A 70,236-nucleotide genomic window follows, 5' to 3' on the forward strand; every position below is an offset into this window, starting at 1 on the left:
GAAAGAAATAAAAGCTGAAATAATTCTCTAAACTATTATTCTGACATTTCACATTCTTAAAATTAAGTGGTGCTCCTAACTGACCCAGAACAGGGAATTTTTTACATTTACATTTACATTTAAGTCATTTAGCAGACGCTCTTATCCAGAGCGACTTACAAATTGGTGCATTCACCTTATGATATCCAGTGGAACAACCACTTTACAATAGTGCATCTAAATCTTTTAAGGGGGGGGTGGTTAGAAGGATTACTTTATCCTATCCTAGGTATTCCTTAAAGAGGTGGGGTTTCAGGTGTCTCCGGAAGGTGGTGATTGACTCCGCTGTCCTGGCGTCGTGAGGGAGCTTGTTCCACCATTGGGGTGCCTGAGCAGCGAACAGTTTTGACTGGGCTGAGCGGGAACTGTGCTTCCTCAGAGGTAGGGGGGCCAGCAGGCCAGAGGTGGATGAACGCAGTGCCCTTGTTTGGGTGTAGGGCCTGATCAGAGCCTGAAGGTATGGAGGTGCCGTTCCCTTCACAGCTCCGTAGGCAATCACCATGGTCTTGTAGCGGATGCGAGCTTCAACTGGAAGCCAGTGGAGAGAGCGGAGGAGCGGGGTGACGTGAGAGAACTTGGGAAGGTTGAACACCAGACAGGCTGCGGCGTTCTGGATGAGTTGTAGGGGTTTAATGGCACAGGCAGGGAGCCCAGCCAACAGCGAGTTGCAGTAATCCAGACGGGAGATGACAAGTGCCTGGATTAAGACCTGCGCCGCTTCCTGTGTGAGGCAGGGTCATACTCTGCGAATGTTGTAGAGCATGAACCTAACCTACTACTTTTTACTAGGATTGAATGTCAGGAATTGTGAAAAACTGAATTTAAATGTATTTGGCTAAGGTGTATGTAAACTTCCGACTTCAACTGTTCAACATGATTCACTCCCACAGTCCCAGAGAGAACAATGCCATTGAAATTCCCCCAGTCTACAGGGGCTTCATGGCGCTCCCCTCCCTCTTCAGGAGAATGGGTCTGGACAGACATGATGACCTGTGTGTGAATTTAGAGGGAGAGCATTGATCACTGTAATGCCAACCGACCAAAAGTATGCTGTGTTCCAAGGGAGAGACCACAGACGATTTTGATTTCTCAGGTCTCTTCCATTGAAATGTATATATCTTTCAATATAGGTATGTCTTCAAAGGAGAGCACCAAATATCACATTTCAGGACAAATTCACGAAACTAATAATACTCTATCAAAATGTACACATAAACATACTTTTTCACCTATATATTTTCACTGTGCAATACCCTCCTCCATACCTCTTTCTGGAGTCCCCCAGAGAAAGGCTTTACACTGAGCTACATCCTGTTGACTTGACCTTGCACTGCCCAGTCCTAACATTGTATACTGATCTATAAACAAAACTCGATGAATTGCAAATAGAACATAATAGGCCATGGGGAGCTGTTTACACCACGTAACTTTATTGGCATTTCACTTCTCTTACATCTAGGGAGGATTTCTTAGTCATCCACTTCCTTTTACATTCAACAAACTGCAGAGTAAATCAGCAAACAGTAATGTTCAGTGAATGGTGTCCAGTAGCTGTCATAAGTCACGGTACATGAGGGTGCTCACTAGTTTCCATAGCCACAAAGTCATAATGATGGCTAAACCCCGCCCATTTCTACAATTTCTTAACATTTTATTTGAAACCTAACCCAAATCACACTGCTAACTTTATGCTTAACCCTAACCTTAAAGTAAGACCAAAAAGCAATTTTTTTTGTCATATTTGACTTTGTGGCTGTGGAATCTGACTTTGTGGCTATGGAAGCTAGTGGAAACCCTACATGAGGGTCTTTCTCATGTTGGACTGAGGCATTGAGAGTCACTGGGTTGCATTCACACATATAGATCTAACATCTTTGCCGGCATCGAGTGAGAGGCACTGCATTGATAGATCTGTTTTAGTCCTAGAGTCCATTCACTGGTTGCAGTTCACAGTAGAGTGATCTTCACTCAGATACTCACAGGGTTAAAGCTGTCGGTCATTGACTGCTAAGGCGTTGGTGGTAAGATGCTCATCATCCTATACAAACTGTGGTATAAAACTACCCTTTTCAATTTGAAACATGAGAAGTATGTCTGAAATATTTAAATGCTTAACATATGACTGTGTATGTACAATTAGAAAAGCTGCTAAAAACTACAAACTAATAACACTATTTAATTGAGCTACACACTGAATGCAATATAAACATCTGGTAAAATAGGGGGTTATCTCTGGAGTATGGGTGGGCCGTACAGACAGTGTGTGATTGGCAGGTTTCAGCCAGCAGGTTCCCGCAGGGGGACATGTGCGTTCCCAGTGAGCAGTTCGGGGCAATGTGGGTAGTCCGGTTGGGGACGGTCTGAGGGATCAGAGGGGTCAGGAAGGGCCGGAACAAGGGGTCTCTCTAGGCTGGAAGACAATAAAAAGGTCACCAATGCGCCTCTGCTAGTGGCTGTGGGTCCTAAGCTTCTAGTCACCACGGTGCCCAAACTGCCCATGCCATCCTGAGTGCCAGTCCCTCTCGAGGCCCTTCAGTAGCTCACTTAGCTGCTTTCTCTAACTGGGCGTGACAGGTTTGTTTTTTTATTTAGGTGGGGGGGGCAGTGCCATCCAATCAAAGTCTCAGGCTGTTCCCTCTCCTCAACCCAAATATCTCCTGCAGCGAGCAGAGCCTTTTTCTACACTACTGGAGAGGGGCGATGAGTGCAGCTTTGAAGATTACGGTTATTATTATTATTATCATCATCATCATCATCATCATCATCACTGCCGCAGGAAAATAAAAGACAATTCATGAGATATCGTTTTATATGGCTGTTCACTTGATCCTTCAGGCATTTTGTGCTCACTGAAGCTTTCGGTGTAGAGACTGGTGACAGTCCCTGTTAAATAGCCCCATGATCTGTTCTCTCTAGCTTCTCTGATAGAACACTTAACACACAGCTACCAATACAGAACAGCAACACAGTGTACATTAAATACAGGGATTATATCCTCACTTTACACTGGTTGGGTTATGTGTTTTTTAGGATTTGTATCTGTAATCTGGGTACATGTAGGACACTAAACAATACAATGGTTTAATAATGCCAGTATGAGGAGACATTTGATAAAAGGGTAAAAACGGCACAAAGTAATACATGTACTGAATAGTTTTATTTTTAAATGACTCTATAAAGATATTCAGTAACAAGAAGACATGTTTACGAGTTTTACAATGCAGCCGTCAGTTCACGGCAAACTAACTGCTCTAATACTGCCACTCAGTGGCAGAGAAGAGAATTCTGATTAAGTAATAAAGTAGTGTATTTTACCTGGGCAGTAGTGAATCACATCCTAAACCTTTCTTGGCTGGAACTACTCGTCCTCTTCTTCCTGCTGAGAAAATAAAACTGAGTAATGACAAAGTAAAGCAAGACAACAGAAGAGCGGAGAACCAAGATATCCCACTCAGTCCTATCAATATAAGAATACAAGAACCAGACCGTAGTTTAAATCCATATTAGTTTCTTTAAAAAAAGAGCACAGATGACTGTGAGATGACAGAGAGTGCTAGTTTAATAAAGAGAGCAGCCAGAAGAAAGCTTTCCTCTTCAATTAAGTGTTATCTCTCAGCTGTGCTTGATTACAGTTGAACATGATTACTGAGGAGTGGAGAAACTGATTTCATTCAGATAAGGCAATTTGTCTTTGCATCAAGGCGAACACTGGTGAGTCTTTGCATCAAGGCGAACACTGGTGAGAACATCAGTGTGTTTGCTGGTTGATATACTACCTCTGCTTCCTCTGTCACTTCTTCTTCTTCTTCCTCCTTGGCATAGCAAAAAAAAGATTTTGTTTTTTTGTGAAGGGAAGAGTCCAGCATAGGGGAAAAGGAAAGAGTAGTGTGTATAGTTGGGTTAAAATGGAGTTAAACCATCCAGGGGAGGCATCAAGAAAACAGGTAGGAGAGATGAGACTGGGAAGACACTAGGAACACTAGGAATATCACCATTACTTAGGCCAATGGAACAAGTTAGCCACAGGGATAGTGCACCATTCCCTTAACTGCTAGTGAAGTAGTAAGATTAGTGTGGGCCTTTAAGCAAGGCCCTCTCTGAGGTGGTGTCATATGACGTGAAACTGCAAGGCACTGCATACTTCACAAATCATCAGACCACATTCACTCCGAGGTGCATCTGTTGGGTTGAGCATGGTGTTGCAATTAGCTACATTTCTACAAATGTAAAAAGCCTTTACCCTATATTCTACACTTAAAACAGGTGGTGAAGTGCAATTAATTAGTCCTGTGACCAATTAATTCACTGTTTTTAATGACTAAGTTTTACAGAAAACTTGCTTGTGGATATAGTGCTTGCTGTGTATTCAAGATTTGATAAATGATGTCCACAGTAACACATTATTTAAAGCAGTATAGTTTGGTGCAACATATCTGACACTGCCAATATCTTGTTGTGGGGGAGCATTGCACAATAACAAACAGTCCATTAATCTTCTGCTGTGCTTGTCCTGTCCACACTCAGTCTCAAGACTCTCCTCACAAAGTGAAGCCATGCCAATGGCTATTTAAACATCCTGGTTGTCATGGAGTTCTGGTCAAGTCACTAGGGATCCCTATGCAACACTGTAAGATCCAATTCACAAGCATGTCTATGTGTCAGACTTGTACTCATGTGCGCAGAGGCAGATCTTGACACCAAACGATGAATGTCACCTGTTATGAAACATCCACTGGCACAATGCTGCAGAATCCTCAAGCCTCCAGGTAAACCAACGGGTAATGACCTCATCCCAGTCACACAGCACCAAAACCACAACCAGAGTCCAGAGAGAGCTCAATCATTTCCCCAAATTAAAGACAGCATACCACAGGAGGGATGCTGACAGCCTTGAAGAATATGATGGTAGTGAGCTCTTCACAAACCAACCCACACTAAATCCACATATGAAGGAGTAGGGTCATGCATAAGGTCCATTTACTCCACATCAGGGGCCACACCATGCAATGGGCTTGGAGAGCAGCCAGAATATACCTCTGTTACCTCTGGGGCCTCTTCTTCTTCCTAAGGTAGGGGATATCAGGGGTTTTGAGCATTTCAATGTCAAAGTGGGAACAAACGCAAGAGATACAACAGCCTATATTTGAGAAAAGCAAATCTGCATGTCACTAAGGAGACTACAAGAGGGAGGAAAACCCTGTGTTACTTAATGTTCCCATTATTATTACCATAAGTGAACCGAATGACGGTGTTGGCGATGTTGTCTGCCATGCTGCACACCATCAGTTAACTGTACCACAGAGACTACCACCCATGCAGCAGAGATAGAGAGACAGAGAGAGGGTCTTTCCAATCTAAGATCCACAGAAGACGCCACAAATTCCATCCAGAGGAAACTATTTCAACCTCACTGACTGACTCTTCTTGCTCCTGCAATGAAAGTATAGGAGGAGGTGGAGGAGAGCAAGAAAGTATAGGAGGAGGTGGAAGAGAGCAAGAAAGTATAGGAGGTGGAGAAGAGAAAGAAAGTATAGGAGGAGGTGGAGGAGATCAAGAAAGGGGAGAAAGAATAAGAGCAGAGAGAGCAAAAGCACTGAAGCTTGTGTGGAAGAGAAGAGAGGACAGGCAGGGGCAGTAAGGAATGTTGGAGAGGCTCTGTGTGAGTGAGTGAGTGAGTGAGTGAGTGAGTGAGTGAGTGAGTGAGTGAGTGAGTGAGTGAGTGAGTGAGTGAGTGAGTGAGTGAGTGAGTGAGTGAGTGAGTGAGTGAGTGAGTGAGTGAGTGAGTGAGAAGAATTCTAAAATCAGGATGAATGACAGTGCTGGGTTTCTCTATCATGGTCTGTGTTCTGATGGCTAGCAGAGTTACCATGTTGCTCATCCAACTATGTGATTGAGATATCATTATCTGGCATGAGACAGAGGGCTAAAGAAATAAAGTAAAGGGCTACAGTCTGTTCGGATGCCATAGGTGAGATAGGGTCTGTTCCATCTACACAAAAAGTAGTGAAGGAGGAAATTGAAGGAATGCTGAATAAACTGTGCAAGATGTGGAAGCAAGAAAAGCAGCATTGATAGAATGGTGAAGAGGTAGAGGGAGGACGAGTGTAGTTGGAAAAAAACACTTATCAATCTACCTCAAGCTGTCGCAGCTCTTCTTCCTCCTAGAAAGGATGAGATTGAGTGTCAGTGGTGTGGATGGTCTGGTCAGAGGTGACACCAGAAGCATGCGCGATAGGAAAGGTCTGTTAAAATCTTTATCTACAGGGATAGTTCAGGCTGACAGAAAGGAAGCAGCTACAGGACTAGGGAATAAATGAGGAGGAGGAAGGCTAAGAGAGAGGGGAGAAAGAGAGGTTCAGAGGGAGTGAACATGGACTACTGATGAGGGAACGAACGGCAGATAGATCACAAGACAAGCTCTTCCGTCCTACAACACAAAGCCTTCTGATCTCTGCCAGACAAACCCACACAGCTCGTGGCTAAGGGAACAACCACAGAAATTCACAGCCGCCGAAGCCCAGTTACCTCCGACCCCAAATCCTCTTATCCCTGGAAAACCAAATGAAGAGATGGGGGAAAAGGGCAAAGGTGAGAGAGGTCAATGTGTGGAGGAGGTACAAGGAGTTGCTGGCGGAGGAGACCCTCTTGCAGATAGCTTTTCATGCATGATTCAACATGGAGCCCTAAAATATTTTGTTAAACTTAATTATCTTTATTGTATTTATTTAGACTTACAATCTTTTTTACTGTATCTGGTGTTAACTATTTATACAATATATATTTCAATGTAGACAGAGTAGCAGCTAAAGGAGCAAGCCATTTTTCAAAATCAAATCATCAAACTATCTTATCAAATGACAAATACAGCGCCTTCAGAAAGTATTCAGATCACTTGACTTTTTCCACATTTTGTTAGGTTACAGCCTTATTCTAAAATGTATTAAATGTTTTTTTCCCTCACAATACCCCATAATGACAAAGCAAAAACAGGTTTCTGCTAATTTATAAAAAACAAAGCACTGAAATATCACATTTACGTAAGTATTCAAACCCTTTACTCAGTACTTTGTTGAAGTAACTTTGGCAGCGATTACAGCCTTGAGTTTTCTTGGGTATGACGCTACAAGCTTGGCACACCTGTATTTGGGGAGTTTTTCCCATTCTTCTCTGCAGATCCTCTCAAGCAGGTTGGATGGGGAGCGTTGCTGTACAGCTATTTTCAGGTCTCTCCAGAGATGTTTCGATCAGGTTCAAGTCCGGGCTCTGGCTGGGCTACTCAAGGACATTCAGACTTGTCCTGAAGCCACTACTGCGTTGTCTTGGCTGTGTGCTTAGGGTCGTTATGCTGTTGAAAGGTGAATCTTTGCCCCAGTCTGAGGTCCTGAGCGCTCTGTAGCAAATTTTCATCAAGGATCTCTCTGTACTTTGCTCCTTTCATCTTTGTCTCGATCCTGACTAGTCTTCCAGTCCCTGCCGCTGAAAAACATCCCCCACAGCATGATGCTGCCACCACCATGCTTCACCGTAGCAATGGTGCCAGGTTTCCTCCAGATGTGACGCTTGGCATTCAGGCCAAAGAGTTGAATCTTGGTTTCATCAGACCAGAGAATCTTGTTTCTCATGGTCTGAGAGTCTTTAGGTGCCTGATTGGTGAAGTGCTGCTGAGATGGTTGTCCTTCTGGAAGGTTCTCCCATCTCCACAGAGGAACTCTCCCCCGATTGCTCAGTTGGCCGGGAGGCCAGCTCTAGGAAGAGTCTTGGTGGTTCCGAACTTCTTCCATTTCAGAATGATGGAGGCCACTGTGTTCTTGGAGACCTTCAATGCTGCAGACATTTTTTGTACCCTTCCCCAGATCTGTGCCTTGACACAATCCTGTCTCGGTGCTCTACGGACAATTCCTTCAACCTCATAGCTTGGTTTTTGCTCTGACATGCAGTGTCAACTGTGGGACCATATATTAGACAGGTGTGTGCCTTTCCAAATCATGTCCAATCAATTGAATTTACCACAGGTGGACTCCAAGTTGTAGTAACATCTCAAGGATGATCAATGGAAACAGGATGCACCTGAGCTCAATTTCGAGTCTCATAGCAAAGGGTGTGAATACTTATGTAAATAAGATATTTACGTTTTTTATTTTTAATACATTTGCAAACATTTCTAAAAACCTGTTTTTAATTTGTCATTATGGGGTATTGTGTGTAGATTTCTGAGGATTTTGTAATGTAATCCATTTTAAAATAATGCTGTAACGTAACAAAATGTGAAAAAAGTCAAGGGGTCTAAATACTTTCTGAAGGCAATGTATGAATGTAGATGCTAGGGTATCTAATGATTATATCTCTAAGGTGGCATGCCATAGAAAATATCAGTGTTCTAAAACTGTGTCAAGGATTAAGATGAAATGCATCCAAACGTACAGAAATCCCTCCATAGGAGACCTGTGGAAAATGAGAAGGGGGCAAAAACGACAAAAGTGGATCTGGAGTTGCAAGTCATGGGATTACGAAGGAAGAGGGGTTTCAGCATTCAATATTGCACAAGAAAAGCGACAACAAAGAAGAATATGTGAGGTTAGTTGTCTGGACAATCAGACACAGACCACCATCACAATGATGCAAACAAACCACACATTAAAACTGAACACCCAAGGCCCTTAGCACAGAAATTGAGAAAACAGTATATAATGAATTCGACTTTAAGGACTGAACACTACAGCTATAGAACACAATTGAAAGTAGATCTACCTCGGCCTCCCGAGCGGCGCAGTGGTCTAAGGCAATGATCAGTGCTACAGGCGTTACTACAGATCCGGATTCGATCCCGGGTTTTGTGGCATGCGACCGCGACCGGGAGACCCATGAGGCGGCACATAATTGGACCAGCGTCGTCCGGGTTAGGGGAGGGTTTGGCCGGCTGGGATGTCCTTGTCCCATTGCGCTCTAGCAACTCCTTGTGGCGGCCAGGCGCATGCACACCGGCTTCGGTCACTAGCTGTACGGTGATTCCTCCAACACATTGGTGCGGCTGGCTTCCGGGTTGAACGAGCAGTGTGTCAAGAAGCAGTGCAGCTTGGCTGGGTCTTGTTTCGGAGGACGCATGGCTATTGACCTTCGCCTCTCCCGAGTCCACTCGGGAGTTGCAGCGACGGGACAAGACTGTAACTACCAATTGAATATCACGAAATTGGGGAGAAAAATGGGTAAAAAAACAACATTAAAAAATAAGTAGATCTACCTCAGAAACCGGCTGATCGTCTTCTCCCTAAAACAACGAATAGCAATGATTAGCTTTGGATGAACTCACTAGCTTTCACCAGGTTACTTTAACTAAGAAATTGAGATTTTAACTAATTGACTATTACTACAATCCAATAACATCACAAGTGCTTTGATATCTATTGACACATTGCACATAAGTCTGATGGATATATTCAGTTATATAGAACTTATTCAGGAGTTTATAACTTTATATCTTATCAATAAAGAGTTGATAGTGGTTCACTCTGTAGTGAACAATAGTGCCCTGGGTAACACTAACACGTCTCGGTTTACTCTGCGTCTGTTTGTTTGTACCACAGAACTTTGTATTCAGTACCAGCATTAGCTAGCTTCTGTGCCACTTCTGAGCCCAACAGAACACAACAGTGGTATGAGACATTAAAACAATGTGATATTTGACCTTTGCTGATCAGTCAGGCTTTTGCCTTCCTTTAACCTTTACCATTCTCAATACAGCTTTCAAGTCACAATAAAAGCATTTATTAATTAAGCTACTGGTGAGTTGTGAAACTTTGAATATGTATATAGCATGTTATTAAGCATGTATGATGTAATCATGTTTTGTTACAATGGCTAGCAGACAGCTGTGACTGGGCATTGGAAGAGAATCTTCATAGTACTGATAATCAGTGACTATGGCCAGGAAAACATAGACCTATGTCCCTTTTAGACGTACATGTATATGCTTTGATTAGAATAGTTGGATGACTAAAATATCTACAAGTTAATAATTTACTTAATTCCAGAATATTAGCGAGTTCAATAAAGGCACAATGTAGTATGGAACCATGTGTCAGGTCTATGAGATCCAAGCTAAGATCGTTTCTTAGTGGGGCAGATGGCACAATGCAGTGAGCAGTGGCTGTTGTTATTAATGACAATGCCCTTCATATCAGGAATTACTCCAGTGAACACAGTGTTGCCTGTTACCTTAGCCTCTTCATCCTCTACTTCTTCCTGTTTAGGATAAGAGAGAAAAACAGTGAGACTGGGACATGACTCCGAAATTTCTATTTAATTTCAATACTTTTCAGAAATGTAAAAACAACTTACCTGGGCTTCTTCCTCCTTCACGGGGGCCTTCTGGCAGAAAGGGGAGAAAATAGAAAAGATTGTGTATCAGGATTTTTAGAATGATAGCATGACCTCAAGGAGGCATATGGGAAACAGAGAACCTCTCCTCAAACATGGATGAGACACTTCTACATTGAAGGTCATGCAACTTGAACAGATCTCACAGATCACACACATTGAACAACAACATGGTGGGATTTCCAGAGGACCCCCACCAACACATACACACCTAGACATGGATGGACAGCAGAACGACACATACACACTTAGACATGGATGGACAGCAGAACGACACATACACACCTAGACATGGATGGACAGCAGAACGACACATTCACACCTAGACATGGATGGACAGCAGAACGACACATACACACCTAGACATGGATGGACAGCAGAACGACACATACACACCTAGACATGGGTGGACAGCAGAACGACACATACACACCTAGACATGGATGGACAGCAGAACGACACATACACACCTAGACATGGATGGACAGCAGAACGACATATACACACCTAGACATGGGTGGACAGCAGAACGACATATACACACCTAGACATGGATGGACAGCAGAACGACACATACACACTTAGACATGGATGGACAGCAGAACGACACATACACACTTAGACATGGATGGACAGCAGAACGACACATACACACCTAGACATGGAAACATACAACATATACACACCTAGACATGGATGGACAGCAGAACGACATATACACACCTAGACATGGATGGACAGCAGAACGACATATACACACCTAGACATGGATGGACAGCAGAACGACACATACACACCTAGACATGGATAGACAGTGGAACGACACACACACCTAGACATGGAAACATACAACATATACACACCTAGACATAGTTGTAGAACAAAGGACATAGTACATATCAAAGAAAATCAAGACCAACGATTATGTAGTCATTGAGACGACATGACAGTTAACTGCTACAGAACAGAGAAGTGGTTGAACATCCAACAGATCTAAGGAACAAACAGAACAGTCAACAGTCAATAGAAACAGTTATGGGACAGTCAATATAACAGAATACAGGTGGATTGGTATGGTCCAGAGTTGAGGAGGAGACGAGAATAACAGGAGCTCGAGGGAAACAAAACCTTGAGGTCGAGGAAAAGACAACATTAAAGAGATGGAGAGAGGAGACGTCACGGGAGGACACAGCATGGGATTCTGGGAGCCAATTACAGTGTCCTCTAAGGATTCCTCTGTGTCTTCGACTGCCTCCTTCTCCTCTGCCACCTTCTCTTCTGCTGCTTCCTCTCCTGTTTCTCCTCCCACCTCTGCTTCCACCTCCTCTGTGTGTTCATCTCCATTGCACTCCTCCATCGGAACCTCTCTTTTCTAGAGTGAAAACATCCATGTGCCATCAAGGGGGAAAAAACGACGTGTTAGAATAATAATGACACAGCAGCTGTCATGGGCACACATCAAACACCAGGAGGGGAGCAGCCCTACTGCTGGAGTCACATGTTCAAAGACATCACAGAGTAAGGCATCAGCATCAGCAGCTCCTCTGAGTAAAGGAAAATGCATGAATAAATGAAGGGCAATTACATATGGTTGCAAGGTGATGAATAGCAGCATAGTGGTGCTGCGGAGATAAATTAGAGGTTTTTAATGATGTATGCTGTAGCGAGGAAGACTGCATATTATCACACTGTCGGGAGCCAGCTAAATCAGTCCAGTCAACAGTATCAATAACAAAAACTGTCATTCCAACAACATTGCAACTTAAATGGAAAATTAACCGGCCTGGTACTCTGGAGAACAGCGAAAGCAGAGGGAGTCTGAACTCTTTTCCCAGAAATACCCATGAAGCTTGTCCAGTAAAATTAACTCAATTTGCACCCTTCTCGAAACAGCACCCTCTAAAAGCCTATGGGATTTGTTAGAGGAAGATCACAGGTTCAGCTGGGCAATACTTTCTCTGCTGTCCCTTGCCACCTTTTTGGGAAAAAGATACAAATAATTTCTCTATGGTTTGGCAGCATCCCAAAGTGAGTTGAGAAGTTGAAGTTTTTTCTTAATATATCTACATATAAATGTTCATATAATGTTTTACAACAGCATCAGCATGTTCTTCTATAAGAATAGTCCTATTATAGAAATAATTAATTAGAAAAATAATGAACTGATTCCCAATCGTCTGCTTTCTATTGAGTATAAATCCTATATAATATCATAGAATTATTATAAATACTTTATATGCTTTGCAAAAACTACAGATGAAATATAAACACAATGAAACACTGTAAAAACTGAGAAATGTACACATGTTAATTAATGAGAGACGGGTACACTGTTTTTAAACCAACTCTAAATTGCCACTCATCCATGCAATGAGAGGATTAGCAACATTACTAGTTACTTGGGGCGGCAGGTAGCCTAGTGGTTAGAGTGTTGGGTCTGTAACCGAAAGGTTGCTGGATCGAATCCCAATCCCTTGAGTGGAAAACACATTGGGTAGCTGAATTCTATAGCTAAAAAGCTATATAAACACAATTTATATTTTAGAAAATTAAGTGAAAGTTGAATTCCAACCTTGGAACCTGGAGGAGGTGGCAGACCCAGGAAGGCATACACCGCATTGTCCTCTTTGGCGTCAAAGAATGTCTCGTAGTCCTATGGTAAAAGGCAAATTAGACATTTCTGTTTAGTCTCCAATCGTTCTCTCAGCATTTGAATGGACACTTTTCCCCCACCTTTACCTGAACCATTCAGTAGGGAGTAGGCTTATTGGTCACCACACCTTCTATATTATCTAGTTATGCTCACCCCACAGTAGCTCTCTTCGTTGAAGATCTGAGGGGGTAGAGGGATCCCGTTGGTGGGCTTTTTCTCCACAGGGACATTTTCCCTCATCCACATGCGGTTGTCCTCATTGCAGGCAATGTCCAATGGAGCGTAGTCCACTTTCAGGGCCTCCAGGAATCCAAGCACATCCTGTTGCTTCTTTTTGATCTGGACAATCACACAGGTGTACAGACAAACAACAAACACAGTATAGATAGGCTTCTTCTTCATGAGATCATGTTTGGCAGATTTTTTTCTATCACTAGGTTGAGGAGAGCAGAGTAGAAGGCTAATACATTAATGAAAGTTTTTTACTTTTTGTTTTATAGTTTGAGAAAGAATCTATTCACATATCATACACTATATGCAGTTGAAGTCAGAAGTTTACATACACTTAGGTTGGAGTCATTAAAACTCGTTTTTCAACCACTCCACAAATTTATTGTTAGCAAACTATAGTTTTGGCAAGTCGGTTAGGACATCTACTTTGAGCATGACACAGGCAATTTTTCCAACAATTGTTTACAAACAGATTATTTCACTTACCGTAATTTCCGGACTATTAAGCGCACCTGAATATAAGCCGCACCCACTGAATTTAAAAAATATATATTATTTTGAACATAAATAAGCCGCAAATGTCTATAAGCCGCAGGTGCCTACCGGTACATTGAAACAAATGAACTTTACACAGGCTTTAACGAAACACGGCTTGTAACAAAAAATAAAAAATTAGCAGTAAGCTTTAGTTGTCTTTTTGCACTGAGTCAATTCCTCACGCTGCTGTTTCCAACATCTTATCATCGACTCATTAAGACCAAGCTCCCGTGCAGCAGCTCTATTTCCTTTTCCAACAGCCAGATCAATCGCCTTCAACTTGAAAGCTGTGTAACCGATGTGAAATGGCTAGTTAGTTAGCGGTGGTGCGCGCTAATAGCGTTTCAATCAGTGACGTCACTCGCTCTGAGACTTGAAGTAGGGTTTCCCCTTGCGTTGCAAGGGCCGCGGCTTTTGTGGCGCGATGGGTAACGATGCTTCGTGGGGTGTCAGTTGTTGATGTGTGCAAAGGTCCCTGGTTCGAGCCCGGGTTGGGGCGAAGAGAGGGACGGAACCTACACTGTTACATTGATGCTGTTGACCCTGATCATTGGTTGCTGCGGAAAAGGAGGAGGTCAAAGGGGGGGTGAGTGTAACCGATGTGAAATGGCTAGTTAGTTAGCGGTGGTGCGCGCTAATAGTGTTTCAATCAGTGACGTCACTCGCTCTGAGACTTGAAGTAGGGTTTCCCCTAAAAGCCGCGGCTTTTGTGGCGCGATGGGTAACGATGCTTCGTGGGGTGTCAGTTGTTGATGTGTGCAAGGGTCCCTGGTTCGAGCCCGGGTTGGGGCGAAGAGAGGGACGGAACCTACACTGTTACAGCTGCATCATATACATTTCTCCGTGTCTTTGCCATGATGAGGGCGACAAAATGACTACAGTAATCAGAATGATGGGAAGTTTGAGAGCGTTGTAAAGTTGTTTGACCTTAACCCGTTTGGCAATTTCATTGGTCTAATGAAAGCTTCATGCCGAAAAAAAACTGAGCACGTCACAGAATGTGTTTTTTTGGAGAAAAAAAAATTGAAAGCGGAAAAAAACATATATTAGCCGCGTCATTGTTTAAGCTGCGAGGTTCAAAGCCTGGGAAAAAAGTTGCGGCTTATAGTCCGGAATTTACGGTAATCACAATTCCAGTGGATCAGCAGTTTACATACACTAAGTTGACTGTGCCTTTAAACAGCTTGGAAAATTCCAGAAAATGATGTCATGGCTTTAGAAGCTTCTGATTGATTCAAATTATGTCAATTAGCCTATTGGAGGTGTACCTGTGGATGTATTTCAAGGCCTACCTTCAAACTCATGCCTCTTTGCTTGACATCATGGGAAAATCAAAAGAAATCAGCCAAGACCTCAGAAAAAAATTGTAGACCTCCACAAGTCTGGTTCATCCTTGGGAGCAATTTACAAATGCCTGAAAATACCACGTTCATCTGTACAAACAATAGTACGCAAGTATAAACACCATGGGACCACGCAACCGTCATACCGCTCAGGAAGGAGACAATATAGGACTCGTTTTACTGTAGATATAGATACTTTTGTACCTGTTTCCTCCAGCATCTTCACAAGGTCCTTTGCTGTTGTTCTGGTATTGATTTGCACTTTTCGCACTAAAGTACATCCCAACTGTGAAGCACGGGCGTGGCAACATCATGTTGTGGGGGTGCTTTGCTGGAGGAGGGACTGGTGGACTTCACAAAATATGAGGAAGGAAAATTATGTGGAATATTGAAGCAACATCTCAAGACATCAGTCAGGAAGTTAAAGCTTGGTCGCAAATGGGTCTTCCAAATGGACAATGACCCCAAGCATACTTCCAAAGTTGTGGCAAAATGGCTTAAGGACAACAAAGTCAAGGTACTGGAGTGGCCATCACAAAGCCCTGACCTCAATCCTATAGAAATTTGTGGGCAGAACTGAAAAAGTGGATGCGAGCAAGGAGGCCTACAAACCTGACTCAGTTACACCAGCTCTGTCAGGAGGAATGGACTGGAATTCACCCAACTTATTGTGGGAAGCTTGTGGGAGGCTACCCAAAATATTTGACCTAAGTTAAACAATGTAAAGGCAATGCTACAAAATACTAATTGAGTGTATGTAAACTTCTGACCCACTGGGAATGTGATGAAATAAAAGCTGAAATAAATCATTCTCTCTACTATTATTCTGACATTTCACATTCTTAAAATAAAGTGGTGACCCTAACTGACCTAAAACAGGGAATTTTTACTAGGATTAAATGTCAGGAATTGTGAAAAACTGAGTGTAAATGTACTTGGCTACGGTGTATGTAAACTTCCGACTTCAACTGTATACAGAAGTATGTGTACACCCCCTTCAAATTAGTCGATTTGGCTATTTTAGCCACACCTGTTGCTGACAGGTGTATAAAATCGAGCACACAGCCATGCAATCTCCATAGACAAACATTAGCAGTAGAATGGCCTTACTGAAGAGCTCAGTGACTTCCAACGTGGCACCGTCATAGGATGCCACCTTTCCAACAAGTTAGTTTGTCAAATTTCTGCCGTGATAGAGCTACCCAGGTTAACTGTAAGTGCTGTCATTGTGAAGTGGAAACATCTAGGTGCAACAAGGGCTCTGCCGCGAAGTGGTAGGTCACAGAAGCTCACAGAACAGGACCGCCAAGTGCTGAGGCGTGTAATAATTGCCTGTCCTCGGTTGCAACACTCACTACCGAGTTCCAAACTGTCTCTGGAAGCAACGTCAGCACAATAACTGTTTCGTCGGGAGCTTCATTAAATGGGTTTCCATGGCTGAGCAGCTGCACACAAGCCTAAGATCATCAAGTGCAATGCCAAGCGTTGGCTGGAGTGGTGTAAAGCTCGCCGCCATTGGACTCTGGAGCAGTGGGAACGCGTTCTATGGAGTGATGAATTACGCTTCACCATCTGACAGTCCTACGGATGAATCTGGGTTTGGTAGATGCCAGGAGAATGCTACCTGCCCCAATGCATAGCGCCAACTGTAACGTTTGATGGAGGAGGAATAACGGTCTGGGGCTGTGTTTCATGGTTCGGGCTAGGCCCCTTAGTTCCAGTGAAGGGAAATCGTAACGCTACACCATACAATGACATTCTAGACGATACTGTGCTTCTAATTTTGTGGTAACAGTTTGAGGAAGGCCCATTCCTGTTTTAGCATGACAATAACCGGATGCACAAAGCAAGGACCATACAGAAATGGTTTGCCGAAATCCGTGTGGAAGAACTTGACTAGCCTGCACAGACCCCTGACCTCAACTCCATCGAACACCTTTGAGATGAATTGGAACACTGACTGCAAGCCAGGCCTAAACGCACAACATCAGTGCCCGACCTCACTAATGCTCTTGTGGCTGAATGGAAGCAAGTCCCAGTTGCAATGTTCCAATATCTATTGGAAAGCCTTCTCAGAAAAGTGAAGGCTGTTATAGCAACAAAGGGGGGACCAACTCTATGTTAATGCCCATGATTTTGGAATGAGATGTTCGACAAGCAGGTGTCCACACACTTTTGGTCATGTAGTGTACATTTCCTTTTGATATTGTAGATTAGGTTTGAGGTAGTCCAAATATATTCCAGAAGGTTCTGCAAGTGAATGCATGGTGATTCATCTTCAACAGATTGCTGTTGCAGGTTAGGAATGTGATCTCAGCGACGGTAGAGATATATAAGGAACTCGGGTAGTCCTAGTGCTCCTCAAATGAGAAGTTAGACGCAAATAACGGTACTAAAAGTTGACAAACCGCTAAATTGCCTAGGTCTATAATAACTTCAAGCGATTTGAATCTGTTTGCCAGTCACATAAACGCATATGAATTAAGAGCTGAACAATAGTCGTGGTAAACCGGCCACAAAGTTAATAGCATGTAAAAACAAAGACTCGGGTAAGTGCTTACCGCTGTCGATCCTGATGAAGAAGCTAGAAATACTTTTATAACCATTTTGTTACAATGTGTTCTGTAGAATGAGGTACTAACGTAGGTTAGTAAAGATAAAGGCTGACTCCCCTAATAGTAGAGCGCACCCAAGCCACACCACTGAGGCTATTTTTGTCCCCAAACTCTCCATCACCGCAGGATTGGTGGGCCAGGTTTTAGGGGTGCAGCGCTGACCGAGTGATTGGCAACTTCAGCTGTCTGTCGGTATGGGGACCACAAAGTTAGTTCGCAGCTACATGCATAGTGCATATATGGACAGAAATAGCCACTGCCCAACAGAGCAACTAGTGAAACCAAAATCAAGAGTTAAAGCGGCAGGTGAAATGTATGCTGTTGGACCATGATTATCTATAGGCCTAACAGTTATCTTTGTAGATCTACAGTGTGCATGCTTATTATAGGCTAGTGTATCGTTTTTTTAATTGTAGTATATCCTGAAAGTTGATCAAAACAAACAATTGTACTAAGTACTAACTTGTACTAAGTCTAATATAATTGCTTTAGTTGAAAACAGTTTGAGTTTATTTACAAATTAGGATGGTGTGTTTTTTAATTCTCCCAAAAGCTGTCAGTTCAAATAAATGTCCATATGAGCTGTGATTTAACCATATAATTAGAACGTATTCCAAAGCGGTCCAGTAGACAGACAACTACATTTCCCATTGTCCTATTCTATGAGAACGCTTGTTTCTAGGGCAACCAAAAATACATTTTCAGAGACAGCCAGCCAGCAACATAATCGTCAATGACTGTCTCTTGCTATTGAAGATAAATAATAACTCAACTGAATGCGAGAAGGGGGAAAAAACATTGATATATTTTAATAGTTGAATGTAGGGATTGCCTTGGCATGGGGAATTATTAGGCTTGGTTGTTAGTTATGTAGAATAGTTGAAGTCAGGAAAGGTTTTCAATCAAGCCAATGATTGTCTTCACTCGCTCTGTGTCTTCAATTGGCCTAGCTAGATAACGTTAGATAGCTAGCTAAACGGATTATACTATTAAATAATGTAAGTACGCTATAGTTGGAAGTATAGATTGCTTTGATTCTTATAATTTAACATACAGTGTGGCTAAATGAACTACTTCAACTAATTGGATATCTTTCTGCTATATTACAGAAACTGGTGCAGGCTCATATTTTGCATGGGAGACATGTCTCTAAGTCTGAGACACCACACCAGAGGCATAGTGCAGCAGGACGATGCTAACTATGAAGTTGGAGCAGGGGATGTAGACTCATTCTGCTTTTCAGACCAGTCCACCCCTTCTAGGTCCAGCAGGGGATACAGCAGTAGGACAGGCAGCAGGGTAGACTCTCAGGGGTCATGCACCCAGTCAGACTACGAGGAGGAGGCTGACACTACTGCAAATAGGACCTTTGCCCTCTCACCAAGCAAGAAGCCAGGTCTGGGCACGAAGACAGCTAAAACACGAAGTATGTGATATCTGATATTTCATATCTTCTCATTACTACAGACAACCTAGCTTTCATGACATACAGTGCATTCGGAAAGTATTCAGATCCCTTGACTTTTTCCACATTTTGTTACGTTACAGCCTTATTCTAAAATGGATGAAATCATTTTTTACCCCTCATCAATCTACAAACAATACCCCATAATGACAAAGCGAAAATAGTTTTTTTGCAAATGTTTTTGCAAATGTATTAAAAATAAAAAACGGGGGAAAAAATGTACATACGTATTCAGACCCTTTACTCAGTACTTTGTTGAAGCACCTTTGCCAGCGATTACAGCCTTGAGTCTTCCTGGGTTTGACCCTACAAGCTTGGCACACCTGTATTTGGGGAGTTTCTCCAATTCTTCTCTGCAGATCCTCTCAAGCTCTGTCAGGTTGGATGGGGAGCGTTGCTGCTCAGCTATTATCAGGTCTCTCCAGAGATGTTCGATCAGGTTCAAGTCCGGGCTCTGGCTGGGCCACTCAAGGACATTCAGAGACTTGTCCCGAAGCCACTCCTGCGTTGTCTTGGCTGTGTGCTTAGGGTCGTTGTCCTCCAGTCTGAGGTTCTAAGTGCTCTGGAGCAGGTTTTCATCAAGGATCTCTCCTTCGATCCTGACTGGTCTCCCAGTCCCTGCCACTGAAAAACATCCCCACAGCATGATGCTGCCACCACCATGCTTCACCTTAGGGATGGTGCCAGGTTTCCTCCAGACGTGACGCTTGGCATTCAGGCCAATGAGTTCAATCTTGGTTTCATCAGACCAGAGAATCTTGTTTCTCATGATCTGAGAGTCCTTTAGGTGCCTTTTGTCAAACTCCAAGCGGGCTGTCATGTGCCTTTTACTGAGGAGTGGCTTCCGTCTGGCCACTCTACCATAAAGGCCTGATTGGTGGAGTGCTGCAGAAATGGTTGTCCTTCTGGAAGGTTCTCCCATCTCCACAGAGGAACTCTGGGTTCTTAGTCACCTCCCTGACCAAGGCCCTTCTCCTCCGACTGCTCATTTTGGCCGTGCGGCCAGCTCTAGAAAGAGTCTTGGTGGTTCCAAACTTCTTACATTTAAGAATGATGGAGGCCACTGTGATCTTGGGGACCTTTAATGCTGCAGACATTTTTTGGTACCCTTCCCCAGATCTGTGCCTCGATATAATCCTGTCTCGGAGCACTACGGACAATTCCTTCAACCTCATGGCTTCATTTTTGTTCTGACATGCACTGTCAACTTTGGGACCTTATATAGATAGGTGTGTGCCTTTTCAAATCATGTCCAATCAATTGACTTTACTACAGGTGGACTCCAATCAATTTATAGAAACATCTCAAGGATGATCAATGGAAACAGGATGCACCTGAGCTCAATTTCGAGTCTCATAGCAAATGGTCTGTATACTTATGTAAATAAGGTTTTTCAGTTTTTATTTCTAATACATAATACAAACATTTCTACAAATCTATTTTCGCTTTGTCATTTTGGGGTATTGTGTGTAGATTGATGAGGGGAAAAAACGATTTAATCCATTTTAGAATAAGGCTGTAACGTAACAAAATGTGGAAAAAGTCAAGGGGTCTGAATACTTTCCGAATGTACTGTAAGTGTAGGTCTATAGGCAGAGATGGTTTACAGCATATTCCTATGTACACATCACACTTAGGCACATTTTTCCTCTCAGCGCAAAACAAGGGAGGGGAGTGGTGCAAAAAGAAGAAAAACACTAATTTAAGGAAACACAAGGCCTCTCTCATCCCTCCAATCAAGCCCCTGGAGGGCCCAAACCAGCGCATTAGGTCTGCCCACAGGCACCGCATCAAGGAGCTCAACAGCCAAGTGTGGGAGCTGCAGCAGCAGCTGAGTGGTGTCGCCACAGAGAACAAACTGCTAAAGCTGCTCCAGGTCCGCCACACAGTGGCGCTACAGCGCTTCCAAGACTCACAGAGTGGCCTTCCCCAGGTACGCTGCAGTTTTTCTGGGGGCTTTAATAACTGATCTATAACACAGCTATAACAAACTCTGATCTGTAACACAGCTATAACAAACTCTGATCTGTAACACAGCTATAACAAACTCTGATCTGTAACACAGCTATAACAAACTCTGATCTGTAACACAGCTATAACAAACTCTGATCTATAACACAGCTATAACAAACTCTGATCTGTAACACAGCTATAACAAACTCTGATCTATAACACAGCTATAACAAACTCTGATCTATAACACAGCTATAACAAACTCTGATCTGTAACACAGCTATAACAAACTCTGATCTGTAACACAGCTATAACAAACTCTGATCTGTAACACAGCTATAACAAACTCTGATCTGTAACACAGCTATAACAAACTCTGATCTGTAACACAGCTATAACAAACTCTGATCTCTAACACAGCTATAACAAACTGATCTGTAACACAGCTATAACAAACTCTGATCTATAACACAGCTATAACAAACTCTGATCTATAACACAGCTATAACAAACTCTGATCTGTAACACAGCTATAACAAACTCTGATCTGTAACACAGCTATAACAAACTCTGATCTGTAGCACAGCTATAACAAACTCTGATCGGTAGCACAGCTATAACAAACTCTGATCTGTAACACAGCTATAACAAACTGATCTGTAACACAGCTATAACAAACTCTGATCTGTAGCACAGCTATAACAAACTCTGATCTGTAACACAGCTATAACAAACTCTGATCTGTAACACAGCTATAACAAACTCTGATCTATAACACAGCTATAACAAACTCTGATCTCTAACACAGCTATAACAAACTGATCTGTAACACAGCTATAACAAACTCTGATCTGTAGCACAGCTATAACAAACTCTGATCTGTAACACAGCTATAACAAACTCTGATCTGTAACACAGCTATAACAAACTCTGATCTGTAACACAGCTATAACAAACTCTGATCTGTAACACAGCTGTAACAAACTCATCAGCTAACAACAATAATCTGATCTTGTAGCATTGGCTAAGATCATAATGTTTTGCACCCACCCACACCCTCAGGTCCTGGCCAAGCACGGCAATGAGGTGCGCGGTCTGCAGGAGCTCCTGCGCAAAGCCCGCATCCGCCGCAACAGTCTGTCCAGGCGTCTGCGGGGCACCGAGGAGGAGCTGCTGCGTACCAAGGACATTCTGCACAGGCTGCAGCTGCTCAGCGAGGACCGCAGCCTGAAAGAGAGGGAAGAGCTTAGCCACAGGCTGGCCCTGATCAGTGTGGACCTGAACAGGAAGAACAAGAGAATACAGGTACAGTACATGCACTCACAAGGCAGGGCTGACTCCATGTTCACAGGCCAGGTGGATGCCTGTATTGAAACTGATTGGGTTTTCAACTCTGTCCATCTGTATTGGTCTTCTACGGGGAGACCAATATAGGTGGACAGGGTCAATACAATTATGCTAGATTGATACTGTACACATAGTATCACAATGTTATATCTGTAGTGAAACTTACATATATTGTGTGTTGCAGGACTTGGAAAGACATTTTGAGCTGAGCCAGATATCCTTCAATCGCCATCTTGCCACAGAAACAAGGAAGACCAATGAGGCCAGAGAAATGTCTGATTACCTCCAGGCACAGATCAGTCTGTTGACCAAAAAAATCAAAGTAAGTTTATAAGAACTTGAGAGCAGCAACATAGAGTGTAAAAAACTTTAGGAACACCTTCCTAATATTGAGTTGCACCCCACCCCACCCCCAACCTGGTCAGTCTATATCATGGAAAGAGCAGGTGTTCATAATGTTTTGTACAATCAGTGTAGGTAAACTGTTCCAGATTTGAGTAGATTTGGAACAGTACTGTTGTTTGAAAGAGTGACCATCATTTAACTCGCAGTACTGCAATGTAAACACAAGAGGGTGTCTAATACAGCTGTATTTCAAAAGCCATAATTGAATGAAGCGAAATACCCATTTTCCCTCTCGTAAACTTGCCTGGCTACCCAAACGCTATGCCACGCCCACAGACGTTAGTTTCTTCTCCGCAATGAACCTGGATCTGAGTACCTCCCCGACGATTTCTAGAACGCAAACACACTCTAACCCTTCTGATTGGTCCCAGAAACCGATGGGTTGGGCCAGAGCCAGAACACACATGGGTAACGCAGCGTTTTGAAAATGTGTCATTGGCTTTGATACTCTAATCTAATTGGTTAGAAATGATCCAATCGCTGATTACTTTGTTTTGTTCAACAAATTCAGTTTGAGTCGTCAGGCAACTGGCAACAAACCAGCCTGGTAACAGATATCAGGATGATTACACTACATTTGAGAAAGTAACATTTATTGTACATATTGCATTCTTGAGAAATGGTTTACTGACGCATTTAATACAAAATATAGGAAAAAGAGAGAGAATTGGAGATCCACAATATCTACTCACATAGATTTCCAAATGGCTGGAACGGAAAAGGTACAAAGACATTATGAGCTACTTTTAACATGTTCCAGATCAGACTATTTGTTTTTACTTGAGGCTGAATATCTTTTCACATTTACAGGGGCAAGAGAAACTAAATCTGTTCAAACAGATGACTTATCCTCTCTCCCCATCGAGGCTCCATGCCAACTTGAACTAGAATATGCCTGTTCACTCCAGCATCTGGAGTTGGAGAAGAAGAGTTTGAGCTGGGTACGTAAATTGATTTTGTTCTCTCTCACATTCTGTGCAGAAAGCTGTATAACTGAGTAATGGTCAATAAAACATTTATTCAATATTGACCGATAAAAGCAAGATAGTAACTCCTTGATAAAAGTTTGTGTAGTGAGATCCACTGTAAAGTTGATATCTGGTTGTTTTTTTCAGGAGTCCTTTGCCATCGACTTCACAGACAGAAGTGACGCAGCAGACACGTTAGTGGATGACAGCGGATCAAACAATAATGAAGACTTTGCTGGTAAGGATTTCTTTTATTTTACTATAGACTATTGGGAGAACCAATGAACAGCTGCAAAGCGAAAGGGATATTGAGGAAATAAATGGTTAAATTACATTCTGAAGAGTCTTGTATGTACTCTCCAGTCACAGTATATGCAAAAAAGACAGCAAACACAAAAAACTCCCAAATATTGGGAATAATTAAAGCTCACGTGTCATAGTAATTTACAGGACTGAAATAACCTTTCCTGTGTCATGTTATATCCCCCAAAAAATCGGAGGGAATGACAACCGCTAATGCAAGCAACTATCATATTTATCCACAGAGGATGGAGAGTTGGATGGTGATTCTGACAAGGAGGATCCTCAGCTTCAGGGTGAGGAGGATTGCCTTGCAGAGAAGGCAGCGAGTTCCCCGAAGGCTTCAGGAAAGCAAACAGAGCCATTTGAAAGCCAGGTCCGGTACACTCTGGAGGATTTTCTGAATACAGAACGTGCCAACAAGGCCCTTGAATCCTCTCCCAGGACCAAACGTCTCTACAAATTCAAAGAAACCATCCAGAACCTACACAGTGGAAAGCCTGCCTATACCAGTCATACCCACAGCCTGAGAAAGAGCCCTCCTAGATACATCAAGAGCCAGGCCAGGGTGGAGAACCTTGGGTCTGGGGCATATGAGCCCTCCTTTGTCACTCTACCAGCAGAGAAGTGGCAAAGGCATGACACCAGGGGCCCTCATCCGGAGGATAGTGTAGTCCGCAGCAAGAAGAGCAGCTTGATGAAAGAGCTTTTTGGCCAGGCCCCAATCACTGATCCAATTGCCATGCAGACAGGCAGATCAAGAGTTCAAAGCACAGACCTGGACAGAATGTCATCTCACCATACAGGAGATGCTAGTCCGGTCTCACCTGGGAGAGAGACCAAGATCATTTTTGATTGACCCAAGAACAATACAAAATGATTATCTATTTTCACAAGTTGATTATTTTAATAAATCTTTCATCTGCCATGGCAACTCAACGCATTACTAAATGGAGTATTTGTATACGTGATATTTATAGTGAGTTATATACCTGAAAAGTATTGTTTAACTATTTGTTACAGAGGTAGTATTAAGCTATCTGTTTGTGATTAGAGCATCAAACATTCTGACACTATTGTTCATGACGAATTCCTTAACTCCCTTGAAATCAGATTGTAATGAAAGCAACATTCAATGAAGACCATTCCTATGCCACAATGGTACATTGTACAATTTTGTAACAGCTTCTGTAAAATACCCAAGATGCTAAGAACAACCAACACTTGAGGCCTTCGGATTTCAAATTCTTTATTGTGTTGAAGTACGCATTTTTTCTTATGCATACTTCAACACTTCCAAAACCCAAACAGTAAACTTTGTGATATTAGTTCAGCAAATGAAAATGTGCCACAGACCATGCCTACAATTAACATGAATAACAAATTAACAAAATGACATAACAATTTTAACACTTCTTGCTCAACTCATCTCAATAAGTTGGAATGAGATTTAAATACATGGTAATTAAAACATGCTCATACAATCATTACGCAGAGCAGCAACTTGTGAAATAACATCCAATTCCAAAGCCAACATGAGACACCGTCAAATGTGTGCAATAACACTGGCAATGTAAGGCAACGTTTGAATATGGGGTGCTTTGTAAAAAAGTGCTTACCAACAGTACCGGTTTAAACTTTAATATCAAAGCGCTGAGTAACACTGCCTGACTTCATTCTCAGAACATTTGGGGAATAAATAAGACATGAGAAGATACCATTCCTTAGCTAACAGCATGTAGACCAATAGACACCACTTTGTTGCACACCACCAGCCAGCATGTGATTCCAACTCCACCTGAAAGGATAAAAAGACTGGTTTCAAATAGGTTTCGTCAGAGTTGTCGGTTAGCAGTATTTGATGACAGTTTTCAAAAGAAAAGAAAGTGGAATTTGGATACACAGAGTTTTGAATTCCATGTTAAGATGGAAAAGAGTCATGTGATTCTATCTTCAGTATTTAAAGAGACTGAATAAAAAGGGACATTCAGTAGTCGTCTATAATTAGCCAAGACTAAGTCTTTTACACATTAAACACTAAGCTTGATTACAATGAATTTACCCACAGTGAAAGCGAGTGTGGGCCTCAATTCTCAGGTGTTGAAATCACACAATTTACCTGCTACTCCAGATGGGAAAGCCACCAGCCGCTCCAGGGGGGCAATCCACTTACTGGGTACAACAGTCACTGGGTCAGCATAATACTTCCAAATCAGTGAGATCATCAGAGCAGCCTAGAGAGACAAGAGAAAACAGCCTGATTCAGTGCATCAGAATTACTTGTGCATGTCTCTGGTGGTGACAACTGACATTTAAAAAAAGGTATGTATATTTTGTACATATTAAAGAATATAGGACATATTTCTCATTAAAATATGTTTAACTCACCTGCAGGATATAAAAACCTATATTCACCATCCATTTCATTTTGGCTTGTTGAGCAGTTCTTGACTTGACTGTAAGAAGAAAAACAAAATGACCAATCTGCGCAGGAACCATCTAAATTAATTATTGGTATCCACTCTCTAAATATCAAATTAACATCCACTAAAATGCCTACAGACATACATTAAATGTTAGGAATTTTATCAGATCTAATAACAGTTGCCTTTTGTGTGTTCTTCACAATTAATTTCAGTGTACACTACACAACTTGCATTGCAATAGAACCTGCTTTTTATGGTATGGCGTAAGGGAGGGGTTGGCAGTGACAAATAAGACTGATGTGTGACCAGTTTATACAGTGCATTAAAAAAAAAAAAGTATCTTTATTTAACTAGGCAAGTCATTTAAGAACAAATTCTTATTTACAATGACAGCCTACCCCGGCCAAACCCTAACCCAGACGGCGCTGGGCCAATTGTGCGCCACCCTATGGAACTCCCAATCACAGCCAGTTGTGATACAGCCTGGAATCGAACCAGGCTCTGTAGTGGCACCTCTAGCACTGAGATGCAGTGTCTTAGACCGCTGCGTCTGTCACAATTATCTTCGTCTTCTGACGATATTGCGAAATCGTCATCTGAGAATGTAGACCAATACGCAGCAGGTGTGCAGTTGTTCATTTTGAGCATTTAATTAAATCAAAACGAATACAAAAAAACAAACCGAACGATAAACTGACAGTCTGCAAAGCACAAGGCTCAACACAGAACAATCACCCACAAATAACAAACACACCCTAATATATGGGACTCTCAATCAAAGGCAGATAGACAACACCTGCCTTCAACTGAGAGTCCCAACCCCAATTAACCAAACATAGAAACAGACATACTAGACAAAAATCATAGAATACCTGAAAACCAAACAGTGCCCAAAAACCCCGGAATACTTAAACCAAATGCCTCTTCAACAAAACACACCACCCCAAACCACATAAAACGAATACCCTCTGCCACGTCCTGACCAAACTACAATACCAATTAACCTTATACTGGCCAGGACGTGACAGCGTCACTCGGGTATGACTGGAGAATTTAATGGAGAAATACATGTGGTGCATTTCAATGTGAAAATGCTTTTGATTCTAAAATAGTGAAATATTCCTGTCGTTGAACAGGATTTAAACTTGAAGGCATGTTGGTTGATAGGCAGTGGCCCTGAACTAGAGACAGCATATAAAACACCATAAATCAAGGTCACCTGCGTTGTGACTCATTTAAACAATGTGATAAAGAGTGAACGTGTGGACTTTTTTGGCCATTTTGACAAATTCAAAACTAGATATTTTCAAACAAAACCCCAAAAATTGCCTTTGGGTTTTTGTCACAACCTGTATTTGCCCCTGTACAAAAATATATATATATATACACTGTAACAGAAATCCACTGAGGAATGTTTTCCAAACAAACCATTCTCATTCCTGAGAATTTGTCCATAACGTATCTTTAATTTTTTTTTTAAATCCATCTGAGTATAGTATTTCCTTGTTTGGATATTTGCTCGGTCATAGCCCTTACGGTTGCAGGGCAGGCGCCATAGTGTAATGCAAAGGCTGTCATTCATATGACATTAACTCGTCAAATGGCTGTTGGAGACATGTGGTTGTTGTCTGATAGTCAATGGAGTGTGTGTCTGTATGACACACTCGTAATGGAGCTCTATACTATGCTTCCTGCCTCTGTAGAGTCCAGAGCTATGGTCTGGACATGAAGGAGAGCAACAGGCAGCAGCTGCAACAACAGGCCCCCCAGTGAACACTCAGTCTGTTATCTGAACCCCACCTCCCACTGTCCACACATGGTGCGTTAACATTCAAGTCCCCTACATGCAGCAGAGAGCAGTTTGAAAAACCTAGAGGTATGGATAATTTGGTTTACCGCCTTTTTGCCCCTTATCTTATATAGAAGGTAAATGAGGGAGCTATAGCAAATGCATCTACATTGCTTGCTGTTTGGGGTTTTAGGTTGGGTTTCTGTATAAGCACTTTGCTGATTTGATTTGAGAGGAGCTACAGGAGGGGCTCATCTTAACTGCTGGAATGGAATCAATGGAACAGTATCAAACATCCTATAGCTCCTCCCACCAGCCTGCACTGACCTATAGTAAAAGTCTGACTTCCATCTAACCCCCCCAAAGGTGTGATAATGTCTCACTATTAGAGTTCCAAAAAGGGTCGGAAATTTACCAGGGGAAGTTAAGCCTGGGAATTTGGGGAATTTTGCTTAAATTCATCAAAAAAAGTTAGCTTATAACAGTGAACCTTTTTTGTGGGATACACATAAGGCAACTCTAGGTCTTGTGACATATTTTGGTTAAACTAGCCCCAATTCAATGGAATTGCAACCCTCTGCATGCACAGTGCATTCTTCCATCACATGTACAGCTGATTCTCAAGATCTTGCACAGGAATTAGATGTTAAGTCCACACTACTACACTGTCTGAGCCAAGGACTACATGCTTTCTGGTAAGTTTTGATTACAATACTGGCATGGTTGAATATATTTTATAATGAGATACATGATTTTTTTGTAAACTAGTAGCCTACAGCAAAGTGTGTTTAAATCATTTCTAACTTGTTAATTTCTGCTAGTCAGTTTTTGCTACCATATGGGTTTTAGCTTGCTTGAGCCTGCTAACTGAGGAGTGTTAATTCACCTGATTGGACTTGTTTAATCTAACTGCTTAACTATTTATCTGTACATGGAATGCATGTTATTTTTTTAATTCTAATCTTTACAGGAAAATGCCAAGGGCACTATCTGATGTGTAGAGATATGGGGACAGAAGACAAAGGACAGTGAGACCCTGGCTTAATCTTAGACACATGGAACGTAGGGTGAATATGGAGGGTACGGGGTAACAAGGAGACGGACAGCAGTGGAACTAAGGACACTAGATATGGGAAACGGACCAATGAAACGGGGGGACAGTTTGCGGGACTCTACCCGAAGGAGCAGGTCCCGTGTGGACAGCCATACCCTCTGCCCAATGCGGTAGTGGGGAGCTGGAGTCCGGCGGAGGTACGATACCTGGAGTTGGTCTTGAGAAGTGCTACCCGAGCTCTTCTCCAGGTACGTCGACAGCGGTGGACGAACATCTGGGCCGAGGGTATGTTGACTTCCGGTTCTTGTTCTGGGAAGAGCGGAGGTTGCTTCCCCTTTTGAGTGCTCCATGGGGTGAGTCCCGTTGCTGAACAGGGAAGGGTGTTCCGGGCATACTCCACCCAGAAAGGTTGTCAGCTCCAGGTAGTGGGGTTGGTTGACATCAGACATCTTAGGGTGGTCTCAAGGTCCTGGTTAGCTTGCTGGCCGTTCGAATGGGGGTGGAATCCGGAGGATAGGCTGGTCGACGCCCAAATTAGGGTACAGAACGCCTTCCAAAATTGAGATGAGAATTGAGGACCCCAGTCTGAAACCATATCCACCGGGAGTCCATGGATCCAGAAGAGGTGCTGCACCATGAGCTGGGCCGTTTTCTTGGCAGAGGGATGTTTGGGGAGAGGGATGAAATGAGTGGCCTTAGAGAACCGATCCACCACTGTCAGAATGACGGTGTTGCCATCAGACGGGGGAAGCCCAGTGAGGAAGTCCAGAGAGATATGGGACCAGGGACGATGAGGAACCGGTAGTGGCTGTTGGCCAGAAGGAGCTTGCCGTGGAGTCTTGTTCTGGGCGCACACCATGCATGTGGCAACAAAGGCAGAGACGTCAGGAACCATTGTGGGCCACCAGAAACGTTGTCGGAGGAATGCTAGGGTACGGCGGGAACCTGGATGACAGATTAGCCTGGAGGAATGAGCCCATTCCAGGACCCGGGACCAGACGGCGTTAGGGACAAACAGCCGGTTAGCCGGGCCCTCTTCAGGTCCAGGCTGGGAGCGTTGCGCCTTGCGAACCAGGGTCTCAATACCCCAACCCACTGTGGCTGCAAGGCATGAGGTACGGATAATGGTTTCGGAGACCGAAGGTGTGGCAGAGGAACTGTATAGGCGGGAGAGAGCGTCAGGCTTAACATTTTTGGGCCCTGGGCGGTAGGAAACAGTGAAGTTGAATCTAGTAAACAAGAGAGCCCACCGAGCCTGCCTGGAGTTAAGGCGCTTGGCTGTACGGAGATATTCCACATTTTTATGGCCGGTCCAGACCAAGAATGGCTGTTCTGTTCCTCCCAGCCAGTGCCTCCACTCTCCCAATGACATCTTGACCGCCAGGTTGCCTACGTCATAGTTCCTCTCTGCAGGAGTGAGACGATGGGACAGGAAGGCACTGGGATGAAGCTTTTGGTCCTGGGCAGATCGCTGGGACAGGATGGCCCCCACTCCAACATCAGAAGCATCAACCTCTACCACAAATTGACGAGACGGGTCCGGATGGATGAAGATGGGTGCTGTTGTGAACCAATGCTTCAGGTCCACAAAGGCTTTGTCGACAGCTGGAGACCATGTGAACGGTACTTTGGGAGAGGTGAGTGCAGAGAGGTGGGCCGCCAGAGTGCTGTAACCCCGAATGAAACTGCGGTAGAAGTTAGCAAAGCCTAGGAATCGTTGCAACTGCTCCCTGGACTTAGGTTGAGGCCAATCCACCACTGCTTTCACCTTTCCAGGATCCATCTGGACAATACCCTCAGCAATGACATATCCCAGAAAGGCGATTGTAGAGTGGTGGAACTCACACTACTCAGCTTTCACACGAACAATTGCTTCTACAGGAGGCGCTGAAGGACCTGCCTGACATGAAGAACATGTTCTTGGGCAGACCGGGAAAAAAACAGGATGTCGTCAAGGTAGACGAACACAAAACGGTTTAGCATGTCCCGGAGCACATCGTTTACCAAAGCCTGGAAGACAGCGGGGCGTTGGTGAGACCAAACGGCATGACCTGCTACTCATAATGTCTGCTGGCTGTGTTGAAGGCTGTTTTCCAATCATCCCCTACGCGTTTTCCAATCATCCCCTACGCGTATCCAAACCAGGTGGTAGGCATTCCGAAGGTCCAGCTTGGAAAAAAGGGTGGCCCCCTGGAGAGGTTCAAAAGCCGAGGAGAAAGGAGTGGTAGGGGGTACCGATTTTTAACCGTAATGTCATTCAGTCCCCAGTAGTCAATGCACGGACGCAGGGTCTTGTCCTTCTTCTCAACAAAGAAAAACCCTGCGCCGGCAGGAGTTGCAGACGGACGGCGCCAGTAGCCAGAGACTCCTCTATGTACTCCTCCATAGCCTTTGTCTCCGGCCCGTATAGAGAATATAGCCGACCCTGAGGTGGTGTGGTACCTGGGAGAAGATCAATGACATAATCATAAGGACGGTGCGGGGGGAACGGAAGTAGCATGTGGCTTACTGAAAACTTCAAGGAGGTCATGGTATTCAGTGGGAATTTCAGAAACAACCAAAGCCTTGCTAACATCCTGACCAAGACGTCTGGGGGAAGGCTGTGTAGCTTGAAGACAGTGGGAATGGCAAAATGGGCTCCAACCCAGGATGGAGCTCGTGGTCCAGTCAATAACAGGGTTGTGTTTTTGGAGCCATGAAAATCCCAAGAGAACAGGAACATGGGGAGATGCAATAAGGAAGAACTGTATGGTCTCACTGTGGTTACCTGAAACCCATATATGAACGGGCACAGTACTATGGGTGACTACCTACTGAGCGGCCGTCCAGTGCCCTAGCATCCATGGGAACCGAGAGAGGTTGAGTGGGAATACCAAGCTCTGAAGCAATAGTAGCATCCATAAAACTTTAAATCAGCCCCAGAGTCAATGAGCACTCGGAGAGACAGACTGGTCTCCACACAGCAAAAGCACAAAAAAAGGTGCGTGGGTGATGGGAAATAGGGAACTCCCAGTCTGGCTCACCAGAGTACTTGTACCCACCAGAGACAAAGGTTTCCTAACAGGGCAGGTAGCTATATAATTTCCTGCCCCTCCACAGTACAGACAACAATTTGAACTCAGCCTACGTGAGCGTTCCCCAACCAATAACCTGGCTTTTCCCAATTGCATAGGCTCAGAAGTATCCAACTCACCCGTCGTTGATGATTCACGAGGGAACTCGGGGGGCTTCGGATCCTCTCGGAAAAACTGCCTTCGGGAACTTCTGGATTCCTTCGAAGGTGAGCGAGCCATAGCGGATCAACGAGTGTGCCCGAGACCAGACCTCTCACTCCTGCATTCCCTTAGGCGTCCATCAATTGTAATGGTGAGGGAGATGAGGGAGTCGAGGTCCACCGGTAATTCCCGAGCAGCTAGCTCATCGTTTACCACCTCACATAATCCGTGAAGAAAGGTATCGAAAAGAGACTCCGGATTCCAGGCACTCTCGGTTGGCCAACGTGCGAAAATCAACCACGTAGTCTGCCACACTACGGGAGTTTTGAAGTAATTCAAGAAGTTCACTGGCCGCCTCTTTCCCGGATACCGGAGAATCAAATACCTTCCTCACCTCTGCCATGAAATCCTCCAGATGACAAGAAATGGCGTATTGTTGCTCCCAAACTGCCGTAGCTCAGGAGAGCGGCCTTCCTGACATTAGCGTAATAATATACGCTATCGTCGACCGGTCCGCAGGGAACGAAGATGGATGCAGCTAAAAAAATAAGGGAGCATTGAGAAAGATAACCCCGGCAGGTTCCAGGACCCCCAGAATATCGCTCCGGAGGTGGTAAGCGGGGGTTCCTGGGGAGCTGGGGTAGGCTGTACAAACCCACCACTGATAGTTGTAACGGCAGTCTTAGTAATGAAACCAAGGTGCAGCGGAGGACGTGTGTTCATCTTGAAATTGAATTGAAAAAGAGAACACTACAAAAATAAACAAAAGACGACAGTAAAACAGTCCTGTCAGGAAATACTCTAAACAGAAAACAATCACCCACCAACCCCAAAGGAAAAACAGGCTGCCTATGTATGACTCCCAATCAGCAACAACGAACTACAGCTGTTCCTGATTGGGAGCCACACAGGGCCAACCAAAGAAACAAACCAACATAGAAAAATAAACATAGAACGCCCACCCATGTAACACCCTGGCCGAACCAAAATAGAGAACAAAAACCCCTCTCTATGGCCAGGGCGTTACAATAGTAGACAGGTTACTGGGTGGTTGAGAGGTCTGAGGTGGCAGGTTGCCTATGAGCTAACTCACTGATTCGCACCATGATAGCCTTGAACCCGTGGTCATGACATTCTGTCAGGGAACGAAGCCCTTCCAAAAGGTCCAGCAGTAGATCCTCATGCCACCCAATGGTGGCTCCCTGCAAGGAGACAGCGTGGCGGAGCTGGACCAAGTCTGCTGGGTCTGTCATGGCCAGTTCGTACTACAAAGGCACAAGGCGAGACACAGATGCAGACACGGGATGCAGATGGTTTGAGTCTTTGATATTTATTATATCCAAAAGGGGTAGCGTGAAGACTTCTGCCTGAAGCTCATACACGCCGCAGCATACATGTTGGACCCCAAGTATGCTGGCAAGAGCATCCTGTCTGGTGCAGAGATCAACAAGGCCTAAGGTGTCATCACTACCGTGTCTCGCCACCTTGGCCTAGATGAGGACAAGGTTTTTGGCAGTTTGGCAAAGTACACTTCCAAGCAAGGGCTTTGGGATGGAGATGCAATATGGCAGTCATGCCAACATATCTCATCAGCCACCTGGTGGAAAGGACTTTGTGGATCTGAGGCACTTTCCCTTGTTGCCTCCATCATCCTTCAAATCCCACCAACATCAGCCACCTCAGAGCGCAACTGGGCCTTGTTTGGGAACACACACACCAAAACACGCAACAGGCTGACCAATACAAGGGTTGAAAAATTGGTGGCCATCCAGGAAAATTTGAGGCTTTTTGAGCCTGACAACGAGCCATCCTCAACAAGGTTGGAAAGTGACAGTGAAGATGAGGCCTCAGAGTCTGATGTTCAAGAGGTGGACATTAAGGAGGTCCAGGGAGAAGACATGGAAGCCTGAGAGGAAGACAGTCTAGAAACTAAAGCTTTGCTTATCATTTTACAGATGTATGTTGAAAACGTTTTTGGGTGATATGATGGATCATTGGGGATCATTCAATATTCCCTTTCTTTTGTTGTTCAGTGAAATCATCCCATGTGAAGAGTCAACTTATTTAATTAAAGTTCAATTCGTAACTAAATATTTAGAAATCGTTATTTCTATTGGAAGGATGTAATCATTTGCAATTATGTCTACTTATGATAAGGTAAAATGTTTATGTTTCTGTCTCCATATGATATGGTAAATATATCCAATGCAAAAAAATCTACATTTAAATGATATTAATTTGCATGTATTTCCGTTAATTCCCATATATTCCCGTTAATTCCCATGGAAAGTTTCCACCTCTGAATATTCCCCAAAATGTGCAACCCTACTCACTATCAGGGATTTTTCTGCCATTGCAATCTCTGGGTGGGCAGCCTAAGCATTTTTTCAGGACACCTAATTCCAAACAGTGTTAAATTTTAAAAAATTATAATTATACACTACATTTTTGGGATGGAAAAACACTTTCAGTGTAAACTTAAACAACTAAAACCAGCTATAAAGTATGTAGAAAATATAAAATACATATATTTTTTTATTAAATAACCTTTATAAAAGCTAGAATATCAGGGAGAATTGAAAATTCCAAAAGCAATGAATTTAGCAGTATTGATTTTGTTATTATGGTTGAGCAAAAGAACACAGCATTAGCAATGGTGAATTGCAAGAAATAAGCTTTAAAACAATTTTCTCTTAGCTCCATTGCAGAATGTGGAATTGCATGAAATTAACTTTAAAACTGCAAAAATGTATCTCAGCTCCATGAACAAAATGTGTAGAACTGCAGGAAATTTCTCTACATGGCCAAGATGGGGGTGTAGAGAAATTCAGCAGAGCCAACTGGCCCGACCACGCCCATTGCCACGCCCCTGCCACAAGGACCACCTAAACCCACTTTAAATTGTGTGTCTCTCTTACCATGTGTCTTCAGCTTGTCAGTCATCTTGTTGATTTTGCGCTCTAGTCTGGCGTATCTGGCAAACTCATCCATCATGCTAACGGAGTTGTGCTCCTTCTTCATCTCCTGGATCTCAGCCCTCATATCCCTCTCCTGCTCAGCATCGTTCTGAAGGACCTTCGACAGCTTCACATCCCAACAGACAAACATTTAATGGCTAATACACTACAGGTATAGCCTAGTTTCTGATAGGAGATAACTTTGGGATGGTTACCAGTTTTCCCTTGATCATGACTCAGTTTGATTACACATAATTCATTGGACGAAGGCGTCTTCTATACAGTGGAACTTTGTTAAGAGCCCCGACACTCAATATGAACATAAACACGCATCGCTTGAGGTACGGTTTTGGAAGTATAAGAAAGGACCTTATCTTTTATATCAGCGAGAAATAAAGGTACATTTAAACACACCTTGATAGGTTTAGGGTTAGTGTTCCCACGCGGCCATATCTCCATATTACAGCGCTTGTTTATGGCAGACAAGAGGCGGCCACCAGTGCTAATTAGCATGCTCCGAACACCTGTGTGTAAGTGTAATTCGGGAAGTGTAGCGGAAGTGTAGTTTCTTCGGATGGAGGCCCCCATAGCTGTATGGATCTGTGCAAAACTGCTACAGTAAGTGTAGATTTAAAAAAAAATCTGAAACATTCTTTCTCTCTGGTGAAAGATAAGGGCCATATGTTTCGAAAGCCGAATCGCAAGTGATGATTATTGATGTTTCTAAACATTAAAACACAGTGTCAGGATTGTAGTTCACATGAGGTAGTCGTGGAGGGAGCTAATGGCTGAAAACTGAAGGCAGAATGGCGCCTAGAGTTTGAGAGCTAGTTACCAGTATGTTACTGCAACAAAAGTGCAAAAGTATAGGAAAGTTGTATTATGTCCGATAAACACTGTACGTCATCCTGTTAAATGTGTTGTTCTGATAGTCAATGACGTAGGATACCAAATGTTTTACTCATTTAAATGTCTATTTTCTTTGTAATGAAATTGCCTTGGCAAGTGACAAGTATTTTCTGCCTCCATAGGTCATTTATGGTTTATTGCATTAGAACATGCAACACCTGGTTTAGGAGTATATTGCTTAATAAGGCACAAGGAGGTGTGGTATATGGCCAAAATATCACATCTACGGGCTGTTCTTAAGCACGATGCAATGCGGAGTGCCTCGATACAGCCCTTAGTCATGGTATATGTGTCATATCCCACAAACCACAGAGGTGCCTTATTGCTATTATAAACTGGTTACAAAATTAATTAGAACAGTAAAAATAAATGTTTTGTCATACCAATGGTATATGGTCTTATATACCATGGCTTTCAGCCAATCAGCATTCAGGGCTCGACCCACCCAGTTTATAACAACCCATATTCTATGCCTATAGGCTAGAAATACCATAAGACTTCAGATGTATTGACATGTTATGGTTGCTATTTGAATCTGTACCCAATAGATAACTACACGGCATTATCTACCCGGGAATATTATCAGCCTAGCACACCTTCCATTATCCAATGTAACAATTTGCCAACAGGATGGAATGGTTAGTTAGCTTCGTTGTTTGAGGGGCGCGAGAGGTGAAATAGCAAGCTAGCTAATTTAACCTGGGCAAATCTGCCAAAACATTACATGATTTACAAGCCAATCCTGCATTTCTCACACGACCAATGCCTAAATAACCCCTACTTACGAAAGAGGAAATGGTCGGCAACAGTATTTTGAAGAGATTGCACAAAAAGACAGATCCCAGCACCAGGAACCAAGCGCACCCGGCAGCCATTTTTCGTATCAACCTTTGTTGCTGCTGCGCTCATCATAAATGGAAGACACATCCAGTCTGAACTATGGGCTGATTTTCACATTAGAAACGCTTATTTATTCAAATACAACATATTTTATTAACTTCAAATCATTATGAGAATGTGCAAAATATATGCATAAGAAGATGTAATATATCAATTCATAATCCACATGGGCTAAATGTACTAAATTACTTTATTCAATAAAAAAAAATTGACAATTCTATAAGGGTCATTTACAGTATGTCTACATTATTCTAAATGACTAAATGACTAAATTGTAATATCAACGAAAATAACACAATTTGAAGCTATTCCCACCCCTTTAATAAAAATTGAAAGTTGGAACGACTGATTGGCATACAGACATACCCACACAGGTAACTTGCTATGGTTTAAAAATATGTTGCCTGGACCTTAAAGCCAATCAATGGCAACAAGGGGCGGAGAATGCATTGGCCGTCAGGTTGGTAGGATAAGGAATATAATATAGAGAGGGGGATCCAATCCGGTTTCAGCTCGTTTCTGTACGTAGGCCTACTGATGGAACATTTATGTTAGTTACAGTGTGTTCTGAAGGTACTGACTGAGTTACATCGAACACTTTCAGAAGCCTTCACTGAATTTTCAGTAACTGAGAAGGCTAATTTGTTATCTTCTTTTCTAGACAATACAAGTAAAGCAGCCATGCCGAAAAGAAGCAAAGTAAGTTGGATTGTGTACCTTTAATTTAAACCTTATTTTACAATATATAATTTAACACAGGAAGTGTTTTATAAATACCTGCAACAATTGCATGTACGCTAAAATATGCTTGATACAATGTAACACTTTTGCTTTAAAGTCTGAATGTTTTTGTGTGTCTGTCATGTTGTAATGGAAGTGGCGCCTTTTTACTTAGTGCGGTAACATTTTCCATTCGATCTCACTTTCTCCTTTTAACAACCCATACATGATCAACTATCGCAGCTTGTGCTTTTTATATAAGTAACGTAATCATATAATATAATTCCACCCAAATTTTGGGTATTTCATTATTGTAAAGTAGCTTAATAGCCTTCTCAGCAATGAGATCAGACAAAGGGGTGTAACCCACCAGAGATGTAAGTAAGCTACATGTTGCCATTGCAGAAATGCGTGCATGAACTAGAGGATATTTTGTGAATATTGGAAGTGCTTTAATCGCCTACATATTAAGTTCACGTTTGTATTCAAATACTTTTAATAGCCCCGTTTTAATCCTAAAAAAAAACAGATGCTTGTGGCATCGTATATTATCACTTTGTGTCCTGTGTGCAGTAAAGCGTAGTGTAATGCGCGACACCCTATGGCATGGAAAGGTACAGTCTTTGGAGTGTCATGGCAGCCCTTGCAAATACGAAAGGCATCGACAACTCAGCGTTATGTATCACTTAAATGGGGTCATAGAATAATTAGTTTTAAAGAAAAAGACCACCTGAATTATAGGTGGTCACGGTAATAAAAAAATGTTTTGCTATTTGTTCGTGCGTATTTCCTGTCTTTGCTTTCCTAATGCAACATTGACAGCGCATAAGGGATCGTATAGGGGTGGATCAGGGAATTATAGATATTACTAATGGCGGGATCATACAGTAGACTGGTTGACATGGCGGGTGGATGGATGCCTTCATGTAACACATCTCCGTGTGTTGCTGGTGGATTGGGGGGGGGGGGCGCATTTGGCCTTTATGTGTATAGGCTCCTAAAGCCTGACTATAACATACTATTTTACTTGTCGCTCTCCCAGTAACTGGTACCACAAAGGCTCTATTTTTGCATCATGACAATGGGAAAAGTCAAATGGCATAGTAATGTAAATACGTTAGCCTCCCCTCCCCCACCCAGTTTCAGATTACATAATTCCTCGTTAATTTGGGGGTGGAGCGGCGGGGGTACAGCATGTGAGCCCATCCCCCTCCCCAAGCATTACACTCCCACTTCTCCCGGCCGCTCCCGATCCATGAATGTGGGATTGTTGTTCTTGGTTTATACTAACATTTTATTTTCTCTCTCTCCCCACCCCCACAGGCAAGTAATGACACTGAAGTCGAGGTTAGTATTTGATGCTGTTATATTTGTCCATTATAAATAAATTATTTTTCTGCAATAACTGATTTAACTTTTTTGTTTTTCTCACCAGCCAAAAAGGCGATCCACAAGGTTGTCATCCGTAAGTTTACTATATATCATAATATTTATATGTTGTATAGCCTATTTATGATGTTTTCGATTAATAGATGCTATTGTCTATTTGTAATTGGACTAATTATCAAATATTCATTATTTTGCAGAAACCCACTACTCCGGCTAAACCAGAGCCTAAGACAAAGGTAAAAACAAATGTTGTAATTGTCAGCTTTTGCTGAAACCAAAAAGCACCCAATTATTATGCGTACTATGCATTTTTATATTGACATGTATATCATGTTTGTCTGTTTCTTGTAGACACCAGTCAAGGCAGCAGCCAAGCCCAAAAAAGTAAAGGAGGTAGTAGAGAAGGTCAAGCCTGAGGAGAAGAAAGAAGCTCCTGAGGAAAAAGCAGCACTGGCAGAAAACGGAGAGACCAAAGATGAGGAGGTAAGACTTGTTGGTTTAGTTTCAATTATACGATACGCCATGCCACTGATATATACAGCATTCAAAATCAGGAGTATTAGGTATTACAAACAGGCCAACTATTATAATTGGCATTGACAGCTGTTTGTCCCCCACACACAAAAATATTGTATAACCAACAAGACCTAAAAACTATCCTATAATATGAGAATGTTATTTTTTTTCATCCTCCAGGAGGCAGCAGAAGTGGCAGATGCTGATGCAGATGAGCCTGAGAAAGAGGAGGATGAGGCAGAATAATATGCTTACACTTTTGCCAGTGCTCCCCGTACCTCCTTTCTTGTACAATGCAGAGGAATATTTTTATCAACTATTTTCTTAAGAAAAGGCAGGTTGTGTAGTAGTAAGATTGTAGAAACACTTTTTTTCCTTTTCCCCTTTTTTTACACCTCTGGAAGAAAAGTTATGGTCATTGTGTGTTTCCCTTTTCTTTTGTAGTCTGGGGCACTTGTCAGAGGGAGGGGGGGCAGGTTTGCAGCAATGACATGCAATCATGCCAATATCAGGAATTTGTTATTCAACTGGGAGAGCTTGTCTGACACTAACATTCCATAGGCTTTATGAGGGACAGTTTATTTAACCTGTATTGTATGGGGAAGGGTTGGAGGGGTTTATACACAATAATACTTGTTTGATTTTTGTTTATAATGGGTAGGAAGGTGGTGACTGTTTAAGCTGTGCTCTATGAATATTAACTGTTTTATGAATCCACAGTTATGGTTCATCATCATCCTCCCTAGTACATGTACTGGATTTTTTGTCAGGCCTGTGCATTATGTTAAATGTTGTTTGACTCTGTTCGGTGATGGCATTGCAATAACATTTGATATAGCTGCTGTGAAACTAAGTTTTTTTTCCATAATTTCTATGCAGTATGTAATGGTACGTTGTGAGGAATGGGGATGGTTCATGTGTTTTTAGCCAAGCTAATAACATGAAATGCATTACAGTGTTAAACATACTGGTTGTAGCTTATCCTTTTGGGGATACTGATAAACATGACTGTAATTTCACTTAATCTTTCAAGTGAACATAGCAGCTGTAGCAAGATATACATGTGGTTTTAGGATTTTATGTACAGTATTTCTCCTTTTTTTGTAGCTGTATCTGTGTTATGATTGATATAAACATGCCAATTTAATTAAATGGTTGTAATTTCTCTGTTTTCTCTGTTCTCTTATTGATCACAAGTGAAATAAAAACTGTATACACGTGATATTCTAATTCACAGACACTTACTATGCATTAAATACTCTAATATCTCTTATACCATATTGATTGAAAATGTGTGATTGTTTTTTGGTGCTTGCCAAATATTGAGCAAATGTCTGTAATTCTATTAGGCCAGTGTAGCCATACACCACCTATTCGACAAGTAGCTGCATGACAATCACAATATTTTAGGGATTGTCAACTTGTGGCCTGAATTCGTCCCGTTATTGATTTTATTCCCCCGGCCCCAAGTTTTCGGAATAAATTCTAATAGCCTACAAAGATCCGTTGGGCTTCTTGTGTAAATTTGCAGAGTGCACATTATATATATTTATGTTCAGGCCCCGACCGTCCGCCCAGGAAAAAATGCCAAAAATCAGCTGAATCTAGTTGATGGCCCATTAACTATTTCAACCAATTAGTTACCTATTAATAACAGTTATAACTATTCATAAAGTTATGCTTTTTTATAAGTAACTATTCAGTTATACCTACTTATGAAGCTTTCATATCTGTTGCATATGTCATTCTTTTTTCAATATGACTTTTTTTTTTAAACACAAATGACATTTGTTGTACCATAAATACATAGCCTAGAATGGGTCGTGTCTTGAAGGGATGCCGCTAATATCAGTGACATCAAAACTTTCATATTTGAATAGCACCGGGGAGGATTTTTGCGTTTTAACTAACCTTAACATAATTCTCCAAACCTGCAGCGTAAATTCTCCTGACCTGCTATGAAAAGTCACTTCTGACATTAGCTGCATATCCCATCTAGTCAAGATCCCTCAAATGCAAGTGCAGGATAGACACCACATGGAGACTAGAAAACAATATACAGTATTTACATGATGTAAGAAATGTGGGTATATCATGTCATGTTATTTTTAGACAAATGTCAAAAAATAAATATTCCTGAAATTGTCATAGCACTAATATTTTGGCTACTTGTCAATTCAATTGAAGCCTACTGTGCAGTGCACAGGAGAACGCTTCCTGTCGGAATGCATAGTGCCAACTGTAAAGTTTGGTGGAGGAGGAATAATGGTCTGTGGCTGTTTTTCATGGTTCGGGCTAGATCCCTTATTTCCAGTGAAGGGAAATCGTAACGCTACAGCATACAATGATATTCTAGACGATTCTGTGCTTCCAACTTTGTGGTAACAGTTTAGGGAAGGCCCTTTTCTGTTTCAGCGTGACAATGCCCCGTGCACAAAGCGAGGCCCATACAGAAATGGTTTGTTGAGATCGGTGTGGAAGAATTTGACTGGCCTGCACAGAGCCCTGACCTCAAACCCATTGAACACCTTTGGGATGAATTGGAACACTGACTGCGAGCCAGGCCTAATCGCCCAACATCAGAGCCTGACCTCACTAATTCCCTTGTGGCTGAATGGAAGCAAGTCCCCACAGCAATGTTCCAAAACCTAGTGGAAAGCCTTCCCAGAAGAGTGGAGGCTGTTACAGCAGCAAAGGGGGAACCAACTCCATATTAATGCCCATGATTTTGGATTGAGATGTTCCACAAGCAGGTGTCCACATAATTTGGGTCATGTAGTGTATTTACATGATGTAAGAAATGTGGGTCTATCATGTCATATCGTCAGACAAATGTCTAAAAATAAAAAGATAATATTCCTGATATTGTCATAGCACTAATATTTCGCCAACGCAATTGAAGCCTATCGTGCACTGCACAGGCTAATACTGCATTGTTCTCATCAGCATTGCATAGCCTATTTGTCTATACACCACACATGGATGTTTTTCTTTAATCAGTTGAGTTATTGAAACAAAGCCTAAATAGTGTAGCTAAGTGAGTGTATCAAAGACAAATTGCACCGGGTAAAATAAAATGTGACAGATTGACGTTTTTGTTTTGCCATCACATATGACGTCATCAACAAGACACTCGACCTTGTCGAAGACAACAACAATGCGGTCTTTATATTATAATTTCGCATATATAAATAGCTTTCTTTCGTTACATTGACCCAAAGCTTCCTAATGTATTCAAACAGAATGTCAGTTCATTTAGAGGGCGAGCTTCGCTTTGTCTTTGTTGCAGTCGAGCAAAAAATAAAGAGTTGTTCCCCACCCCCTATTTCCTCTGCTGTGGCGGAAGTAACTCGTATTGCTGAGGCCTCATCCTTCCAATGGCGACTGAAAACAGGCTGATTAGAACGCGGGAGCAACTGTGGAGGGGGTCAGAGCAGTGTAACCGAAATTAAATAAATATATCATACTCTCACTAGTCATAAAGTTAGTTTAAAATTGTAGACCCACCAAATCACGGCCGATTCAATGGCCAAAAGTCGGAATATTTCGCTCCTTGAATCAGGTAAGGCGAATATAGTTGCTTAATTCATTGCTTAAATTATATATACATCTTGATTTAATTGATATCCAATTGTGCTCACTATTTTATTCTATTCACTTACAGAGCTATATTACCTAATTTCACGTTTTCTAACAACGGGTCCATGTCAGAGCGCGGCTGAGGTAAATTGGCGTGCCTTATTGACATCATTTTTCTTACTATTCAAAATTGTTGGCGAAAAGTTAATGAAAGCAACACATTCGAAAAACCTTTTTTTGTATCTATTGCAGATTCTAGCGAGCGAACTAGAAGAATATCAGGTGTGTATTCCGGTAGCAGCGGCGTTCTGCCGTCGGTGTATGTAGCTACTAGCTATCCCGATTGGACTGGAACGTAGAACTTGTCTCACTCACGAGTTTTAATGTTTCTCTGACCGCCTCACTCGTTTGACATCACATGTTTTTACTAACTTAATTTCTGGCAGTATTTCTAGCATCTTGAGTGTTGTGATTTACACTAACACGCACATTTTTGGATAGCTTTTGCCTTGCAGATTAGACTGGCAAGGAAATGAACATCCAAGATCTTACGAAGATTTGGTAAGTCTATAATCTATAGATGTAAATTAAATGTCGAATATCTGTTATTGTTGAGTGACAGCCACGTTGTGTCCATGCTTGGGCCATTTACTCTTTGTTCTATTCAGTTTTATTCGTTGTTACATTCTTGTTACATAATAACCTGATTTTTAAACTTTTACCGGTATGTAGGATTACTTATTTTTGTATGTTTCGAAAGCTTAACGCTGTAGTATAGGAACACATTTATATATGCTCTATAAAATGTATCTGTTGTACTGCAGATAGGGTGGGGACTCTTGGGGTTCTGGCTACGTCAGGACACCACTGTTGACCAATCCACGCCCTAGAAAGGCTGTAGTTGCGTTATTTTCCTTGTGACCTGTGTTGTGATTCGTCGGTTGATGAATGTGTTTTACATAAAACGTTCTGCCCACAAAGAATACAGCACACTGGTGGAATGAGATCTGATGTACATGAAGAACCCAAGCTATGTCAGTGATTATTTTTTTTACCCCCTAGAAAAATAGATGCAATTTTCTTCCAGTGCCACTGGCTGACAGTGTATTAGACAAAGACTATGATGATCTAAATAATAATAAATAGACAGTGTGGTTGCAGTACTGTAGTTTCATGATTCCTGGTGTCATCTTTTTTTTTCTCCATTTAGCAGACGCTCCAGAACGACTTAACCTAGTCGGCTCGTGGATTTCAAACAGGACAATTTCGGTTACTGGCCCAACGCTCTTAACAGCTACCCAAATATAAATGTACAAATGTTGTGATGGCTTGATTGAAGAAAGAACAAAGCATGCATAATGGTTTAACAATGAAAGCTGGATTAGACATTCTGCTCATCATCAACACTATTTTTGATCCCATAGGTTGCAGCCAACCGACACATTGCACCTGACCATTTGCTGCAGATCTGTAAGAAGATTGGGCCGATTCTGGACAAAGAAGTACCATGTGTTCCAGGCGTACATTCCCTACTGGGAACTGGGAGGCAGTCCTTACTCAGAACATCAAAAGGTGCAAAGCTTTACATGCATCTTGATTGAGCATGCATTCTAAATATATACATCGGCAACTTCGTTCTAAAATCGAATTGTAAAATGAAGTGATTCGATTACTTATTTCTTTCCATCTCTTCCAGGTTACGGCAATGTTCGGAGGAAAGGCTCATCATTTGCTGCCCTGAACAGAGGGAGACCACCAGAGATGCCTTTGACATGCAAGGATCCTCCAAATCTAGGTGGGTATTCCCTGACACAGGATTGACACATTCACACATTATTTTCTATTCATGCCGGTGCTGTAAATTCAATGTGTGCTTATAACTCAACAGATTCTTTGTTGTTTTCTGTTACCATGATTCTGTTATCATGTTTGGACTCTGAATCATAGTGTTTTGTCCTTCACAGTGGAGGTGTACAGAGGAAGGGAGCTAACAGGTACTCAACGGTTCAGTACTGTGAACCCTGTGAGCAACTATCAGCACATGCGGATGCACAGGAGGATTCTGGGTCATCTGTCTGCAGTCTACTGCATTGCTTTTGATCGGACCGGTCTCAGGATTTTCACCGTGAGTTTTGTCGTCATAAAGATCAAGTTGTTGGGGGAAATCATGTTAGGTGGTATACCCGAGGCTCATCACTTTATCTACCTTATCAAACCCCACAGGGCTCGGACGACTGCTTGGTGAAGATATGGTCTTCGTTTGATGGGCGGCTTCACTCCACCCTTCGAGGACATTCTGCTGAGATCTCAGACCTGGCTGTCAGCTTTGAGAATACCTTGATGGCAGCTGGCAGCTGTGACAAAACCATCCGAGTGTGGTGCCTTCGTACCTGTGCCCCTATGGCCGTCCTACAGGGGCACAGTGGATCCATTACCTCCCTACAGGTAGGAGCTTCCATATTCCTCCAACACCCTTATTATGTTTCTATCGACTGTAATGTTAGCCGGGCAAATAGTATGTAAGCTAATGCTGTCCACGGTTTTGCAAATGTAGGACACCATGCAACAGTGTAATGCGTTAACTGCACACAGCACTTTTTAACTCATGATGTACATACTAAACCTGATCGCTTCAGCAGCTCACATTGGACCACTAGTGTGATTTGCTGTCTGTACCGTAGACATCCCTCAGTATAGATGTGGCTGCATAAGTATATCTGGAACAGCATTTAACTTTGTGAATTACATCTGTCTCAGTTCTCACCGTTTGCCAAGGGCTCAAAGAGATACCTGGTGTCCACTGGAACTGATGCAACAATCTGCTTTTGGCAGTGGGATGTCAATAACATCAATTTCAGGTGAGTTTCAATTACTGGTAATTTGATTTAGATTGTAATTGCATCCTGAAAATGACAAATCTGAAACATTTACACTCTGTTTGTAAAGTGATCGCCCACAGAAGTTTACAGAGCGACCCAGGCCGGGAGTTCAGATGGTGTGCTCATCATTCAGTCCAGGTAACAATGTCAAGATCGCAGTTTTGTGTAAAAGAATGCTTTGGCTCTTTAAATACATTTCTACAAATTGATCATACTATTACACTAACCATAGCTGATATGATTTTAACAGAAGTATTGATTCAACTTTTTACCTCACTGTTCCAAGTTATTCTAACATGGGTATATAAAGGTTCAACCAAACTGGGATAAATGTATAGTTTTTTGTTGTTTTATAAAACATTTTAGGTGGCATGTTCTTAGCGACGGGAAGTACTGACGATGTCATCAGAATATATTACCTGGGAGGTGGGAACCCTGAAAAAATATCAGAGCTTCATGAACACACGGTAAGATCCTTTTGAAGAGCAGATAAACCAGCAAAAAGCTGAACACTAGAAAATAATGGGTTCCTAAAACAAATAATCATTAAATCCATTGAAGCTTTAATTTACAACAAATACAAACAACGTTGATGTAATATTCTAATCATTGGGTTGTCAATATATGTTCTAATTTTTAGGACAAGGTCGACAGCATCCAATTTTGCCACTCAGGAGAAAGGTATGATCAATGTGATTAGTTGAAGCACTCACCTTAGCCCAACCGTTTTCATGAGGATTGCCTAGAGTCCATTGTCTTGGTTTGCCTCGTCTCGTAGGTTTGTGAGTGGCAGTCGAGATGGCACAGCACGCATCTGGAGGCTGACTCAGCGTCAGCAGTGGAGGAGCCTTCTTCTCAACATGAACGCCACTCTACTAGGGTAAGGAATGAACAGCTTGCCGGCACCATTACATACACCTACACATGCTTGTATCTGTTTTATCCTTTCATATCAACTTTCTCCGCAGCTCAGAACACACGACCAATGAGGAAAGCTTTTTCAAGCCCAAGGTCACCATGGTAGCGTGGGATCGCCATGACAACACAGTAATCACAGCGGTCAACAACCATATCCTCAAAGTGTGGAACTCCTACACGGGCCAGCTGCTACATATCCTTAAAGTAGGAGCAACTGCATTGTCTTACATTCTATTTTCATAAACAGTGCTGTCTCACAGTGATAGCTGAGGACATTTTGTAGCTATGACTACTAGTAGTGTAGAGGAATTTCCATCCTTAAACTATTTGTATATAAAGAACTGTTGAGGGATAGTCCTAGATTCCTTAGTCAGGAGAACATTATAGTTGTACTGTTTTTCCCCTTGCCACTGCTTGTCACTGTAAGCATGCTTTTCAGGAGCATTTCCTCAAAACATTTTGTCCAGTGACTTGGTAAAATAGCAGAATAGCATCAGACAGTGATTTGGCCTGACGGCTGTGTGATTCTCTGTGCAGGGCCACGAGGCTGAGGTGTTTGTCCTGGAGCCCCACCCCTCAGATCCCAGGATCATGCTGTCTGCTGGCCACGACGGAAACGTCTTCATCTGGGACATCGTCCGGGGCACAAAGACACAGCACTACTTCAACATGGTGAGGAGGAGCCACGCACCACAGAAGACGGTAACATCCATTCTCTCCAACTATGACTGACTCCATCTTGGTTGCTCTGTCTGACCTACAGATTGAGGGCCAGGGTCATGGTGCTGTCTTTGACTGCAAGTTCACTCCCGACGGCCAGCGCTTTGCCTGCACAGACTCCCACGGTCATCTGGTCATTTTCGGCTTTGGGAGCTCCAAGCCATACGAGAAGGTAAGGATGGAGCTCCTACTACATCTATGCATAGGAAAGAGTCCTTTATTCAATGGTTTGAGATTGACTCCCTGTCTGTCTTTGTCCAGCTTCCAGATCAGGTGTTTTTCCACACCGACTATCGACCACTGATCCGGGACGCCAACGGCTTTGTGTTGGATGAGCAGACCCAGCAGGCACCCCATCTCATGCCCCCTCCCTTCCTGGTGGATGTGGATGGGAACCCCCACCCCCCTAGATACCAGCGGCTGGTCCCCGGGAGGGAGAACATTGCAGACGAACACCTTGTGCCTCAGCTGGGATATGTTGCCACAAGTATGTAAACTAGCATTTACGAGACAGTTGTAAGGCAATATGATCCTGGTGTTTATTGGACCAGTACGACAACACTAAAATAGCAGTTGGTCACGTGTGGATGGGTAGATTTTGTTTGACCAGTGCAACTACCATCTGTTTCTCTGAGAGTTTGTGAGTGGGTGGATCTGTGAATCTGTTTGAGTAAGTGGTTGTGTTACTTAAGACTGTCCATGTTGTCCCCCTCAGGTGATGGCGAGGTGATGGAGCAGGTGATCAGTCAGCTGACCACGGACCACGAGGAGGCCACGGCCAGACGCAGCATTCTGGACGACACCATCAGGCAGCTGCAGGAGCAGCAGGACAGGCAGAGCAGACCAGGGACACTGGCCCCAGCCCCCAGCACCCCACGCAGAGGTACCGGAACACACCCATACTGTCTCTTCTACTAGCAGTATTGTGTGGTGGCATGAAAGATAACATATTCCTAGCTCTCTTCCTTTCTACAAGCTACCATTGCTCTGGGGCATGCTCAAAAACTTTGTATTCCTACATGTTAATGGTCGAGGACTCTATTGGAAATGGAAAATCATTTCTCATCCATTATGGTTGAATGAATGATTGGGTCCTGGACAAGCAGTGATGTTGTGTTCCCTTCTCTCCCACTCTGTACCCAGCATCAGTGAATGAGCGAGGTGCAGCTGAGGTGCAGTCGTCCCCTAACGTGGGTCTGCGGCGCAGTGGGCAGGTGGAGGGGGTGAGACAGATGCACCAGAATGCCCCTCGCAGCCAGATGGCCACGGAGAGGGACCTGCAGGCCTGGAGACGCAGGGTGGTGGTACCTGAGCTCTTATCCAGCGGTTACAGGTGAGACCGACAGCCCTTAAACAACAGGGGGAGATAATCTGTATAGTTAGTTATATAACACAAAGGATGTCATGTATATAAACAAGCCTACTCCTGAATGGTTCATCTCTAGAACATTATTCCTGAAATGCAAGTTTAAATTAAATGTGTAAATGATCTTAGTTATCAGGATGACTTCCGAATTACAAAAGGAGAGGAGGAGATTGCCTTATACAATGCAAAGAAACGCCGTGTGACATACGGCAGTTGTAGAGTAAGTAGACATATGTTTATTACTTTAAAAAATCGTGACTGCCCACAGGAATTTTTAAATGATACTGACGTCATACCTGCATTTCTGCTTTGCTTCTGCCTCAGGATGATTCTGAAGATGAACTGCCTTGCATCAAACGAGCACAGTCCCGCAAAAAGCAAAAAGTCTTCCAGCAGAGCAGAGATGGCATTATGGAGGAATTAATCGAATTCTCCTGTGAGGAGGGAGAGGGGACCACAACATCAGAGGTACATTCTATGCTTTTGACATGTCCGTTAGAGAATAACAAGCTATTTCGAATATTGGTAAGAGGTCAATCTTGCCATCTCCTATCGCTCTAGGACCATGAGATGGAGGGCAGTGAACTGGATTCATCCAATGAGGAAGAGGAATGGAAAAGTGACAGTTCAAGGCACAGATAAGCTCTTTGCTTCTCTTGATTCCTTACAAGAGGTACATGACATATGTCATATTGTTGTTTCCCTTGGTATAATGCTAACATAACTTGCATTTCCCATGACAGCCACTCATCCAGTGAGTACTCTGACTGGACAGCAGACGCTGGGATTAACCTGCAGCCCTCCACTCCCGTGTCATCACGGAAACGAGTTCGCCGCCAGCTTAGCAGCTCGGAGGAGGAAGAGATCGAGGAGGAAGAGGAGAAGCAGCAAAGTGAGGATGAGGAACGACCACCGCAGACTAGCAAGCAGAAATCCAAGAAGCCCAAGGTTAGCCACTGTACTAACCTGCATATTTTTTGTCAGTGCTTGCATCCTGTTATGGTATGACAAAGTAGTTTCACACTTCTCTATTGAATATTAAATAAATCTTACAAATGAACAATTACGTATCACAGCGGCCTAAAGCCAGGCCATCGATCAACAGAGAAGTCTCCAACGAGTTCAGACCCTCAACGTGGATCACTGATGTCATTCCCAGGAAGTCTCCCTTCGTTCCCCAGATGGGTGATGAGGTACGTGGCTCTGTCTGGACCATATGTCTCCCCTACTGTGTTGTGTGCATCTCTGATGTCTAAATCAGAGGAGGCTGGTTGGAGGAGCTATAGTAATGGCTGGAATGGAACTGTATCAAACATATGGAAACCACGTATCCATTCCAGCCATTTCAATGAGCCCGTCCTATAGCTCCTCCCACCAGCCTCCTCTGATCTAATTACTGTTACCCTCTCTCTCCCTCAGGTAATCTATTTCCGCCAGGGTCACGAGGCGTATGTGGAGGCGGTGAACAGGAACAACCTGTACCCCATTAACATGGAGAAACAGCCCTGGAGGAAGATGGAGCTGAGGGTAAGAGCATCATATCCACTCTGCTCCAAACTAGGAAACGAATGAATCTGTCTTCCACTGATGCGGTAGAAAACGGGCTTGTGTGTTGAGGGCCTTTGTCTAAAAGGACATTGTTGAAGAGTAACTTGACACTCTCCTTCTCTCTACAGGACCAAGAGTTTGTTAAAATAACTGGGATCAAGTATGAAGTGTGCCCTCCGACACTCTGCCGCCTGAAACTGACGCTCATTGACCACGGCACGCGCAAAATCACAGACAAATCATTTTATGTCAAGTAAGTGATGCAACAGCTTCAAAGGGTCTAACATTAAAGATGCATGTACACAGATATTACTAGAGACATTTTGTAACTTTGGACTTCTGTACGCCTCCCCTCAGGTATCATGACATGCCGGATGTGATTGACTTCCTTGTGCTTCGGCAGAGTTACGACGAAGCACGCAGTAGAGTCTGGCAGCCAAGTAAGTTAACGATACATCTCTCTTCAGGGCTTTCTCACACTATTCAAGGTCCAGCAACGTATGAGATGAACAGGTCAACATTTCGATACAATGTTTTCTGCATTCCCCCATCTAAAATGGTAACATTCCTCACTGCAGATGACAGATTCCGGTCCGTAATAGATGATGCCTGGTGGTTTGGGATCATTGTTTGTCAGGAGCCATATCAGCCTGAATATCCGGACAGTCATTTCCAGTGCTTCAAAGTCCGGTGAGAATGTATTAAAGTGCTACTATGATTGGATCTGCAATGTTGGAAACCAGTCAAAATGGTCCCCAACGGTTGATGCTTCTAACCTGCTTGTCTTTGTTTTGTTGCCAGATGGGACAATGGCGAAACGGAAAAGCTAAGTCCTTGGGATGTGGAAGCTATTCCAGAGGATGGTAATTTTAACACACTCTGTTGTTGTAAATGGGACATTCTAGTACAGTATTTGGCAATGGACTATATGGCAACAATGGTGTGTGCTCTTCAGCCCAGCAACCTGAGTGTGTAGGTGGAGGGGTTCCAGTGACAGCAGAGGAGATGAGAGAGGTCATGTATAAACCCCAGACAGGAGAGTGGGGTGAGAGGAGCAGAGATGACGAGTGTGAACGCATCATAGCAGGCATTGACCAACTCATCACTGTCGGTAAGAACACTCTCACCTCCCCACTGCATTTTGATTCTACTTCCTTCTCAACAGACTCTGCATTGTATACCATTCCTAGATGGGCTAGTGAGGTTTTGAATTTCAAATTCACACTACTTCTGTTTTTTTCTTCTTCTCATTGACAGATATTGTAGCCCCATTCTCTGGCCCGGTGGACATAGTTCAATACCCAACCTACTGCACGGTGATAGCCTTCCCCACAGACCTGAGCACCATCAGACTGAGACTGATGAGTAGGTTCTACAGGCGGCTGTCCGCTGTAGTTTGGGATGTCAGATACATTGTGCACAACGCCCGGACCTTCAATGAGCCAAGGAGCAAGATAGCCCATTCAGCAAAACTTATCACAGATGTCCTGCTAAAATTTATCAAGTGAGTTGTCCAAATGTTATTGAGCTCAAACTTTTATACAGATACATTTTTAACAACATATGTTGCCTTTTTTATTTCCTCAGTCGACCTAGCTGTACAGATATCATGGAGATCTATAATGCAATTGAAGACATGGACTACACGGATGAGGTAAATCAGGTTTTGATGTGGCAAGTTATTCAAACCTTGCTCTGAAATGTTTGGGATGAACTGATGTTGATTTGAATGTCTTTCCCAGGACCTGGAAGAGGCACCAGGCCCCTCTTCTGGACACAGACTGTGCCAGGTAAGTAATGAAAGATGATGTAAAATCAGCTATGAAAACATCCCCAGCCACTTCCCTCAGTTATCTTATGTGTCTTCCTTCATCCCAGCGCTCTTCTGAGACGGTACCTGACCCAGACTCCTGGAAGGGGCAGTGCAAACGCCTGATGAACTATGTCTTTGAGTGTGAGGACTCTGAGCCCTTCAGAAAGCCTGTGGATCCTACCTCCTACCCAGTAAGAGAACAGAGTTCTACTGTAATAGTGACTCTGGCTTTGATAGAACTGTTGATCGAATGTGACTCATGTCTGTTTGCAGGACTACCTTAGGATCATTGACACTCCCATGGACTTTGGGATGGTGAAGGGGACCCTTGAGGAGGACCGTTATGAAAACCCCATGGAGCTCTGCAAAGACACACTTTTGATATTTGCCAATGCTAAAGCCTTCACGCCAAACAAACGCTCAAAGGTATTTCAGCTCTTGCATTACCAAACCATACAAGTGATTCCAGTGTAAAAAAAGCCTACCTTAATCAAAAACTTATTGAGTTGATTTTTCATTTCCAATTTGACTTTGGTCAGGTTCTGGATTGTCATCAATCTAGTGACTAGGACCTGATGCCAAATTGGTGTCCTCTACATATTTTTATCTCCTCTGTCCCCAGATCTACAGTATGACTTTGCGGCTCTCTGCATTCTTCGAAGAGCGAATCAGAACAATCATATCGCAATACAAAACTGCCGTCAAGAGCAGCGAGAAGCTCCGCCGCAGCCAGAGGTTTCGAAAGAAGCTTCAGCACCACGAGTCTGCTGCACCCAGCACTGACACCACAAGGTAGGCCTCACTTCTACTGCCCACCTCATTGGGCTTAAGGAAACGTACTTGTCCACATGACGTACAGCACTTCTAATTATATTGTTCTTTCCCTTCAGTCAAAAGAGGGCTGCTCTAAAAACTCAGGAAAAAGTGGAAGCGGCGTCGACGACCAAATCTACCTCAGCCAAAGTGTCTGCTCCTGAGAAAACCAGGAGGAGGAGCCACAGCAGTGACAGCTCAGGCCACAGCTCTTCTGAAGCTTCCTCAAGGTCAGACTCTGAGATTTACAGTGAGTTATATATGAGTGACTCTGAAGAGGAGAAACGCCCGAAGTCCTCACAGCACCATCACAGCAGAGAGACCAGGGGAACCAGAAGAGTCACCAGGAACAATGGGGCAAAGAAGAAAAAAAGTGAGTATTTCACATAAATCTGGCAGAAGGCAGCTAGTTCTTAATAGCTGTCCTTCTAATAAAATCCCGGTTTTTGATGTTTTATTTCAGTTGCTGAGAGCGAGAGTGAGTCCTCCAATGAGCGGGAGGAGAGTGAGGACGGTGAGAAGTTGTCCAACTCAATGTCTCGCCGATTCCCCAGCAGGTCCAGCACCAGGCTAACCAGGAACAATGCGGTTGCCCATAGGAAGCATACCAAACGGCCAGGTAAACACCATCACACCACAGAGCAAGGAAAAGGAGAGGTAACTAGAACAGGGAGTGGAGAGCAGATAACTGCCCTTCAAATCAAATTTATTTTTATATAGCCCTTCGTACATCAGCTGATATCTCAAAGTGCTGTACAGAAACCCAGCCTAAAACCCCAAACAGCAAGCAAAGCATGTGAAAGAAGCACGGTGGCTAGGAAAAACTCCCTAGGAAAAACTCCCTAGAAAGGCCAAAAACCTAGGAAGAAACCTAGAGAGGAACTATGAGGGGTGGCCAGTCCTCTTCTGGCTGTGCAGGGTGGATATTATAACAGAACATGGTCAAGATGTTAAAATGTTCATAAATGACCAGCATGGTCAAATAATAATAATAATCATAGTAGTTGTCGAGGGTGCAACAAGCACGTCCGGTGAACAGGTCAGGGTTCCATAGCCGCAGGCAGAACAGTTGAAACTGGAGCAGCAGCACGGCCAGGTGGACTGGGGACAGCAAGGAGTCATCATACCAGGTAGTCCTGAGGCATGGTCCTAGGGCTCAGGTCCTCTGAGAGAAAGACAGAAAGAGAGAATTAGAGAGAGCATATTTAAATTCACACAGGACACCGGATAAGACAAGAGAAATACTCCAGATGTAACAGACTGACCCTAGCCCCCCGACACATAAACTACTGCAGCATAAATACTGGAGGCTGAGACAGGAGGGATCAGAAGACACTGTGGCCCCATCCGATGATACCCCCGGACAGGGCCAAACAGGCAGGATATAACCCCACCCACTTTGCCAAAGCACAGCCCCCACACCACCACCCTTCTGGTCAAAGGTCTGAACTGTCTGTACAGAGCAGATCTTTTTTTTGATATTATATGATTATTAGCCATTAAAATGTTGCTGCACTGTGTGTCCAGAGAGGGGTTCCCAGATGAACGGTCACAGCAGAACATTTGGGCGAGAGAGGCGACGAGGAAACGACTCTGAGAGATCACCATCCCAGGGTACAGACACTTACAGGGATGAGGAGGAGAATGTGGGCCGCAGGACATTGAAAAGGAAGACTGCCAGGGCAGCCGTCAACAAGATGAAGCTTCTGGAAGCCTCTGAGGAAGACTATGGTTCAGCCTCTGAGGATGAGGACAAACATAGGCGGAAAAGCAGCCGCCATGCGACCCGAGTCAGCAAACGCACTGCCGTGATCCAGAGCAGCTCTGAATCCGAGGATCAGTCATCAGCCTCTGGATCCGAGGATCTGTCATCAGCACAGAGTAAGCACACAGTCAGCTTAGACTGGTTTGGATCAACTTTTTTTTGTTCAAGTATCTACTGTACCAGAGCCACAAAAGGGGACATTCTTTGAGAACAAATTTCAACACTATTGGGTAACATTCTTTCTCTCACCTAGGTTCTAAAAAAGGCAAGGATTCATCGGGTGATTGGGAGAACAATGAGGACAGTATTGAGAGTGAAGCTTCATCCTCTCGTTGCCATCAGAATGGAGAGCGTAAGAACTCCAGCAGCCGCAGGACGACCAGACAAGCTGCAGGGATGGGGGGTAAGGGTAAGAGCTACAGGCATACTGTAGATGCTTTCACACTCAAGGCTACTTTCTCTCTGCCTTTACTCCAATTTCATTCATTTGTTGCTGTAGTGTTAATGTTTCTATCTCTTTCAGATGATTTGTCTCATGTAAATGGCTACAGCACAAAACATCAACCGGCTGATAGTAACTCTGAGAAAGAGGATGAGGAGAGCTCTGATGGTGAAGAAGGGGAGGAGGAAGAAACTATTGTGTCTCAGAAGTCCTCCAGAAGCACCGCAACTGCTGCAGTGAGCAAAAGTAGAACTTGCATTACCAGTTATGTGGAGGAAGAGACGTCTGGCTCCAGAAAGAGACAACACACAACACGAGACCACAATGCTCAAAAGCACCCTCACAAAAACGGGAGGAAGGTGGAAGAACATCCTAAAGACTCTGAGAAAAATTGTAAATTACCATCAAAAAGCCAAGAGCAAACATCTGCCTCAACCCACAAACAGGATGGCCCTGAATCAGAGGAACTCAGTGACACTCCAAAGAGATCAAGCTCTCGCAAGAAAAGATTGAAGTCTGAAGAGGAGGAAGATGGAGAGGAAGACGAAGCAGACAGCAACCATTCATCTGTTGAATCTGAGGGAGAATCCAATAAAAAACCTCCATTGCGAAACAAAAGACAGAGTCGCAATGACTCTGCTTCAGAGAGCGAGGAGGAGGAAGTTGTACCCAACAGGAGAGCAAGGAGGAAACTGCATGCTTCCTCAGAGGAAGAATCTGATGGGAAGGAGAAGCATAGCCCTAGCAGGCGGCCTTGCCTTCGAGTCCAACCAAAAAAGAAATATATCAATGAAGACTCTGAGGAGGACTTGAACTCTGAGATGCAAGGCAGTTGTAAGAATGGGAAGCGCAAAACTGTTTCACATAAAGTATATCAACGCAACCGAAGAAAAGCCTCCCCAGCTGCTACAAAACAACAGTCCTCTTCCAAGAGAAAACGCATTTACACTTCAGACTCCTCAGAGAACCCTGATGAAAAGAAACAGTGCATGCGCAAGACTAAGGCTAAGAGCTACTGTGATAAGGACGAGAGGGGGACAAAAAGATCCAACTCAAAGCATCCCAAGAAGGAATCTCGATCCAAGTCAGAACCCGAGGACGGTAATAGTCAGGAAGATGCCTCTTCTCAAGGGTCAGAGGATGAGAAGGAGGTTGAGTGTCCGAGGTGGAAGAGACATTTGGAGCGACAAAAACGCAAGCGAAAAGAAAGCTGCAGCAGCAGTGCCCACAGTTCTGCCTCTGAAAGCGAGGAGGAAGAGTCTTCTGCCTCTGAGAAGTCCTCTGCTAGCTCAGGTTTCCAGAACAATACAAAGAGAAAAAGCCACAAGAGGTCAAGGGTCAGCGAAAAGGGTACCGCCCGCCACTCTCGACAACGCAGGAGGGATGCCTCTGACGCAGACAGCGACCAGTTGTACAGGGAACCCCAGAGTGGAACACGTATCAAGACCCGAAACCGTGGCAAACGGACAGTGACATATCACGACAGCGAATGAAGGACTTGGCGCAGCAGGCTTAGCCAGAGCGAGACTAACTGGAGAACTTGAAGACACTTGATCGCCACATTAAGGTAGTAGCACTGGAGCCCTTTCAAAAGGAAATGCTGTGAATCTGTTTCATTCAGGGATATTTATATTTTCTATGAAATTTTTTTTTTTATAAAATGAATGAATGCAAGCATTTGAACAGCTGGTTTTCACAAGTGTGTGTGTGTGTGTGTGTGTATATATAGAGAGAACCACCTCCCATTCTGCTTTTGTGATTTGGCCAGCTAAATAACCGTTCGGGGGAGAATTGTCAGCTTGGGTGCTATCTTAATATACCTCTGTTTAATCAAGCATATTTTGCTGGTTTGCACTAAGAAACACACTGTAAAGAGGTATTTCATACACTAGTTTTGCATTAGGAACTCAGGGGTCAACTAAGTTTACCGTAGTCTCAGAAATGCAGTCTTGGGAGTTAGAGTAGGTAGGGATAAACATTTCCAGGATTGCGGATTCAGTCCAAGCACACTCGCTGAGACAACTAATCTTCTTCACCCTCCTTTGACTTCAACACTCCTTTGTAAATCCACATGAATTATCCTTTAATATATTGTGTGGTGACTTGTTGATATGAGCCAAAATGTACAAATTTGAATTCCTAGTTTTCCTCTGTTTTGTCTTAATTTTTTTTCATTGTTTATTTTGCAATATTTCCTTGTGTGTTCTAGTCATTGATTGAGGTGTAAATATGAGATTGAGTGAATGGTTTGGGGATCACTCTGTAGCAAACCATTGCTTATTTAAATTTGAGTATTCATTTTCCTTTTGTATGACATTACAATGCATTGTCTTGCCACATGTCACAAATTGGTACCCTTTTGCCAAGTACAGGAAACCAAAAAGTACTTATTGCAAAATACTGTGATTTCTCATATTGGGAAGACATTCTCGTGTTGTTCTGTATTATGTACGCTCAGTATTAAATTCCTTTTCTGAGATTTTTGCCAGTCGTGTGTGTGTGTGTGTGTGTGTGTGTGTGTGAGGGGGTCTTGAACTGCAATTGCGTTGACATTTTTGCTTAATGTTTTTCATACTTTGATACAAACAGATTTCACAGGGAAAAGATCCTGGTACTCAGTATGGTTGTGGAGTGCAAGAGGGCTGTTTTTTTTCTGGTTAATAAAGACATCAATTCAAGGCTCATTTTGTATGTGTTATCAATTTCTGTGTTGGTCTCGAGACCATTAAGTGTCTCTGTCGGATAAATCAATAAATTTGTGCTTGGTCTGACAGTGAGGACATGTAATTTCTTCCCAAGACCAGCCGAAAACAGCAAAGTAAAGAAACAAATTATCAGCTTCCATTGTCAATGCATAAAACCGCTTTGCCAGACCAAGTCAATACAATTCTGCCTTGAAACATTAATTCAGTATCCTAACAGCATATATTTATTATAAACATGTATTTATTTCGCAGTGGGAACCTAATACTAGTGCACTCATGTAGGAGAATGTACTCTTTGTATATATAACACAGGCATATTGGTGTAGTGGAGTTTATACGCTTAAGCAATAAGGCATGAGGGGGTGTGGTATATGGCCAATATACCACGGCTAAGGGCTGTTCTTACGCACGACGCATCGCGGAGTGCCTGGATACAGCCCTTAGCCGTGGTATATTGGCCATATAACACAACCCCCCCGAGGTGCCTTATTGCTATTATAAACTGGTTACCAATGTAATTGGAGCAGTAAAAATAAATGTCTTGTCATACCCGTGGTATACGGACTGATATACCACAGCTGTTAGTCAATCAGCATTCAGGACTTGAACCACCCAGTTTATAATTACTTCTTAATCCCTACTGATACGTATCAAAGTATTGTAGTGCAGGTATACGATTTATGTAGTACAATAGAGAAACCATGCACAAAGTAGCATAAGCAATCGCAAAGCACGTGAAATCCATTCACATGCCCGCCGCGCACAATTTCAGCGGTATATCATCTGCTGGCAACAAGTGTGCAGCTCTCAACTGGTTTTGGCATGGAGCAGCTCACAGAAGAATTACATCGGTAGGATAGGAAAGACGTTTCCATTTATATCTACCAGTAAATGCTAAGTAAGGCAACAATGGGTATGCAAACCAGGTATTGAAAAAGTTTAGTCCGAAGTGTTGGTTAGTAGGCTATTTATGATATGATGTGATGTGTTTCCATCAGGGGCAAAGACATGGATGGGCCTGGGTGGGGAGCCATGCCCTGACAGGCCCACCCGATCAGATTGATGTGGTTTAAGAATTGTTGTGGACTTAGACCATCACATTTTTGTATTTTTTTCTATTAAAAAAAGTGTGCTTTTGTGAGTGAAAATCTGAAAAATCTATAGGAAAACTAATTTAAAAAAGAATATGAAAACAGGATTTTTCATACAGGTTGCCTTTCCTTCGCTGGGCGGGCCGTTTGGGAACTTTTTGGCAAAATCTGAGTACACCCACTTCTTCAGGCACCACTACACCACTGCATAGAGCCAATGGAAAGACAGCAGTCACATACATCATGATGTTAAAAGTTAAGCAATCAATAAACTCAGACATAATAAGCCAGTAGGTCCCAATCATAAGAATACAAAAACACAACCATTAAGCATTTCTCCATTGAAATGTACAACTATTACTTCCCATTGCAAAAAAAAAACATTTTAAGTTTAGCACACAAAGTAACCAGTGACCTGTTTAAAGTGGAACTGACAGCGTTAATTTGAACTACTTTGCAGATATGAAACAGACAATCGTAATATCAGTCAATATTAAATGCACAGTTTATGCTACAAAACCAACTTTATAAGAGGTTTAAAAATAGGTTTTATTTGACTCAGCGTTCCATGGCGTATACTAAGGCATTGTTGGCAGAATAGATGGATGCAGTTCAATGCATGATTAATGTAATTCAACAATACATTTCTTGGTAGTCCAAAAAATATTGCTATCTGGCCTGGTAAATTGATTGCTGCCTCCATTCGGGATGCTCTGGTAGAGTTTCAATGACTCAATATTCTGGACAAAAATGTACAAATGTAACTAAGACTGGGAATGTCAATACAATAAAACTAGCAAGGGCAGCAGCCTTCTGAGTGGCGCAGCGGTCTAAGGCACTGCATCGCATTCAGTTACTACAGACCCGGGTTCATTTCTCGCGTTGTGCCACAACCGGCCATGGCCGGAAGTCCCATAGGACAGAGCACAATTGGCCCAGCGTCGTCTGGGTTAGGGGAGGGTTTGGCCAGTGAGGCTTTACTTGGCTCATCGCGCCCTAGCGACTCCTTGTGGTGGGCCGGGTGCTTGCGGGCTGACCTCGGTCGACAGTTGAACGGTGTTTCCTCCGACACATTGGTGCGGCTAGCTTCTGGGTTAAGCTGGCGGGTGTTAAGGAGCACGATTGGGCGGGTCATGTTTCGGAGGACGCATGACTCCACCTTCGCCTCTCCCAAGCCAGTCGGGGAGTTGCAGCGATGAGACAAGATCGATTGAGGAAAAAAAGGGGGTAAAAAAATATAAATAATAATACTAGCAAGGGCAATGATCACAAGTCAGTCATAACGGGGGCTAATAGGCTAGTGTATTTATTTTTGTAGCAAGCTAAAAACACTGAGACTAACGTTAGCTACTGTAGATAGCTAGCTGCTAGGAGGATGTCATGTAATGCCATTGGAGGAGTGGGTGAGTGTGAGTCTTTTTCCCCTCATATCGTTTTTCGGTGGCTATACACAGCTAGAGATGGAGGTGTCATTTGGTTAGCTAGCAAGAACTTGAATGACTGTTAACCAGTTAACATATCTCTTGCATTCACAAATTTACTCTGGCTATCTACTCTGATTTCAGAGGACTCTTGTCTGTGTGTGCCAAAGCGCAGAACAAGTGATGAATTTATGAACACGCAACACCCGCTGAATATGACCAGTGTCAGTAAACATAGACAAAAAAATTAAGTTAGTCAAGAACGCTTTAGATAACATAAAAACAGCCTAACTAGCGCTGCTACGGTGAGCAAAATAGCCAGAGTGAGGTGCTCATTTGTGTCTGGTAGTAGCTAGCTAGCAAGCTAGCCAACTTTAGCTAGTTAGCTTGGGCGCTTGGTTGGGACAAGCATGCATTGACAGGCAAGCTGCAGAAGAACAAGGAGGCTACAATTTCCAATCGTTTATCAGTGCAATTTTGACGGCCAAATAGATGAAAATGTTTGAGAGGGTTTATCTAATGTTCCTTTTTTAGATTTTAGCTCATCTTGCTCTGGCTAACATTAGTTGTTGATCTTGTTGATGTGCATAACTGAGGGAGATAGCCTATATTTTCATGGTTGTTTGATCAATAGGACTGTACAGTTCTGTGATGGAAATGTTTATGTTTGTGCTTTTCTATTAACCAATTTATGTGTACTGTTTGTGCTTTTCTAATAATCAATTTCTGTGTTCATGCAAGTGACTGATTGAACACCTGGCAGAAATCCTCACTGTAGTATCTGAAATTTGGCAGTATGCCCAGACTGGGGTTGCACATTTTGGGGAATATTCAGAGGTGGAAACTTTCCATGGGAATATATGGGAATTAACTGAAATATATGCAAATTAATATTAATACCATTTATATGTAGATGTTTTTTTGCATTGGATATATTTACCATATCATATGGGGACAGAAATATAAACATTTTACCTTATCTTAAGTAGACATTATTGCAAATTATTAAATCCTTCCAATAGAAATGTAAAAAACGATTTAGTTACAAATTGAACTTTAATTAAATAAGTTGACTCTTCACATGGGATGATTTCACTGAACAACAAAAGAAAGGGAATATTGAATGATCCCCAATGATCCATCGCGTCTCCCAAAAACATTTTCAACATACATCTGTAAAATGATAGTCTAGAAACTAAAGCTTTGGTTGTCTTCCTCCCAGGCTTCCATGTCTTCTCCCTGGACCTCCTCAATGTCCACCTCTTGAACATCTGACTCTGAGGCCTCATCTTCACTGTCACTTTCCAACCTTGTTGAGGATGGCTCGTTGTCAGGCTCAAAAAGACTCAGATTTGCCCGGATGGCCATCAATTTTTCAACCCTTGTATTGGTCAGCCTGTTGCGTGCGTTGGTGTGTGTGTTCCCAAACAAGGCCCAGTTGCCCTCTGAGGCGGCTGATGTTGGTGGGATTTGAAGGATAATGGAGGCAACAAGGGAAAGAGCCTCAGATCCACAAAGTCCTTTCCACCAGGTGGCTGATGAGATATGTTGGCACGACTGCCATATTGCATCTCCATCCCAAAGCCCTTGCTTGGAAGTGTACTTCGCCAGACTGCCAAGATGGCGAGACACGGTAGTGATGACGCCATAGGCCTTGTTGATCTCTGCACCAGACAGGATGCTCTTGCCAGCGTACTTGGTGTCCAACATGTATGCTGCGGCGTGTATGGGATTCAGGCAGAAGTCTTCACGTTTTTTGATGTATTTCAGAACTGCAGTTTCCTCTGTTTGGCGCAACAGTGAAGTGGGCAGGGCAGTACGGATTTCTTCTTACATCTGCAAGCAGAGTCAACATCAGTCAGGATGGCATTGTCTCCCTCAACCCGTGCAAGGACTACTGCTATTGATTTCAGGAGTTTCAGGATGCTTACCACTCTCTCCCAAAATACATCATCCAGGAGAATCCTCTTGATGGGGCTGTCCATATCGGCAGACTGTGATATGGCTATTTCTTAGAGAGACTCCTTCCCCACCAGGAGACTGTCAAACATGATGACAACACCACCCCAACAGGTGTTTCTGGGCAGCTTCAATGTGGTGCTCTCACTTTGCTTGGTGAAGTAGATTGCTGCTATAACTTGATGACCCTTCACATACCTAACCATTTCCTTGGCTCTCTTGTAGAGTGTATCCATTGTTTTCAGTGCCATGATGTCCTTGAGGAGCACATTCAATGCATGAGCAGCACAGCCAATGGGTGTGATGTGAGGGTAGGACTCCTCCACTTTAGACCAAGCAGCCTTCATGTTCGCAGCATTGTCTGTCACCAGTGCAAATACCTTCTATGGTCCAAGGTCATTGATGACTGCCTTCAGCTCATCTGCAATGTAGAGACCGGTGTGTCTCTTGTCCCTTGTGTCTGTGCTCTTGTAGAATACTGGTTGAGGGGTGGAAATTATGTAGTTAATTATTCCTTGCCCACGAACATTCGACCACCCATCAGAGATGATTGCAATACAGTCTGCTTTCTCTATGATTTGCTTGACCTTCACTTGAACTCTGTTGAACTCTGCATCCAGCAAATTAGTAGATAAAGCATGTCTGGTTGGAGGGGTGTATGCTGGGCGAAGAACATTCAGAAATCTCTTCCAATACACATTGCCTGTGAGCATCAGAGGTGAACCAGTTGCATACACAGCTCAAGCAAGACATTCATCAGCATTTCTCTGACTACGTTCCTCCATTGAGTCAAAAAAACGAGTGGTTCATAATTTTCACCTCGAATAGAAGTAGAGGGACTTTTGTCAGAGGTCGCTTGTTGTGAGCGCTGAGGGAACTTTATGCACTTGGCCAGATGATTCTGCATTTTTGTTGCATTCTTCACATATGATTTTGCTGAGAGAGCATACTTAAATTCACACAGGAGACCGGATAAGACAGGAGAAAAACTTGAGATATAACAGACGGGGGGCTAGGGTCAGTCTGTTATATCTGGAGTATTTCTCCTGTCTTATCCGGTCTCCTGTATGAATTTAAGTATGCTCTCTCCAATTCTCTCTTTCTTTCTCTCTTTCTCTCTCTCTCTCTCTCTCTCTTTCTTTCTTTCTTTCTTTCTTTCTTTCTTTCTTTCTTTCTTTCTCTCTCTCTCTCTCTCTCTCGGAGGACCTGAGCCCTAGGACCATGCCTCAGGACTACCTGGCCTGATGACTCCTTGCTGTCCCCAGTCCACCTGGCCGTGCTGCTGCTCCAGTTTCAACTGTTCTGCCTGCGGCTATGGAACCCTGACCTGTTCACCGTACGTGCTACCTGTCCCAGACCTGCTGTTTTCAAATCTCTAGAGACAGCAGGAGCAGTAGAGATACTCTGAATGATCGGCTATGAAAAGCCGACTGACATTTACTCCTGAGGAGCTGACCTGTTGCACCCTCGACAACCACTGTGATTATTATTATTTGACCCTGCTGGTCATCTATGAACATTTGAACATCTTGGCCATGTTCTGTTATAATCTCCATCTGGCACAGCCAGAAGAGGACTGGTCACCCCTCATAGCCTGGTTCCTCTCTAGATTTCTTCCTAGGTTCTGGCCTTTTCTAGGGAGTTTTTCCTAGCCACCGTGCTTCTACACCTGCATTGCTTGCTGTTTGGGGTTTTAGGCTGGGTTTCTGTACAGCACTTTGTGACATCAGCTGATGTAAGAAGAGCTTTATAAATGCGTTTGATTGATTGATTGATTGATTAGGTACAGAATTTGCAAATGCACTAGTGCTGGGTGATATGGCCAAAATATCATATCATGGTATTTTTAAAATTTTTGACGATATGACGGTATTTTATGTTTTTGATTAATAAAAGTTATACATTTGCTTTCTGAGTAGTGTGTGAACATAGTGTGGCAACATATATATTCTAAATTATTTCCATGGGTCTTTCTCCATTCAAATTGTTTGTACTGTTCAATTCAACTTCAACCTAAAATAATTTCCTGCATTTCCATCAATTTCTGCATTTCCTGCACTCATTTGAGATCATTTCCACACTGCCACGATATGGGCAAAAAAACGAGGCCTTATTTTTAACCAAATGTTGCAATTGCGATTTAGATCAAAACACTTGGGTGAAATTTTGGGATCATGGAAATAGAATGTTTATTATAATTCTATAGTTAGAATATAAATAGTAGTGGGCACTGTGAATACAGTGTTGTTTGATATGACAACGAATGAAAATGCCATTGAACGAGTTATTGTGATAGGGTAGGAACCAAAATGATGTTCAGTGTTTCCTAGGGGACCCTATAATCTTTGGCTACATTAAATCTGTATTTATAGTCAACATATTCATGCTTCGTCTATTCATCTTTGATTTAGGAGATACTGTTGCACAAACAACATGCTGATTTAAGCCTCCACCAGTACTGGTATCAGGCTGTATTAGCAAGCTACGTTTGTTCTCACTCAGTACTAGTTAGCCAGCTAACTAGCGATTAGCATTAGTGGCTAACACGATTCTGCTTAACTTGCTAAGAAAACACAAACTAGCTGTTTGCAGATGTAAGAAACACAAACTAATATTGTAATTATAGAACGCTTGTGGAATTATAATAAGATCAAAGTGGAAACAACATCGTTGTCATCAACATTGTTGCATGTGCTGCATTGACCATGTAGACCGAACGAAAGTGTCTCGTGGTCAAGCAACAACAAATGCGCTCCTTGAGTGACGGGGTGGGACTAGGTCTGTGTGGAAAGCGGCATGGAGAGAGAGCAGAGAGGGATGACTCAAGTAGGAAGTAAACTATAAAAATGGACGTTCCACACGGCGTATCACATTTATCAAATCAAACATTCAAATACCGTTATAGAAGGTCAAGTAAAAACCCAAACGGTCTGTGCATAAATACCAGTATATAGCACTTTTTTATTTTTTAAATTGCACCTTTATTTAACCAAGTAGGCTAGTTGAGAACAAGTTCTCGTTTACAACTGCGACCTGGCCAAGATAAAGCAAAGCAGTGCGACAAAAAAAACAACACAGAGTTACACATGGAATAAACAAAACATACAGTCAATAACACAGTAGAAAAAAGTATATATACAGTGTGTGCAAATGAGGTAAGATAAGGGAGGTAAGGCAATAAATAGGCCATAGTGGCAAAATAATTCTAATTTAGCAATTAAACACTGGAGTGATAAATGTGCAGAAGATGAATGTGCAAGTAGAGATACTGGGGTGCAAAGGAGCAAAAAAAAAAATAACAGTATGGGGATGAGGTAGTTGGATGGGCTATTTACAGATGGGCTGTGTACAGGTGCAGTGATCTGTGAGCTGCTCTGACAGCTGGTGCTTAAAGTTAGTGAGGGAGATATGAGTCTCCAGCTTCAGTGATTTTTGCAATTTGTTCCAGTCATTGGCAGCAGAGAACTGGAAGGAAAGGCGGCCAAAGGAGGAATTGGCTTTGGGGGTGACCAGTGAAATATACCTGCTGGAGGGCATGCTACGGGTGGGTGCTGCTATGGTGACCAATGAGCTGAGATAAGGCGGGGCTTTACCTAGCAAAGACTTATAGATGACCTGGAGCCAGTGGTTTGGCGATGAATATATAGCGAGGGACAGCCAACGAGAGCATTTTTGGTGACAAAACGGATGGCACTGTGATAGACTGCATCCAATTTACTGAGTAGTTTGTTGGAGGCTATTTTGATAGTCAGTTTTACGAGGGTATGTTTGGCAGCATGAGTGAAGGATGCTTTGTTGCGAAATAGGAAGCCGATTTTAGATGTAATTTTTATTTTGGATTGAAGATGCTTAATGTGAGTCTGGAAGGAGAGTTTACAGTCTAACCAGACACCTAGGTATTTGTAGTTGTCCACATACTCTAAGTCAGAACCGTCCAGAGTAGTGATGCTGGATGGGCGGGCAGGTGCGGACAGCGATTGGTTGAAGAGCATGCATTTAGTTTTACTTGCGTTTAAGAGCAGTTGGAGGCCACGGAAGGAGAGTTGTATGGCATTGAAGCTCGTCTGGAGTTTAGTTACCACAGTGTCCAAAGAAGGGCCAGGAGTATAAAGAATGGTGTCGTCTGCATAACGGTGGATCAGAGAATCACCAGCAGCAAGAGCGACATCATTGATGTATGCAGAGAAAAGAGTCGGCCCGAAAATTGAACCCTGTGGCACCCCCATAGAGACTGCCAGAGGTCCGGACAACAGGCTCTCCAATTTGACTCACTGAACTCTGTCTGAGAAGTAGTTGGTGAACCAGGCGAGGCAGTCATTTGAGAAACCAGGGCTGTTGAGTCTGCCAATAAGAATGTGGTGATTGACAGAGTCGAAAGCCTTGGCCAGGTCGATGAATACAGCTGCACAGTATTTTCTCTTATCGATGGCGGTTATAATATCGTTTAGGACCTTGAGCGTGGCTGAGGTGCACCCATGACCAGCTCGGAAACCAGATTGCATAGCAGAGAAGGTACGGTGGGATTCGAAATGGTCGGTGATCTGTTTGTTAACTTGGCTTTCGAAGACCTTAGAAAGCCAGGGTAGGATAGATGTAGGTCTGTAGCAGTTTGGGTCTAGAGTCATCCCCCTTTGAAGAGGGGATGACCGCAGCAGCTTTCCAATCTTTGGGGATTTCAGACGATACGAAGGAAAGGTTGAACAGTCTAATAATAGGGATTGCAACAATTTCGGCTGATCATTTTAGAAAGAGAGGGTCCAGATTGTTTAGCCCTGCTGATTTGTAGGGGTTCATATTTTGCAGCTCTTTCAGAACATCAGCTATCTGGATTTGGGTGGAGAAATGGGGGAGGCTTGGGAAAGTTGCTGTGGGGGGTGCAGGGCTGTTAACCAGGGTAGGGGTGGCCAGGTGGAAAGCATGGCCAGCCGTAGAAAAATGCTTATTGAAATTCTCAATTATTGTGGATTTATCGGTGGTGACAGTGTTTCCTAGCCTCAGTGCAGTGAGCAGCTGGGAGGAGGTGCTCTTATTCTCCATGGACTTTACAGTGTCCCAGAACTTTTTGGAGTTCGTGCTGCAGGATGCAAATTTCTGTTTGAAAAAGCTAGCCTTTGCTTTCCTAACTGCCTGTGTATATTGGTTCCTAACTTCCCTGAAAAGTTGCATGTCGTGGGGGCTATTTGATGCTAATGCCGTACGCCACAGGATGTATTCCTTCCAGCCCTAAAATGCACACAGCTTTTCCTTCTACATTAGCTGCAGTGAAATGTCTCCACACATCAGATAGTGCCCGTGGCATTTTCCTGTAAAGATTAGAAAAAATGACTAAAAAAACAACAAATACAATTCCATGTACAGATAAATAGTTAAGCAGTTAGATTAAACAACTCCTTTGAAAGATAAATGTTTTAAAATTAACCAAGCTAAAACCCACATGGTAGCAAAAACTTACTAGCAGAAATTGTTAGACAGGGACGCAAACTGCTGAGGGCCCAAAAAGGTGACACTTTTTTTTTTGCACTAAAACATGCAAAAAATCCCTGCTAGTGGGAAATGCAGGTTTTAACTAATTAAACAACAAAGAATAAGATCTACATGATCAGTCTCTGTGTGTAAAATAAAAAGTGGTTAATAATAACCTAAAGAAAGCAATCCAATGTTATTTGTTGCCTAGACTTTACTGCAAATGACACTCAAGTCTTGAGAAAAAACAATACACTAATATTGCAGTTAGCCATGACAGCCTTTATAATAGAACGCTTGTGACCACAAATATTGCACTTGGGAAAAAAACCTCATAAAGTCGAAATAGAATGAAACAAACAGGCATTCTATTTTTGCTGGATTATAGTGGCCACTATAGTTGATATTGATCAAGTGCACAAGGCTACATGTGTGCAAACATACCATTCACTGAGTAAAAAAAAAACATATAATCCCCTCTCACTCACACACGTATTACTGTCAAGTTCAACACAACAAAACAATATCTTTGGGCTACACTGCACATTATTACATTGTACACTTTCTGCCTTTCTGCTGGCACATCTGTTCCACAATGTGCCAGCAAAAGTGAGAAAGAGGGAAAGTGTGTGGTGTTCCTTTCACCTCTATAGTAGCATCCAGCTTAAGCCAGGCCCAGCTCCAGCTACACTTGATCCCTGAATCCACTTGTTTAACAAGTAATGCCTAATTTTCACCTAATTCTCTCGTTCTTAAAATTAACCACATACTGTAGAGGGAAAACATTAGCTAACAGATAGTGGTTACTTCGTTAGCTAGTTAACTAGTTAACATTTCACACAGATTGCCAGGGTCCAGTAAGCAACTAACGCGTTATAACTTGAGGAACGGCAAGGAGACGTATACCAGTTAATACTATAGTGAATTGGTTAGGTTACTAATGTTAGCTAATCTGATGTTGTAACGTTAGCTGTCGGACTTTATTAGCAAGCTAATTTTCACACCATAAACTGAATTATTTGATCAGATAAGTTGGCTAATGTTGCTCAACATTTCTTTGGATATCTAACGGAGAATTCAATCCAGCTAGCAAGATACTTAACAATGCTAAAACTTGTTCCACCACACTTTCTCCCGCACCTCAAACATTCCAAATGCCAGTACTTTTTCAGTTACAGCTCATGAAGTACGCATCATCACCTTCTCACCCCCATCTCCGTGGTCTGGTTTCTTACTAACGTTACCTCTTCGTTATCTTTCAGGGGACTCGCTGCTGTAAGTGGCAAGCTTACTTTCCAGAGCGTGCGCTGATGCTGTAACTAGTACATTTGTTGTCTCTTCTTTCTTCAGTAGCGTGCTGCGTTGCATTCTGTTGTTCTGTAAACGATTGCCTGAGACTTGGATACAGCCAATATCTCTCGTCGCTTACAGCCGGAAATTTACCAGAAAGTTTCCAACCCTTTGCAACCATAGTCCAGACCCTTGTTTTGTGAACGATATCTCAGTTTCAAGGTCTCAGCTTGGAGAGAAGAATCCTTGTGTTATTGGTCTGCCATGTGCATGAACCAGTATTGGTCGGTCACATGAATGATAGCAAAGGTAAATGATAAATGAATTATGAATAATGAATAAATTAAATCATGCAAATA

General features: G+C 43.0%; 5 protein-coding genes across 53 annotated transcripts; 3 read left to right on the forward strand and 2 right to left on the reverse strand.

The window, feature by feature from the left end:
- Positions 1 to 1,447: 1,447 nt before the first annotated feature.
- sh3bg (SH3 domain-binding glutamic acid-rich protein) lies at positions 1,448 to 17,958 on the reverse strand. 43 transcript variants are annotated; one of them, XM_014214619.2, is made up of 12 exons: positions 17,739 to 17,958; positions 13,220 to 13,405; positions 12,986 to 13,066; positions 11,630 to 11,785; positions 10,375 to 10,401; positions 10,252 to 10,278; positions 9,278 to 9,304; positions 6,174 to 6,200; positions 5,083 to 5,103; positions 3,816 to 3,851; positions 3,355 to 3,415; positions 1,448 to 2,449 (listed from the first exon to the last, which is right to left on the reverse strand). In XM_014214619.2, exons 1-11 carry the CDS (start codon positions 17,781 to 17,783, stop codon positions 3,398 to 3,400), a joined length of 651 nt encoding a protein of 216 aa, XP_014070094.1. In that variant the 5' UTR covers positions 17,784 to 17,958; the 3' UTR covers positions 1,448 to 2,449; positions 3,355 to 3,397.
- Positions 17,959 to 19,091: 1,133 nt separating this feature from the next.
- On the forward strand, positions 19,092 to 25,383 carry LOC106612988 (lebercilin-like protein; the record flags this gene model as incomplete). Its single annotated transcript, XM_014214771.2, has 8 exons — positions 19,092 to 19,218; positions 20,913 to 21,190; positions 22,273 to 22,515; positions 22,742 to 22,879; positions 23,615 to 23,684; positions 23,773 to 23,903; positions 24,078 to 24,168; positions 24,476 to 25,383. Coding segments are annotated over 8 exons (1,692 nt in total), but the record flags the coding sequence as incomplete, so codon positions are not given.
- Positions 25,384 to 25,465: 82 nt separating this feature from the next.
- LOC106612989 (guided entry of tail-anchored proteins factor 1) lies at positions 25,466 to 37,503 on the reverse strand. The gene is made up of 5 exons (XM_014214772.2): positions 37,366 to 37,503; positions 35,633 to 35,798; positions 26,619 to 26,686; positions 26,350 to 26,464; positions 25,466 to 26,028 (listed from the first exon to the last, which is right to left on the reverse strand). The coding sequence occupies exons 1-5, from the start codon at positions 37,453 to 37,455 to the stop codon at positions 25,955 to 25,957; spliced, it is 513 nt and encodes a 170-aa protein (XP_014070247.1). The 5' UTR covers positions 37,456 to 37,503; the 3' UTR covers positions 25,466 to 25,954.
- A 420-nt stretch (positions 37,504 to 37,923) lies between these two features.
- On the forward strand, positions 37,924 to 41,270 carry LOC106612990 (high mobility group nucleosome-binding domain-containing protein 3). Of its 2 annotated transcripts, XM_014214773.2 has the most exons (7): positions 37,924 to 38,053; positions 38,142 to 38,179; positions 39,524 to 39,547; positions 39,636 to 39,665; positions 39,787 to 39,825; positions 39,941 to 40,072; positions 40,286 to 41,270. In XM_014214773.2, exons 1-7 carry the CDS (start codon positions 38,029 to 38,031, stop codon positions 40,349 to 40,351), a joined length of 354 nt encoding a protein of 117 aa, XP_014070248.1. In that variant the 5' UTR covers positions 37,924 to 38,028; the 3' UTR covers positions 40,352 to 41,270. The 2 variants fall into 2 exon arrangements, with proteins under 2 accessions (XP_014070248.1, XP_014070249.1); XM_014214774.2 differs by having other exon boundaries at positions 37,966 to 38,179.
- Positions 41,271 to 43,280: 2,010 nt separating this feature from the next.
- LOC106612987 (bromodomain and WD repeat-containing protein 1) lies at positions 43,281 to 58,632 on the forward strand. 6 transcript variants are annotated; one of them, XM_045724647.1, is made up of 42 exons: positions 43,285 to 43,667; positions 43,770 to 43,828; positions 43,937 to 43,966; positions 44,186 to 44,718; positions 44,895 to 44,994; positions 45,109 to 45,256; positions 45,381 to 45,479; positions 45,649 to 45,809; positions 45,908 to 46,129; positions 46,442 to 46,542; positions 46,631 to 46,701; positions 46,930 to 47,030; positions 47,204 to 47,244; positions 47,342 to 47,443; positions 47,532 to 47,685; positions 48,019 to 48,153; positions 48,245 to 48,373; positions 48,463 to 48,688; positions 48,917 to 49,084; positions 49,345 to 49,534; positions 49,697 to 49,787; positions 49,892 to 50,035; positions 50,129 to 50,199; positions 50,311 to 50,515; positions 50,644 to 50,760; positions 50,987 to 51,094; positions 51,244 to 51,368; positions 51,473 to 51,555; positions 51,694 to 51,805; positions 51,917 to 51,978; positions 52,071 to 52,226; positions 52,373 to 52,619; positions 52,703 to 52,769; positions 52,858 to 52,905; positions 52,994 to 53,119; positions 53,202 to 53,354; positions 53,551 to 53,720; positions 53,819 to 54,114; positions 54,205 to 54,360; positions 55,269 to 55,622; positions 55,760 to 55,915; positions 56,030 to 58,632. In XM_045724647.1, exons 7-42 carry the CDS (start codon positions 45,446 to 45,448, stop codon positions 57,439 to 57,441), a joined length of 6,294 nt encoding a protein of 2,097 aa, XP_045580603.1. In that variant the 5' UTR covers positions 43,285 to 43,667; positions 43,770 to 43,828; positions 43,937 to 43,966; positions 44,186 to 44,718; positions 44,895 to 44,994; positions 45,109 to 45,256; positions 45,381 to 45,445; the 3' UTR covers positions 57,442 to 58,632. The 6 variants fall into 6 exon arrangements, with proteins under 6 accessions (XP_045580606.1, XP_014070243.2, XP_045580603.1 ...); XM_045724648.1 differs by lacking the exon at positions 43,285 to 43,667 and having other exon boundaries at positions 44,186 to 44,245; positions 44,666 to 44,718; XM_014214768.2 differs by lacking the exon at positions 44,895 to 44,994 and having other exon boundaries at positions 43,284 to 43,667; positions 44,186 to 44,245; positions 55,760 to 55,909.
- Positions 58,633 to 70,236: the final 11,604 nt, after the last annotated feature.

The sequence above is a fragment of the Salmo salar genome, chromosome ssa09 (genome assembly GCF_905237065.1).
Source record: "Salmo salar chromosome ssa09, Ssal_v3.1, whole genome shotgun sequence".
Classification (NCBI taxonomy): domain Eukaryota; kingdom Metazoa; phylum Chordata; class Actinopteri; order Salmoniformes; family Salmonidae; genus Salmo; species Salmo salar.

What these genes read in the sequence shown, in the direction of transcription:
- sh3bg (XM_014214616.2), bottom strand. Translation starts at nt 17,783, where the DNA reads ATGGTTATAAAAGTATTTCTAGCTTCTTCATCAGGATCGACAGCG. An exon ending in AGGAATCCTTAGAGGACACT is followed by an intron (nt 10,402 to 11,629) that starts GTAATTGGCTCC and finishes TTCTGCCAGAAG; the next exon opens with GCCCCCGTGAAGGAGGAAGA. An exon ending in TGAAGGAGGAAGAAGCCCAG is followed by an intron (nt 10,279 to 10,374) that starts GTAAGTTGTTTT and finishes TATCCTAAACAG; the next exon opens with GAAGAAGTAGAGGATGAAGA.
- LOC106612989 (XM_014214772.2), bottom strand. Translation starts at nt 37,455, where the DNA reads ATGGCTGCCGGGTGCGCTTGGTTCCTGGTGCTGGGATCTGTCTTTTTG. An exon ending in TGCCGACCATTTCCTCTTTC is followed by an intron (nt 35,799 to 37,365) that starts GTAAGTAGGGGT and finishes TGGGATGTGAAG; the next exon opens with CTGTCGAAGGTCCTTCAGAA. An exon ending in TGACAAGCTGAAGACACATG is followed by an intron (nt 26,687 to 35,632) that starts GTAAGAGAGACA and finishes TTCTTCTTACAG; the next exon opens with TCAAGTCAAGAACTGCTCAA.
- LOC106612990 (XM_014214773.2), top strand. Translation starts at nt 38,029, where the DNA reads ATGTTAGTTACAGTGTGTTCTGAAG. An exon ending in CCATGCCGAAAAGAAGCAAA is followed by an intron (nt 38,180 to 39,523) that starts GTAAGTTGGATT and finishes CCACCCCCACAG; the next exon opens with GCAAGTAATGACACTGAAGT. An exon ending in AACCAGAGCCTAAGACAAAG is followed by an intron (nt 39,826 to 39,940) that starts GTAAAAACAAAT and finishes TGTTTCTTGTAG; the next exon opens with ACACCAGTCAAGGCAGCAGC.
- LOC106612987 (XM_014214767.2), top strand. Translation starts at nt 43,631, where the DNA reads ATGGCCAAAAGTCGGAATATTTCGCTCCTTGAATCAG. An exon ending in TTCCAGTGCTTCAAAGTCCG is followed by an intron (nt 51,806 to 51,916) that starts GTGAGAATGTAT and finishes TTTTGTTGCCAG; the next exon opens with ATGGGACAATGGCGAAACGG. An exon ending in TGACCAACTCATCACTGTCG is followed by an intron (nt 52,227 to 52,372) that starts GTAAGAACACTC and finishes TCTCATTGACAG; the next exon opens with ATATTGTAGCCCCATTCTCT.